We start from the raw sequence: 72,089 nt of genomic DNA, 5'->3' as shown, positions 1-72,089 counted from the left end.
CATACAAATTTCTTGTCCTTCTTGAGCAACTGTGTTATTGGTTTTGCCACAGTGGAGAATCCTTCAATAAATCTTCTGTAATATCCGGCCATTCCCAGGAAACTCCGCACATCTATAACGTTGGCCGGTGGCTTCCAGTCAAGTATGGTTTTGACTTTTTCTGGGTCTACGGCCACGCCTTCTTGGTTCAATATGTGGCCTAGGAAACCAACTTGCCTTAGCCAAAATTCGCACTTGCTAAATTTGGCGTACAACTGGTGTTTTCATAATTCTCCCAAAACAATTCTGAGGTGCTCAGCATGCTCTTCTGGTGTCCTTGAGTAAACCAGAATATCGTCAATGAATACCACAACAAATTTGTCCATGAACTTCATAAACCCTTTGTTCATGAGGTGGACGAAATATGCGGGGGCGTTCGTTAGTCCAAAAGGCATCACTCTAAACTCGTATAACCCATATCTGGAAGTGAATGCTGTCTTGGGGATATCTTCTGTCTGTACTTTCAATTGGTGATATCCCGATCTCAAATCAATTTTTGAGAATACCTTGGCTTGTGCGAGTTGGTCAAAAAAATCATTTATCCGTGGCATCGAATATTTTTTTTGATGGTGACCATATTGAGGGCTCGATAGTCTATACATAGTCTCAGTGTCCCATCCTTTTTCTTGGCGAACAACACCGGCGAACCCCAAGGTGAGGAGCTGGCTCGAATAAATCCTTTGTCCAATAATTCCTTTATCTGTTTCTTCAACTCCACCAATTCTGAGGGTGCCATTCTATAAGGCTTCTTATAGATGGGAGCGGTGCTAGTTCGATGCTGAATTCTATCTCTCGGTCTGGTGGCATGCCTGGTAGTTCTTCAGGGAACACATCAGGAAACTCGCATACCACTGGAACTTTTCTCAGTTATGCAATGTCCATTTTGTTCAGTTTTGGTTGCTGTGATCGTGGCCTTTCTTGAGCGGAAACCGTTATTGTCTTGCCGTGATGGTGAGTGAGAATCACTGTCCGATTGAAACAGTCGATGAATCCTTTGTTGGTGGTCAACCAGTCCATCCCTTAAATGACATCCAGTCCTTTACTCTCCAACACGATGATATTTGCTTGGAATTGTAGTCCTTCGAACTCAATGACTACTCCTTGGCAGTAACCCTGAGCGATTTGCTTATTTCCGGGGGACTTGATGATCATAGATTTTTCCAAGGGAAGTATCGGAAAACCATGTTGAAAAACAAAACTCTTCGAAACGAACGAATGGGAAGCTCCAGAATCAAACAAAACCGTGGCAGGTACTGTGTTGACAGGGAACGTACCGAGCACGATGTTTGGGGCATTCTGCGCTTCTTCCCTGGTCACATGGTTCAGGTGACCCTTCTTGTGGTTGTTGTTGGGATTGAAATTGTTGCGCTTGGGGGCTGGATTGTTTCCACCATTGTTTGGCTTGGGGGCCGAGTTCCTTGGTTTTGGGCACTGTTTAGCATAGTGCCCTTCTTCACCACAAGCATAGCAGGTGACCCCTGGATGGTACGTGTACTCCTTGTCTCTGGCATGAAACTGTCTGACGGGCCTTGGATCAGCAGTCGTGGATCTCCTTGCTTCTGTCCTTGGAACCCTAGTCTTGCTTCGGTTGTTGCGAGCAAGAGTCGTCTTGTCCCTCTTCCGCTTACGGAGATCTTCCAGACTACGGCGCTCATTCTCCAAGGTAATGGCCTTGTCAACCAGAGTTTTAAAATCCGGGAAAGTGTGTACAACCAGTTGGCATTTTAGTGCTGGTGCCAGGCCGTCCAGGAATTTTTCCATCTTCTTGTTTTCTGTCATATGCTCGTCGTAGGCATAACGGGATAGCTGGGTAAACTGACCATTGTATTCTGTCACTGACATGCCTCTCTGCTTCAGGTCATCAAACTCTCTCTTCTTAATTTTTATGATGCTCCTCGGGATGTGTGCCCCACGGAAGCCTTCCTTGAACTCTTCCCAGGTGATGTTGTGTTCACTGGGATGCATGTGTAGGAAGTTTTCCCACCATGCTGCAGCAGCTCCAGTAAGGTAGTGTGGTGCATAAAGCACCTTCTCATGATCTGAACACTGAGCAATAATCAGTTTCCTTTCAATGTCACGAAGCCAATCATCGGCTTCCAGCGGCCTATTGGTGTGAGCAAAAGTTGAGGGGCGAGTCTTCTGTAACTCAGATAACTTGGAATGTGGTTGATAGGGCTCACGGTGGTTTCCCATATTGATGACATGATTCATCATCTCTTGGCGCTGTTGCTGGCTTTGCTCGAAGAGACGGCATACTTGAGACAGGGCTGCTTCGCTGTCCTGTTGAGTGGACTGACCCTGAGTGAAATTGTTGCTAGTCTGTGTCCCATAAACCTCTTCTGGCTGATTGGGCATGGAGCGAGTACACGGACGAGACATTTTTCCAGTCTGGGGTATTATTTTGCAAAACCCATGAGAAAAACTGTGTGGCACAAGGGAAATCTTGCAAAGGCAACAATTCAAAAGACCTCAAGGTTTTCAAAGAAACATAAGCGATTTTGCACGGAGAAGAAGTGCTTAGCATATATCTTACACGCGAAAAGCAAACACACGATACAGCACTCAGGATGCGCGTACACATTCCTGACATGTTATTTAGACTAGCGTACTCCTCCGGAAGGCAGCAAACACACCAATACAAACTAGCGTACAGAGGAAACACATCATACAAGCAGACATAACGCGCGGCTACTCGGTGCCCTCAGTCGGAGATGGTGAAGATTTCCTTCCCCTTGCCGATGGCAAGACTCAGCGGTCCAGGAGAATCAACCTCCACCTCCTCTCTAGCTGGCTCCTGGCGCGTAACGCTGCGCAGCGGTGACGGCGCGGGAGCGACAGGTGGTAGAGCGGGTGCGGCAGGCGGTGCAGCTCTGACTGGAGTAGGAGCGATGACTCGGTCGAACTCCTCAGTGGTAGGCAAACGGCGAGCAGTGGCTAAAACAGCCGGTGCATAAGAGGCTGAAGACGAGACGAATGTCAGAGGCGGTGCCGTGTGGAGAAGCTCCTTCCTGCTGGCAGGACCGCCCCGGACTAAGTCCATGTGGGCAGCCACAAGATCGTCTACGAGGTTGTCGAAAGACTCCTCCAGAGCCTTGAGGTACTCCACAACCATCTCGATGGCTTCATCTCGCTCTCCCCGATGGCAGGGAATGCATAGTGACTGGTGTATGGCACATGGCATGGGAGGTAGCGGTAGCGACGAGTCTTCATCGTAGGAAGGATGTCCTGAAGACGAGCTATCGCCTCACGGGCAGCCATCTGCATGGCATGCCTCTCCGTAGGCATGGCCCTTCCCACAAAACGGAAGTAGCGAGCTGCAGAACGTCCTCCCTTGAATTGCACCACAGCTTGGTGCATAGACACGTCATCGCTGAGCTTGTGCTGATAGAGCGTGAACTCCGGGCGAGCCGCTGGCCCGATCGTGAGCTTGGTGATGGAGACGAGGAGCTTGACAAACCCCTCGGGCACGTTCGTGAACACTCGATTCTCACAGCTGCTGCCAGCCATCTACAAAAGTAGACAAAAATTCTGAGTAGTCATGTCATAAATTTATGATGACCAACAGAAAATAGCTACAATTGCAAAATGCTGAAAAAGCACAAAAGACGCTAATAACCGATTAGCGTTCGCACCTAGTGGCTTCCTACAGTCAGCCTGGCTCTGATACCAAGCTTGTCACGACCGGTTCTTCAATAAAATAATTATTGAGAGACCAATCCCTTTTACGGACCAGTAAGGAAGAATTCCTTCTCACTGGTAGACAATATCTTGGTCACAGAAGAAAAAAAATACCAGGAGTACTGAATATAATACAAGGTTGAGCGGAGACTGCCCAACAATTTATTACATGCACGCCGATAAAACAAGACGGCGGATAGGGTGGCATAACTACTAACTCACGATAATAACGGTGGTGAAAATATCACCGTGAAGCGAGGGATATGACTCCTAAAGACTACAGATCTTCGAGCGTCGAAGTGAGGCTCGAGGAGACTTATTGCGAGTGGCGGAAGCGTATATAATACAAGTGACCAATATCCGGGATCGCGCAGGACTGACTGGGACTCCTCTAGGCGTCGGACGCGCTATCAAACTCTTCATCCAAGAGATCGCCTTCGTCAACATCTGGCCAAATCAACAAGCCAGGTGAGTACTATGAAAGTACTCGCAAGACAGTTCGGACATAAGATATAACAAATGTAAACATGAAGCATATGAACAAGTTAACCAGTGCGTTCAGACATAGAGATAATAGATACTGGGTGCCAAGCGAGGGTCTGAATGACTCCTCGAGAGGAAACTGCAAGAATAGTATTACTGGTGCCAAACGAGGGTCTGAATGACTCCTCGAGAGGAAACTGCAAGAATAATAATGCCGCAGTCGGGCGTCGGGGCGACACCACATAAAGGGCTTATAACAGAAAATAAAGGCAGTGCATGCCACAATCGGACATCTGAGCGACATCACATAAAGGGCTTATATTGCAAGTAATATACAAAACATGCCACAATCGGACGTCTGAGCGACATCACATAAAGGGCTTATATTGTAGCTTAATAATACAGTAGCTGGAGAACATAAATTATCACCAATATGAAACAAAAATAAGGTTAGTCCATCCGCAGGAATAACAATTAAATTGGGTTTACCACTTAAGCTTGATCGCCGGGAATATATTTCCACGAGGATAGATATAGATGTATCGATTACTCTACTTGATCATGGATACGATGACTTGGAAGGATTTGGCTCTGCAGAGTTTGTACTTAACCACAACCAACGGATTTCAGTAGTCACAGGGACTAGTTCCGTTTACGGTGTTTTGGAAGAAACGCGTCTAACCAGTACACACCCTTTCAATCATCCGAAGCCAGGGATCACCCTCGGCAACGTTCAAGAAAAACCTTGAGACGGGGAGGCTACAACCTCGCGTAGCATGGGATCAAATATCTATACGCGCGCTCTAAGGGGGTGCCCCCCCTCTCGGTCCCAACCGGAAACACCCATGCCCCCTGACCGAATGACTGGCTTTAATCCTGGGCCAAGGAACCATCATCCCGGTCCCTCTGTTTGGTGTGTACACGGAAAGAGGTTACCAACTTACTAAACCGCATCTTGGCAAAGAAACATGTGGTAGCACGGAAGGGAAAAGAACGATAACGTGACTCCGTCCACGTTCACGTCGGAGATTGTCGGATGACGCAAGGCTGGTATGCTACAACAGTACCACCTTGCTGCCCTTCATGTCACCACATGATTAGGCCATCTCTCATCAGAGAACAGCGCAACTTTGGAACATGCGGGTAGTTGCCTCACAAACAACGAGGTACTCACCGACACTCATATGTCACGCACAAACTTTCACGCAAACATGTAAAACACCTATCATATCAAAGGTTCAAACATGCTTGCCTGGTTCGGAGAAGTCGGAGTCTAGCTCGGCGAAGTTCGCGGCTCCGTCACCTCTTCCGGAACCTACGGCATAACGAAAACGGGTACTAACGTGAAAACCAACGCGTGCACAGAAACTTCTCCAAAAAATTTGCCAATAAATCCCATAAAAAACTAGGCAAAATTTTAAGACTGTCAGACAAAGAATCACTCAAAACTCCCTTTTTATTAAAAAGTTATAAAGGTTTCTGTCCAGGGACTCATCTATAATGAAACAGAAAAGTTCCAGGGTTTAAACTGAGAAAACAGAAAACGCTTCGGGCAGAATGCGCCAGTTCAAAAGGGAAAACGTATTTCGCCCGAAGGCGCCAACAGAAAACGGTTCGAGGGAGAATAGAACAGAGGCTGACATGGGGGGTCCACATGTCAGGTTTGAAAAGCTCGCCGGCGCCCGACGACTGCGGTGGACGCCGGCGTCGAACCACGGCGAGTCAGGAGGATCGGAGGGTACCAAGAGCTTCAGCGTGTCCTTCCGCGTCGGTGGGTGGTGGACTCGACCGTCGGAGAGCACCACGTCGACGGCGACACTTTCTTCGGCGGACGGCGGCTCGGGTGATGGTGGGGAACTCCGGTGGAGAGCTGCAAACTTCGAATTGAAGCGCGGGTCAGAAGAGTGCATGTATAGGGAAGCTACGGGCAAGAGATGGGAGGCAGAGGTGCACGCACGGGAGCGAATCGAGCTGGATCCCGTGGCGGGTCGCGGCGGCCGGAGTTGAGGAAGGAGACCTCCTCGGGGCTCTTCCAGTGGCTAGGCGTGCTCTAGGTGGAGTGCAGGGATGGTGTGGGTTCGAGTTGAAGCTCGGGGCCTCTATTTATAGGCGGATCGAGGGGGTGGCCGTGAACGGAGAATCTCCGGCGAGCAATTACGGCGATGTCGTGGATGAGCAGGTGGTTTAGGTGGCCAGGCAGCATCAGTGAGGTGCACTGGTGCCGTTCCCCCGCAAATCTCGGTTGGTCTTGGCGTAATGGCGCCGGTCCACGGTGGGGTGGCCGCACGGGCACGACGGCGGCAGAGAGCGCGCTCCGCGCCCTGCGGTTCACGACGAGAGTGGCAACGTGTTCTGGGGAGTGGAAGGCCACGCGGCGAGCTCCGGTGGCTTGGGCGGCGCTGGGTGGCGCCGTCTGCGCCACGCCTCCCTCTGGCGGCCGCAAAGCCGCCGCTGGCGTCGGTCAAGGGGCGGCGAGCCTCTTCCTGCTCGTCGCCGACGTCCGCAAGGCTCCAGGCGCTCGTGCGGTGCAGGGACAAGGGGGAGGGGACGGGGGGCAAGGCGACATCGGGGCACTGTCGAGATCGACAACAAGTTCTGAAGAAAATGACAGTAGCACTGAAATGTTCCCTGAACTTTTCTGAACCTGATTTTGACAATGCACCGCAGGTGTTCGACAGAATGATTTGGCAATGAGAAAAAATTTCCTGGGGCTGGGACTTGGTGAGGTGACCACTCAATGCACCCAGAGGCTGCCTGATTTTACTTGGAATTTTTGGAGAAGGATTTGAATGAATTTCACCAAATTTGACAAATCTGGTCCAAACTTGCAGCAAGTATAGTTTGAAAAATTTGAACTGAAGACCAGTGGATCCTCCTGGATCTTGGTTGAGGGTTCAAAGGACTAGGAAGGGGAATTGGTTTGGGGGCAAAAATCAAAGCAGAGATGGTAGCTCCTTTGTAAATCTCCAAGGGCTAGAATAGAAGGCAGAAATTTATTTGATAAGTTTTAAATGGAAAAATAATCATAGGGGGAGGTTCAACTTGCTGGATTTGATGCAAAACATGATCCAAAGATGAGGGAAGGTTTAGGAGAGTGGATTTGCACTAAGGCCATGGCAAGAGGGAATTGTTGAAAGTGGTAAAGGATTATTCCAAAAGCCATAGTGCATTTTCAAAGAGATTTACAAAAGTCACTTTCCCCAAATGAAAAGCATTTTGTCTTGAGTCCAAATAAAAAAAAAGAACCTTCAAGACCAAAAACAAGTCTTGGGTGAATCCAAATAAAATTCTTGCCATAAAAAGATATTTTGAAAGGGAGAGTTCTTTTGAAGAAAAATTTAAATTACCTCCCTCAAGTCCAATAAGATTTTTTTTTTAAAATCCGAATCAAATTTTGGGTGTCACAGAACATGGATATGTTGGGATATCACAATATCTCTTATTATATTAATGCATCTATATATTTGGTAAAGGGTGGAAGGCTCGCCCTTATGCCTGGTGTTTTGTTCCACTCTTGCCGCCCTAGTTTCTGTCATACCGGTATTATGTTCCTTGAGTTTGCGTTCCTTACGCGGTCGGGTGATTTATGGGACCCCCTTGACAGTTCGCCTTGAATAAAACTCCTCCAGCAAGGCCCAACCTTGGTTTTACCATTTGCGACCTAAGCCTTTTTCCCCTGGGTTTTCTAGAGCCGGAGGGTCATCTTTATTTTAAACCCCCGGGCCAGTGTTCCTCTGAGTGCTGGTCCAAACTAGAGCCCTTTGCAGCGCCACCTTGGGGAAACTCGAGGATTGGTTTTAGTTGTACGGACTGCTTATCCGGTGTGCCCTGAGAACGAGATATGTGCAGCTCCTATCGGGATTTGTCGGCACATTCGGGCGGCTTTGCTGGTCTTGTTTTACCATTGTTGAAATGTCTTGTAAACCGGGATTCCGAGACTGATCGGGTCTTTTCGGGAGAAGGTTTATCCTTCGTTGACCGTGAGAGCGTATGACGGGCTAAGTTGGGACACCCCTGGTGGGTATTATCTTTCGAAAGCCGTGCCCACGGTTATGAGGCAGATGGGAATTGTTAATGTCCGGTTGTAGAGAACTTGTCACTTGACCCAGTTAAAACACATCAACTGTGTGTGTAGCCATGATGGTCTCTTCTCGGCGGAGTCCGGGAAGTGAACACGGTTTGAGTTATGAATGACGTAAGTAGGAGTTCAGGATCACTTCTTGGTCATTACTAGATGACGACCGTTCCGTTGCTTCTCTTCTCGCTCTCAGTTGCGTATGTTAGCCACCATATATGCTTATTGCCTGCTGCAGCTCCACCTCATTACACCATCTTTTCCTATAAGCTTAAATAGTCTTGATCTCGCGGGTGCGAGATTGCTGAGTCCTCGTGACTCACAGTTTCTACCAAAACAGTTGCAGGTGCCGACGATGCCAGTGCAATTGATGGGGTCGATCTCAAGTGGGAGTTCGATGAGGAACATGGTCGTTACTATGTGTCTTTTCCTGATGATCAGTAGTGGAGCCCAGTTGGGACGATCGGGGATCTAGCATTTGGGGTTATCTTATTTTCATTTGGATCTTGACCGTAGTCGGTCTATGTGTGTATTTTGGATGATGTATGAATTATATTTATGTATTGTGTGAAGTGGCGATTGTAAGCCAACTCTTTATCCCATTCTTGTTCATTACATGGGATTGTGTAAAGATGACCCTTCTTGCGACAAAACCACAATGCGGTTATGCCTTTAAGTCGTGCCTCGACACGTGGGAGATATAGCCGCATCGTGGGCGTTACAAGTTGGTAATCAGAGCCATCCCCGACTTAGGAGCCCCCTGCTTGATCGAATCGCTGGCGTTGTTTAGTCTAGAACAAAAATGTTTTGAGTCTTAGGAATATATATTTCGGAGAGTAGGATTCTTTTTACTCCTTAGTCCCTTCGTCGCTCTGGTGAGGTCTCCTGACGTAGAAGTTTTGACTATTCTCTCCTCAAATTTCACAAAGAAAAAATTTAGGATCACGCGGGTATCTTGGAATCGTTCCGATGGTTTTGTGACGAGAACATTGTTCTTGGTGCCTCCTGACATTTAGGGCTTGTGGTAGTGTCCCGGGGAGTTGAGCTCCGAGGTGTTGTCGTCACAATTTTATCGTTGCAGTTCTGGAATACCTGAGTTTCGCCGACATCGAAATCTCTTTTATGCAGTTGTTGGTGAGATCACCTCGACGCCACCCAGTACTGGGGCGGGAGTTCGGGAGTATTGCCATAACTCGTATAACGGATGTTTTTCGAAGGTTGAGGTAAACGATTTTCGAAGGTTTCTTGGTTATGTGTTGACGGATGGATACAGCTGGATCTAGGGATTGCTAGTTTGGGTGATATATTTTGTGTCCCGTGTATCCCCAACACCAGATTGCATAACCAGAAAGTTTCGGGAGTTTATAAGTGGGAATTCAAGTAGCTCTTAGGATATCTTTCCGACAGACGCATGATATGAGATTGGGGTTCGACGTCTAGTGGTCCGCCTGTACACGGTTGGTTTTACAGTGGTCTCGTAGTGTCTTAAAGAGTCCTTGGCTATGCCGACTCGGGGACGCTTCGTATGTCATGTGCACAGCCTTGTACATGATGGTGCTGTACGATTGAGCCCGTGTGGGCCCCAGCACGAAAACTTCGGACGAAATCTCTATCATATGTTTGTTCCGGCTTATTCTGCAAGCCAATACTTTGTTTTGTTTTCATTTGTGGTATTCGAGTTGCTTCGAAGTCAGATGTTGATTCCATACCTTTTTCTAAGTGGATTCTCAACTTATGGAAGTGTGATGATTTACTATGGAATTCATTCGTTCATCTTCGTTTGAATGTTTATTGTGAAGACTATATGTTGCAAATTTCTATCCGTTGATTCTACTTCTCAATTTGTCTATCAAGATGCTAACGGATGTCACCCTCTTCAGGATGGCTGTGCCAACGCGTCAGAATCCGGATCGCAATGAAGGGAGTCAAGCGAACCCTCCGCCACCACCTCCGCCTCCGGAGGCATGGCAAGCTATCATGGCAGCCACCAACGCCAATGCTCAGATGATTCTGCAACTCTTGCAAGAACGCACCCAAGGGCAAGGCAACCAAGGCAATCAAGGTCAAGGCAACAATCAGCCTCACTTCGCTACACTCAACCAGTTTCTCGCAAATCAGCCCAAGTCTTTCAGCTACTATGCCGAGGCCACGGATGCCGATGATTGGCTCGTGGACATCAACAAGCATTTTGAATGTAGCAATGTCAGGCCTGAGGACTATGTCAAGTTCGCTTCTTTTCAGCTCAAGGACCAAGCTGCTGATTGGTTTCAGCAATACAAAGATTCCAGAGGAGGTCGTGTGATCACTTGGACTGACTTCTGTCGGGACTTCAAAGCGCACCACATTCCACAAAGTGTTGTTGAGAGCAAGCGTGAGGAGTTCCGCAATCTCAAGCAAGGCAACATGTCTGTGTATCAATACAACATCTAGTTTCAGAAACTTGCTCGCTTCGCTAAACAAGACGTTCCTGATGAAAAGAGCATGATCTATCACTTCAGAGGTGGCCTTAGAGAGGATCTGCAGTTAGCTCTCGTTCTTGTTGAGCCTACTCAGTTTGATCAATTCTACAATATGGCACTGAAGCAAGAGGCTGCTCAGCTCAAGTGTGAGGCTTCTAAGAAGAGAGTCAGGGACGCAGTTCAGTCTTCTTCTTCCTCACTTGTGGCAGCTAAGCAATAGAAGTTCTGGTTGCCTCCTCCTCCTCCGTTTCGTCAGCCTTACCAGCAGAAGAACAAAGGTGGCCATGGTTCCTCCAACTCTTCCAATTCTAGCTATCAGAACAAGTCTCAGAATCAAGCTCCAAAGTCCAATGCTCCTTATCACCGTCAACTCTCAGAGTGACTTGCAACAAGTGTCAGCAGAAAGGTCACTATGCTAACAAATGCTTCAACCAAAGGCGCCTTCCGCCTCCTCCTCCTATCAGATCTTCCAACAATGCAGTGGTCAAGCATAATCCAAAGTCTGCAAAGGTGAACATGATGAATGCAGCTCAAGCGTAGGAACCTACTGATGTGATAATGGGTAATCTTCCTGTTAATGATATTCCTGCAAAAGTTCTTTTTGATACTGGTGCATCGCATTCTTTCATTTCTAGACCTTTTGTGGCTATGCATGATCTGGTTACTGAAGTATTGCCGAGTCCTCTATCTATTGTTTCTCCGGCTCGACAACTGACTTCTCGAGCATTCGTTCGGGATTCCGTAATCAAGATGGGCGACTATAAATTTCTGTCTTTTCCAGTTGTTCTTGGTGACTCGGATATTGATCTAATTCTCGGGATGGACTGGCTTTCTAAGCACAAGGCTCAACTTGATTGTGCTGCCAGGGAAATTCAATTGACACACTCGTCTGAGGATGTTATCGTTTATGCCGCTCGTGATGAAACCATTCGGTTGTTTTCTCTCAATGAGAAGGGCGAATTGAATGCCATCTCTCAAATTCCAGTCGTTTGTGAGTACCAAGATGTCTTTCCAGAAGAGCTTCCGGGTATGCCCCCTCACCGGCCAGTTGAGTTCGTTATCGATCTTGAGCCAGGAACTGAACCCGTTTGCAAGCGTCCATACAAGCTTGGACCCAACGAGCTGAAGGAATTTAAGAAACAGCTCGATGAACAAGAGCGTCTGGGTTTGATCAGACCGAGTTCATCTCCATGGGGGTGTGGTGTTCTTTTTGTCAAGAAGAAGGATGGCACAGGCCGACTTTGTGTCGACTACCGTCTATTGTACAAGAAGACAATCAAGAACAAGTATCCACTTCCCAACATCAATGAGCTATTCGAGCAACTCAAAGGTGCTAAAGTATTCTCCAAGCTTGACCTTCGTATGGGTTATCATCAGATTCGCATTCGTGAAGAAGATATTCCCAAGACAGCATTCAGAACAAGCTTTGGTTCTTATGAATATACTGTCGTGTCTTTCGGCCTTGTCAATGCTCCTCCAGTATTCTCTCGGATGATGAATTTCATCTTCAACCCCTATACCAATGAATTCGTTCTGGTGTATCTCGATGATATCTTGGTCTTCTCCAAGAATAAGAAGGATCATGCCAAACATTTGTGATTGGTGCTCGACAAGCTCAGAGAGTATCAATTCTATGCGAAGTTCTCAAAATGTGAGTTTTGGCTTGATGAAGTTCTTTTCCTTGGTCACATCAGCTCTGCCAAGGGCATCGCTGTTAATCCCGAGAAGGTGTCCGCAATTGTGAATTGGGAACCTCCTCAGAATGTCAAGCAGCTCCGCAGTTTTCTTGGTCTTGCAAGCTATTGCCGAAGATTCATTGAGAATTTCTCTAAGATTGCAAAGCCTCTTTCCAACCTCCTCCAGAAGCATGTGAAGTATGTCTGGTCTCCTGAGTGTGACGTTGCTTTCAACACTCTCAAAGAGAAACTAGTCACAGCTCCTGTCTTAACTCCTCCTGATGAATCCAAGCCATTTGAAGTTTTCCGTGATGCTTCTCTCCAAGGTCTCGGTGTTGTGTTAATGCAAGAGAAGGAAGTTGTGGCCTATACCTCTCGTCAGTTGAAGCCAAATGAGAAGAACTACCCCACTCACGATCTTGAGTTGGCGGCAGTTGTCCATGCATTAATAACGTGGAGACATCTCTTGTTGGGAAGACAAGTGGACATTTTCACCGATCACAAGAGTCTCAAGTACATCTTCACTCAGCCCAACCTCAACCTTAGGCAGACTCGATGGGTCGAAATGATTCAAGAGTACAATCCGAGTATCGAATATACTCCAGGCAAGGCAAATGTCATTGCAGATGCTTTAAGCAGGAAGGCTTATTGCAACAGCCTAATTCTCAAGCCATTCCAACCGGATCTTTGTGAAGCTTTCCGCAAGCTCAATCTTCAAGTTGTTCCTCAAGGCTTTCTTGCCAACCTCATAGTCTCTCCTACTTTGGAAGATCAGATTCGTGAGGCACAACTTCTTGATGCCATGGTGAAGAAGGTGAAACGTGGTATCGACAAGGGTCTTTGCAAATACAAGTGCTATCGCATTGATGACAGAGACACTTTATTCTTCGAGGACCGGATTGTGGTTCCTAAAGGTGATCTAAGGAAAGTCATTATGAACGAGGCGCGCAATTCTCTTCTTTCCATTCATCCTGGAAGTACGAAGATGTATCATGACCTCAAGCAGTCGTATTGGTGGACTCGAATGAAGCGAGAAATTGCTCAATTCGTGAATGAATGTGATGTCTGTCGAAGAGTGAAAGCAGAACACCAACGACCAGCTGGTCTCCTCCAACCTCTTGCTATCCCAGAATGGAAGTTTGATCATATCGAAATGGACTTCATGACTGGTTTTCCAAAGTCCAAGCGCGGAAATGATGCTATCTTCGTTGTCATCGACAAGCTTTCTAAAGTGGCTCATTTCCTTCCAATCAAAGAATCCATCACAACAGCTCAGTTGGCAGAGCTATACACCTCCAGAATTGTCTCCTTGCACGGCATTCCACAATTGATTTCTTCTAATCGTGGAAGCATTTTCACCTCTAAGTTCTAGGACTCCTTCCAGAAGGCCATGGGCACAAACATTCGCTTCATCACAGCTTTCCATCCTCAAACTAGTGGACAAGTCGAGCGAGTCAATCAAATTCTTGAAGATATGCTCAGGGCTTCTGTCATTTCCTTTGGCATGAAATGGGAAGATTGTCTTCCATATGCTGAATTCTCCTACAACAACAGCTTCCAAGCAAGTTTGGGCAAGGCCCCATTCAAGATTCTCTATGGCAGAAAGTGCCGTACTCCTCTCAATTGGTCAAAGACTGGTGAACGCCAACTTCTTGGCAATGACTTAATCACTGAAGCTGAAGAAATGTGTAAAGTCATCCGTGATAATCTCAAAGCCGCGCAATCGCACCAGAAGAGTTACTATGATAGTAAGCACCGTGATGTGGCTTTCGAGATCAGAGACCATGTCTACCTCCGCGTCTCTCCAATGAAAGGAACTCGTCGCTTCGGTATCAAAGGGAAGCTTGCCCCTAGATACGTGGGTCCTTTCAAGATCATTGGCAAAAGAGGCGACCTCGCCTATCAACTTGAGCTTCCTTCCAACTTCGCGAACGTGCACGATGTGTTCCATGTGTCACAGCTCCGCAAGTGCTTCAAGACGCCTGAGCGCACTATCAACTTCGAAGAGATTGACCTCCAAGAAGATTTGTCTTATCATGAGCACCCCGTTGCTATTCTTGAAGAAACTGAGCGCAAGACTCACAACAGGTCAATCAAATTCCTGAAAGTGAAGTGGTCGCACCATTCCGACCGGGAAGCCACCTGGGAACGCGAGGACCATCTCCGTTCCGAATATCCGGAGTTCTTTCAGTCCTAGATCTCGGGACGAGATCCTCTCGTAGTGGTGGAGTGTTGTAACACCCCGGATGTAACTTGCCATATTTGTAACTCCAACTCTTGCCATTTTCGGCTATGTGTTATGATATTCCCTCCGTGGTCGGGTTTTGTCTTTCGTTTTGCATTTTTTCCATGTCATGCATTTCATATCATGTCATCATGTGCATTGAATTTGCATACGTGTTCTGTTGAGGATATAAACCTTGGAGTCACCCGCCCGGCGGGGCCGGGTTACACATAAGGATCATCACCTGAAGCCCGGCGCCAAGCTTGAAGACGGTGGGCCAAAGATGGGCTTAAGACCCAGAGATGGCTTAAGGCCCGTAGTTACAACCGTCATTAAGGTAGAACTTGTAGTATAAGGCAAGAATAGTTGAGAGTCCGAGCCGGACACTCTTATGAGCCGACCGGGACTCTCAGAAGCTGCGAGGCGTCAACCTCTCTATATAAAGGGACGACTCGGCAGTGGTTGAGGAGAGAGAAAGATCTCGTCGAGAGCCAGGCATAGCAGTTAAGCTCCCTGGTCATCGAAACCCTAATCAATACCACCTCTACTGGACGTAGGCTTTTACCTTCACCGTAAGGGGCCGAACCAGTATAAACCCTCGTGTTCCTTGTCCCGTTTAACCCCTTCAAGCTTCCTAGCGGCGATGGCTCCACGACTAAGTCCTAGCTTGAGGACATCTGCCGTGACAATTCCACGACAGTTGGTGCCCACCGTGGGGCCAGCGCACGGTGGATTTGAGTTCTTGAAGGGCAGCCTCGAAGGGCTCAAGGGATACGCTGTGGGCCGGATGACCAAGAGCCCTCGCGGCAAGCTCTACATCGACGATGCAAACTGGGGCCCCGACGCCGGCTCAATTGAGTACGGATACCGGGTCCCCTTCGGCGGAATTCATGTTTTCATTGGCAAGATTGGTGAGCTGGGCCCTGAGCCGGATCTCTGCACCGATCTCATCGAGATGGCTCAGCGCGCATGACCCGCCCGGGCCTTGCCTGCCTTGAAGCATGTTCTTGTGGGATGTATCCATGGAGGGCTCTCTAATGGATCTGGATCTGGGGATGAGACGGCCGCCGGCTCTGATGGTGAGTCGTCCACAGATGAGTCAAACTCGTTGTACCAACTTCAAGATGGCAGGCTCATGGGTTGTTCCGATGGTGACAGTATTCTGGACCTGTTTGAGCCGCCGAGCCGGGTTGGAATCTTCATGGCCGGTGCATAGCCTGTTCAGAACCCTGCTGCTGGGGCGGGAAACCCGGTGCCCTCGTCGGCTCAGGTGCTGATGGATCTCACGGACAAGATGACGGCCCTGTTGACTGCCGCGGTTGACCCGACGGATCAAGCTCAGCATCACGCGGAGGTGGCGCAGTTAAAGTTAGATCTCGTGAAAGCCAAAGAGGATCTGGCAGCGGAAGGGATCAGGATGGCTGCGGAGAGGGCGGCTCTCGACGCCCAAACTCAGTTGATTCAGGCGCAGTCCTTCCGGCTCACGATGGATCAGAACGCGTCCAATGAGGTCATGAGAAGGAGGCATCAAAAGGCCCAATCTCGACTCCCTCCGGTTTACGATCCTCGAAACCTCTTCAACACGCCAGGTGCTGGGCCTAGTAACCCGCCAGGGATCATCGTGCCCGGGTCTGGGACCCCTGTTCAGCCACAAGTGATGGGGCCTCCCCAGGTGAACCCTGCCCCGCCTCAGTATGTGCCAATACCACCGGGGCATTATGCTAACCCGCTTGAGAACATGGTCGCTGCAGCAGCACGGCTGGCGGCCCTCCCAATTGACGGCAACTCTCCGACGGCTATTGAAACCCGCCGGGTCAGGGAACTCCTTCAGACAGCGCTGGCACAGCAAGAGGCGTACTCTTACTGGTAGGACAGGATCCACTCGACCCCTCGTCCAGGCCGGAGCCCGAGTTACAGCAGACACATGGCTTCAGCAACCGGCTCAAGTAATGTCCGACGCCATGACCTGTCCCCTAGCCATGGCCCAGCTCATAACGGAGCCTTTCACGCAGCGGACCAAGACAGAGCGCGGCAAGAGGCGGAGCAGGTGCCTCAGTTGACGGCTTACCAGACTCCCCCGGCTTATCCGACGACTTCCGTCGACGTGGGCATCCCTACCAGGACTGGAGGTGTCCCTTGTTTAGTGCCAGCTCTCCGCAATGAGCGTCTACCCAAGGACTTCAAAGGCCCTAGGAAGGTGCCTAATTACACGGCTGACTTACAACCCGCAGCTTGGATCAAAAGTTACGAGATGGCCATGGAACTGCTGGAGGTCAGTGAAGCGGCGATGGCCAAGTACTTCACCATGATGCTAGATGGGACTGCCCGCACTTGGTTGAAAGGGCTACCGCCGAATTCCATCGGATCTTGGGCTGAGCTGAAGGCCCGGTTCATACAAAACTTCAAAGACACCTATAGGCAGTCTATGTCAATAGTGGATTTGACTAACTGTAAACAGCAGGAGGGTGAGTCTACGACACATTGGGTTCGCCGGGTCAAAGAGATCATACATTCATCGGATAAGATGGATGCCGGCTCTGCCGTCTTAATGTTGGAGCAAAATTGTCGTTTTCTGCCCCTGAAGATGAAACTCGGGCGGCTTAAGCGCGACTGCAATGATATGGGTACGCTGATGGCGGCTCTCGTCAAGTACGCCGATTCTGATAGTACCAAGGACCCCGCTTCAGATGATGAAAGGACAGGGAAGGGAAAGAAGAACGGCAATGGCAAGGGTCCTCAGCATAACCCGGGGAACCAAGGAGGTGGCAAGCGTAAGGCCGACGGCAGCCTAGAGTTCGTGGCCAACGCCAGCTCACAGGGTAATAGCCAGAGACGCAAGGGGAGGCCCCCTCCCAGAGCCGGCGAGTCAGGCCCGACGCTGGAGCAGCTGTTGAATGAGCCCTGTCCAAGGCATGGCTCTAGAGAGAAGCCAGCTACTCATCTATGGAAGGATTGTGCAATCATGAAGGCCTTTAAGAATTCCAACGCCTTTAACGGCAACAATGGCCTGGGCGGTAGCTCACGCGCCGGCGGCTTTCATGGCCCGAGCGGCGGCTCAAATTCTAATCCTAAGAACGGTCAAGGGGGCTTTAATCAGCAGTCTGGCCAGGGTCATCAACAGCAGCAGGGGGGTTATCAGACCAAGCCAAAGCAGCTTAGCGGTGGACAGTATCATGTATTTACCACCAGTCTGTGCAAGCGAGATCAGAAGCTTCATAAGAGGGCTGTGAATGCTATTGAGCCGGCGGTTCCATGCTACTTAAGATGGTCTGAGCAGCCTATTGTGTGGAGTAGGGAGGATCACCCTCCCCGGGTGGATAATCCTGGTCACTTGGCCTTGGTGGTGGCTCCTCAGGTGGGAGGATATAAGTTCACTAAGGTGCTCATGGATGGAGGCAGCAGCATCAACATCCTCTACTATGAGACTTTCCGACGAATGGGGTTGATTGATAAGAACCTCAGCTTGTCAAACACTATATTCCATGGTGTGGTACCTGGTAAGTCGGCTTATCCAGTCGGCAAGATCGAGTTGGAAGTGGCCTTTGGAGACGAGCAAAACTACGGGGTGGAAAAATTGACCTTTGAGGTGGTCAAGATAAGAAGCCCGTATCACGCCATATTTGGGTGGCCGGCTTACGCCAAGTTCATGGCACGGCCGTGTTACGTGTATTTACAGCTCAAGATGCCGGGTCTCAATGGGACCATTACGGTTCATGGCAGCCGAAAGGTGCTCTTGGAGTGTGAGGAAGGCGATGCAGCTTATGCAGAATCTGTTTGTGCAACAGAGGAGTTAAATTTTACAAGGACAATGTTGACCCGACAGATATGACCTCTCTGAAAAAGCCGACTACGGAGCATGAGCCGGCAATGAAATTTAAGTCGGCTGATGAGACTAAACTTGTTGATTTCGTTCCAGGTGATTCATCTCAGCAGTTTAGCATCAGTGCCAATCTAGATCCAAAATAGGAAAGCACGCTCATCGAGTTCATCCGTGAGAATAGGGACATTTTTGCATGGAAACCTTCTGACATACCAGGTGTACCTAGAGAACTCGCTGAGCACACTCTCAATGTTGATCCGAAATTTAAGCCAGTCAGGCAATTCCTTCGGCGGTTTAATGAAGAGAGGCGGAAAGCTATTGGTGAAGAGGTGGCCCGGCTCTTGGCGGCCGGGTTTATTGTTGAAGTCTTTCACCCAGAGTGGTTAGCTAACCCGGTGCTCGTACTCAAGAAGAACGGCACCTGGCGGATGTGTGTGGACTACACGGACTTAAACAAGGCGTGTCCGGCTGATCCTTTTGCCCTTCCCCGTATTTATCAAATCATTGATGCTACGGCGGGTTGTGAGCACTTAAGTTTCTTGGATGCTTATTCTGGATATCATCAGATTAAAATGGCAGTTAAGGACCAGGAGAAGACGGCGTTCATCACTCCCTTTGGAGCCTTCTGCTATGTATCTATGCCCTTTGGACTCAAGAGTGCACAGGCGACTTATCAGCGTTGCGTGCAGAACTGTCTTCATAACCAGATTGGGCGCAATGTTCATGCTTATGTGGATGATATTGTGGTTAAATCCAGAAAGGAGGAAACCTTGATAGATGATCTGAGGGAAACCTTTGATAATCTCCGGGTCTATAAGATGATGCTTAACCCGGCCAAGTGTGTTTTTGGTGTTCCTGCGGGCTAGCTCTTGGGTTTCTTGGTTTCTAACAGAGGCATTGAAGCTAACCCGGAGAAGATCAAGGCCATCACCTCCCTGGCTAAGCCGGCGTGTATAAACGACGTCCAGCGCTTGGCGGGTCGCATCGCTGCTTTAAGCCGGTTTATAAGCCGTTTGGGTGAGAAGGCCATGCCATTATATCAGTTGATGAAGAAAACTGATGACTTTGTCTGGAATGATGCGGCTAATACTGCTTTTGAGGATTTGAAGAGGCAGCTGGCAGAGCCCCCAGTCCTTGCTACTCCGGTTGACAAGGAGCCTTTATTGCTGTATGTGGCTGCTAACACACGAGCCGTCAGTGTGGCTGTGGTGGTGGAGCGCAAGGAAGAGGGTAAGGAGCATCCGGTTCAGCGGCCGGTTTATTATGTCAGCGAAGTGCTCATCGAGTCCAAACAGCGGTATCCACATTGGCAGAAGCTTGTTTATGCTGTGTTCATGGCAAGCCGGAAGCTTAAGCATTATTTCCAGGGTCACCCCATCACTGTGGTCAGTTCTGCCCCCCTTGGAGATTTCATTCAAAACAGAGAGGCCACAGGGAGAGTGGCTAAGTGGACTATAGAACTCGGACCTCACGGCCTGAAGTACGTACCACGCACTGCTGTTAAATCTCAAGCCTTGGTGGATTTCATCAACGATTGGACAGAGTTACAAGTGCCCGAGCAAAAGCCGGATAACACATATTGGACTATTCACTTCGATGGGTCCAGGCAATTGGAGGGCTCGGGGGCTGGAGTCGTGTTGGCTTGCCCTAAGGGTGACAAGTTCCATTATGTGCTACAGTTGATGTTTCCTTGCACTAACAACGCGGCTGAGTACGAGGCCTTGCTCCACGGTCTTCGGATGGCTAAGGAGATGAGCTTGAGCCGGGTAAGGTGTTTCGGCGACTCAGACTAGGTGGCTCAACAAGTATCAGGAAAGTGGGACTCCAAGTACCCTCTCATGGCGGCTTATCACCATGAAGTTGATGCCATTGCTGGGCACTTTCAGGGTTACCAAGTAGAGCACATCGATCGCAGGAAGAACGAGGCGGCTGATGCTCTAAGCCGGCTAGGCTCTCAGCGAAAACCTGTGCCGCCTAATATTTTCCTGGACGTCCTGCATAACCCTTCTGTTAAGTTGCCTACAGAGGAAGACTTGGCTGTCCCTGACCCGGAGGCACGACTGGTGGCGGCTCTCCACATCATCCCGGACTGGACATTGCCCTATCTGGCTTACATGACCCGGGGAGATTTGCCTGAGGATGAAACTTTGGCCAGACAAATAACCCGGCGGTCTAAGTCAATGGTTGTTATCAATGGTGAGTTACATCGCCGTAGTGTTACGGGAGCATTCCAGCGCCGTGTCTCCCCCGAGGAAGGTCAAGAGATCTTGCGTGAGATTCATGAAGGGGATTATGGCCATCATGCCGGCTCAAAGTCTCTTGTGGCCAAGGCTTTTCGTCATGGTTTTTATTGGCTGACGACTCATGCTGATGTGGAGGATTTGGTCAGTAAATGTGATGGTTGCCAAAGGTTCTCGCGACGGGCTCATGTGCCGGCTCAGGAGCTGAGGATGATCCAAATTACTTGGCCCTTTGCGGTCTGGGGGCTTGATATGGTTGGGCCTTTTAAAAGGTCCAAGGATAAAAAGACCCACCTCTTGGTGGCAGTTGACAAATTTACCAAGTGGGTTGAGGCGGAGCCAGTTAGCAAGTGTGATGCAGCCACGGCAGTTCAGTTTATGAAAAAGGTGATCTTTCGGTTTGGCTTTCCAGACAGCATTATCACTGACAATGGTACCAATCTATCCAAAGGCGCCATGGAGGAGTTTTGTCAACGAGAGCATATTCGACTTGATGTTTCATCAGTGGCTCACCCTCAATCCAATGGTCAAGCTGAGAGGGCTAATCAGGAGATTCTGAAAGGCATCAAACCCCGGCTTTTGGTCCCTTTAGAACGGACGCCGGGTTGTTGTGTGGAGGAGTTACTCTCCGTGTTGTGGAGCATCAACACTACTCCTAACAGGTCTACAGGTTTCACGCCTTTCTTCATGGTTTATGGAGCGGAAGCAGTCCTCCCAGTGGCATCCATCATGACTCGCCTCGAGTGGCGGCTTATGTTGAGGCGGATAATGAACAGGCGCGCCAAGATGCTATTGACTTGTTGGACGAACAGCGTGATGTGGCAGCAGCTCGCTCAGCGATTTACCAAAAAGACCTGCGCCGTTATCACAGTCACCGGGTTAAATCCAGGGTCTTCCAGGAAGGCGATCTGGTGCTCCGGCTCATCCAAGATCAAACAGATGCGCACAAGCTGTCCCCGCCTTGGGAAGGGCCCTTTGTGGTCAGCAAGAATTTGCACAACGGGTCATATTACCTCATTGACATTCGGGAGCACAAAGATTCACGTAAGTCGGAGGAAGAGACCCGTCGGCCGTGGAACATAGCTCAGCTTCGGCCTTATTACACTTGAGCCACCGGCTCTCATAATGTACATATTTCTCTAAGCCATGTATATATTATGACAAGCAATAAAGCAGGACCTCTGTCCTTTTTTCTCCTCCAAAGGTGAACGTGTTGTTTTCATTGCAAGATCACATGATAACTTGAAGGGGGATCCAGTTTATGATCGTATTCGAATCTAGCCATTCCTGTTCAAACATAGGTCGTATTCGAACCAAAGAGAACATAGTTGTCGATACCCATTTGATTGGCAAAGTGTCGAGCTCATTGGGGAGTTTTCTTTGATCATATTTGGATCATAGTTCAAACACCCCTTTGGGAACCGACGTGGATCGTATTCGAATCAGCGTCGTTAAACAACTCCTAAGGTCATTTGGGGGCTTCCTGTTCAAACATGGGTCGTATTCGAACCTAAGAGAACATAGCTGTCGGTACCCTCTTGATTGGCATCGCCACACCTCACTGGGGGCTATATGATCGCATTCGAATCTTAGCATCACCCCTTTGGGACGGGTCTCTGGTCGTATTCGAACCGGAAGCCCCTAAGATTTTCTGATTTGCAACGAATTCTTCTGATTGTTTCAAGTATGCACGACGGGTCTCACTTTGCCGGCTTAACTTTGATTCACAGTACTAGTCGAACACAATCGGCGTTATTAAGACTGGTAAACCGGAATTGAGGTACCAACCTTATTACCCGGGTTATATAAGCCGGAAGTGTGCTTGCAGGCCGGTAAGTGTGTTATTACGGTTATATCAAGGACATAACTGAGGACCAGTCTTTTGTGATTCATATTCCGGGTTATATGTATAAGACCATGATTCTCAGTGTGGTAAGCCGCCTAGAGACTTGTGAATTGTTTTTCTATGCAGGATAGTAAAAGGCAACTATTTGAGCTTAAGGAACATGAATGATCATTTATGACCCGGAGGAATATAAGGAAACAACTTTAGTGGAATTAAGCATTCAGCATGTGCACGATGGCACGACAAAGTTAAAATGGTCCTATTCTATTACAAGACTCATCGAGTCCAAAAGGGTGAAGCATTGTTTGAATAAACCGCCTACAGAGTTAAGATGCTTGCTGGGTTGAAGCTTCCGGCTCATCCCTCTCCGCTCCGCCGGCTGTTCCCAAGACCTGGAAAGTTGACGATTTCCAGTCAATGCCGCTCAGAGCTTCAAATTGAGCTTCCTCGTCAATTAACCCGGCCGGGTCAATTTCCGGGGCAAAGGTGTGCTTACGAGTCGGCGGGACTAAGCTGATGGCTTCATAACGCGGAGTGGGGATCCTCTGATTTTCTGCATCGTAACCCGGCTGGTACTTGGTCAGATCCGTGTCATTTCCAATTAGAGTGGCCACCGGGCGTACGACCTTCATGCAGGCTGCAAAGTCCCTTTGGTCGAAGGGGGTGCCGTCTTCCTTCAAGCTGGGGTAGCCAAGGGTGATGTCCACCGGGTCTAGTTCTGGAAGGAACGCTGTCGTGGAATTGTCACGGCAGATGTCCTCGAGCTAGGACTTAGTCGTGGAGCCATCGCAGCTAGGAAGCTTGAAGGGGTTATGCGGGACAAGGAACACGAGGGTTTATACTGGTTCGGCCCCTTACGGTGAAGGTAAAAGCCTACGTCCAGTTTGAGGTGGTATTGATTAGGGTTACGATCACCAGGGAGCTAAACAGCTATGCCCGGCTCTCGATGAGATTGTTGTCGCCCTTAAACCGCTGCCGGGTCGTCCCTTTATATAGGGAGGCTGACGCCCAGCAGCCCTTAGAGTCCCGGCCGGCTCATAAGAGTGTCCGGCTCGGACTTTCAACTATACTTGCCTTACACTACAAGTTCTACCATAATAATGATTGTAACTACGGACCTTAAGCCATATCCGGGTCTCAGCCCATCTCTGGCCCATCGTCTTCAAACTTGGCTCCGGGCTTCTGGCAATGATCACACGAGTAACCAGGCCCCTCCTGGCGGGTGACTCTAAGGTCTATATCCTCAACATTAGGCCCCAGATTGATTTGAGCCGGCTAATGTCAATCTTGAACTCTTCTGACAGAAAAAATCTCCGGCTTACCATTCATGTGAAGGCCATAACCCGGCATGACGTCATCCTCTGGACTCCGGATAATCCGCCGTGACATCATCCTCCATTAAGTCCGTTTTTTACTCCGCCAGATCCGCAACGGATCTTTCTCTTTACTGTCATCCCGAAAATCGAGGCATTTCGTGGGGAGATATCCACGTCGTGGTCTCCTTGAATCTCGCACCCACTTATGACCTTGCCTTATAAATAGGCCGGCCCGACGGGCTCTTCTCACGCTCCCTTCTCTGTCATCTTCCTCCTCTCACTGTCCCGTGCTGCTCGAGCTCCGCCGCCGTCGCCACCGCGGGTCTCCTCGTCGTCACCAGCTCAGGCCGCTGCATCACCCTGAACAGACCAGAGAAACGTGACAACTTCCGCGGCTCTCCAGCTCCGGTAAGTCTTGGTTGCCCTGTAAGATAGATCTACCGTAGGGTTTGTCCGTGTTCTTCGTGTTCATCGCCATTGCCACAAGCTTCGGTAGTTCTCCTAGTCACTGCCCTTGTTTGATCTTTAGTCTTGTATAGAACCAGTGCGGCAGTTGTTTAGGACTCATTTCAAATGCCCGTAGATCTCCTTCTACTGCATAAATGCTTCATTCGAGCTCAAGAACATCCGCTCGTCTGTTTCTAGGTCTAGAAAATTTTCATTTCACCCGACCATTTTGATCCAAAAAAGTTACTGCAATACGTGAAACCTATTTTACCACACTTAGTAAAAACTGTAACCATTGAAACTTGGCGGCTTACAATTCCGGTTTAAAGAAACCACGCGCCGTAGAATCCTCCGGCTTAAAGAAAACCATGCTTTGTAGAATCCTCCGGCTTAACTGTGATAAGGTCGTAGATAATCAACTTATTCTGAACGCCCCTGCGGCTTAAATAACCCACCGTACTTGAGTATATACCATTAGTCCCCTTCATAAGCCGCCACCTTAGTTTTGAACTGTAGATCACCTCCGGCTTATAATTAACCTGGACATATTTTTCTCCTTGTTATAGACTGCCAACTTTCACCATGCCTCCCAAGGCTCCCATCACTTGCAACTGGATGAGGTCCAACGTCACCAACGAGACCCTAGCCAATTTTGTTAAGTCCGGATATTTGCCTAAGAAGGAAATCATGTCCTACCGTGCCCCTGACCCGTCAGAAGAGAGACCACAGCCAAACGACGGGGAGGTAGTGATTTTCGCAGATCATATGAGCCGGGGCTTCGCACCGCCCGGCTCAAAGTTTTTCAGGGACGTGCTCAACTTCTTCGACTTGCGGCCTCAAGATATAGGACCCAACTCTATATCAAACATCTGCAATTTTCAAGTCTTCTGCGAGGTTTACCTAGGAGAAGAACCTAGTCTGCTGCTCTTCAGAGAGCTTTTTTACTTAAACCGCCAGAATGAGTGCGCCAACAGGCCAAGTCTGGTGCTAGGTGGCATTTCCATCCAGCGGCGTAGGGACTGTCTTTTTCCTTACGCAGAGCCGCCGAGCCACCCCAAGGACTGGAATATGACTTGGTTCTACTGCCAAGATACGTCCCCGGCTGATGAAAGCCCGCTGCCCGGCTTTCGCCCAACACGTCTAGAGCCGACTCACCCGCTGTCGGACAAGCTGACTCCAGCGGAGCGCCAGCCTCTACTTCCTACTATCAACAAAATCAAGGCCCTCCTGGGCAACGGTCTGAAAGGAATCGACCTGGTCCGGGCCTGGATCTCATGGCGGGTGATCCCATTGAGCCGCCGCCCCGGCTTAATGTGTGAGTACACAGGGCGAAAGGATGACCCGCAGAGGCACAGCCGCAATGATCTTCCAGAAGACGTTGCAGAGGAAGAGACCAAGGCTCTTTTAAACGAGAGCCTGGCAGACTACGGAAGGACCGGGTTAGCCCCCTTCTGTAAGACCAACCCAGCCCCAGCGGTAAGCCGCTGACTTTAACTTATTATCCTTTTCTCCATATAACCTTCATCTGAACCATTGTAAGAATTCACCATTGTATCTTTCAGGCTGATGATAAGTTCTAGCGGGTCAAATATGACCATGAGGCGGCCAAGAAGGCCAGGAAGGCGAAGAAAGCCGCCCCTCGCAAAAAAGGAAGCAGGCCTACTGCTTCGGAGCTGATGCAATTAAGCGACAGCTCCGAGTCAGAGGTAACCCCTAAGCCTTTAAATTCTTGCTGTATTTGTTATTTGTTGCTGTTTGCCTTATCAACACTTGCTCATTGACAGGATGACACCGGCGCCAGTAACCCGGTGGTTGAAGAGGTAACGTCACTTTCCTCCGACTCGGAGCCCTTGCCCCAGCTGAAAGTCCGAAGGGTAACCCGGAAAGTAAGCTTTTCACATCCTTTAGCTTATCAAGACCCTCAATTTATTTTGAAGCAACAGGTTCATGAAAGCCGGCGTCACAGCCGGACCAACAAGGACACCGACCTCTCCGCCGGGTTACCCGACGCAACAAGGAAGTGCCGAACGGAGGTTTTTTCCCACTTGTACCCTTTTCATCCGTTGGCGGGTGTTATCCGTCAGCCACTCAATTCCTCTGACTCCAATTATCAGGAGACCTCCCCTTCTCCGGGCGACTCTATGCAGTCGAGCCTTCCGACTTTCAAGACCGCGCCCGGGTAATGACAACCATCTCATATTATATTTGTCTGTACTTACTTTCTTTGTGCTGAATGTTTCTGTCCTTTCAGCGCCCAGGCAAAACTCACCAAAAGAGCGAAGAAGACTAGATCAGTCGGAGTGCCGGATTTGCCTGAACCGGCGGTGATGGCTCAAGAACCGCCAGCTGCCTCCGCCCTCGAAGCCACCACTCCAATGGACACGGCACCTGAGGCCACTGCCCCAACTACCAAGGCAACGATTGAAGCTTCGGTTAACCCGGAGGCCTCCGGCTTAGCTCCTCCAGCAGACGACCCGGACGTGGTAATCACCCGGACGGAGTTTGTTGAGCCGGGGAGACCGACCGTGCTGGCCAAGTGCTCCGCTAAGGGGGAGTTGCTGCAGCCCCACCGGGTGAACCTGGACCTCTCCGACTACACCAACTTGAGCATTGGAGAGCTCGTCTCTGGCTACATCAACCAGGTGCACAAGAGCCGGGACGCGGAAGCCGCCATGGTAAACCAGATCGAACAAAAATCTGAGGTATCCTTCTGCTGTCTTCTTACTTACTGCATAGTTACCTTTGCCATGCTAGCCCCCAAGTCGACGACTTATGATTGAATATGTTGTAGACTTAGGTTCCGGCTTACTCCAGTGAGCCGGCAGTATGTAGATAGATACGTTCAATATGCATTAGCCCCCAAGTGCCAAGTGTCTTTGCTTGGAAAGCGCTTGGGACTTATATAATAACTGCTCATGTCCTAACCCGGAAATTTATACAGGCTGTTGGTAAGAAGCTTGAGGCGGACCTTGCGGATCTCAAGAGCCGGCTGAAGACGGAGGAGATGGAGACCCGGAAGGCAAACGCCAAGTTTGTATCCAGCATCGCCGCTCAAGAGAAGCTGAAGACAGAATTTGAGGCTGAGCGGAAAGCCTGGGCCGAAGAGAAGGCTGCACTGGTGACCCGGGCGGAACAGGCGGAGAAGGCTCTCTCTAAGAAGACCGCCGAGCTCTCCGGCCTAAAGCGCCAGGTTTCCCAAATGGTGGCCGCCATCTTCGGTAAGTCGCCTCACCGGCTTTTATCAAGTTTGTATATGTCATGATTCATCCTTGTCACCGGTTTATCTGATTCTGTTAAACAGGTCCCAGGAGTGCCAACCTCAACCAGAGTGTGGTCACCAAGCTAAAGGCCGTGTATACCCTGGTGGAACATCTCTACACCGGGTCACAGCGTGCCTTAGCTGTGGTGGCCCTATCCAACGAGGTGCCGACTCACCTGGCCGAAGTCCTGCGCCGGCTCGCCGTTCTGCCTCAGCGGATCCAAGAGCTGCGACGGGCCTCTGCGAGAGCCGGAGCGATCGCCGCGCTGAGCCGGGCCAAGGCATTCCTGCCGGAGCTAGACCCGGCAGACATCGCCCTGGGTTACCCAAGCCTAAAGGAAGACGGCTCAGCTTTCGATCAGAAGGACTTTGCAGCGTGCGTGAAGGCTGTACGCCCGGTGGCCACCCTCATCGGGAACGACACAGATCTGACCAAGTACCAGCCGGGTTACGATGCGGAGAATCAGAGGATTCCAACCCCTCGCTATGAAGCCCTCAACCTGATCCCGTCGGCTCGTCAGCACACCTTCGCCCCGGAGATTGACCCGGCCGGGTTAATTGATGAGGAAGCCCAATTCGAAGCTCTCAGCGGCATCGACTGGAAGTCATCAACCTTCGAAGTCTTGGGATCAGCCGGAGGAGAGGATAGGAACGAGCCGGAGACTTCAGCTCAGCGGGCGTCGTAACTCGGCTGGCGGTTTACCAAACAATGCTCCACCGTTGTTAGACTTGATGAATTTTGTAATAGAGTAGGTGCAACAATTTATCTTTGCTGTGCCATCGTGCACGCATTGAATGCCAAGGGTTTTTGAAGTTGTCTCTTTGATGTTTCTCTGGGTCATAATCATCCCTTTGTTTTTCTCGACCTCAAAGAGGTGCCTTTAAATATCCTGCATAGAAAGGCAAATCACAAGTCTCGAGGCGGCTTACCGCCCTGAGAATCAGGTGTTTGAGATAGATAACCCAAAATATGAATCAAAAAAGACTGGTCCTTAATTATACCCTTAACATAGCCGTAATAACACACTTAACGGCCTGTAAGCATACTTCCGGTTTAGATAACCCGGGTAGCACGGTTGGTACCTTAACTCCGATTTACTTGCCTTGATGACACCCATGATGTTCAACAGTGTAAACCAAAGTTCAGCCGACAAAGTGAGACCCGGCCGTGCACACCTTGTCATAATCAGAGTAAACTTGTGATAAAGCAGAAGAACTTAGGGGCTTCCGGTTTGAATACGACCAGAGACCCGGCCCAAAGGGGTTAAGCCAAGATTCGGATACGATCATATAGCCCCCAGTGGGTGTGGCGATGCCAATCAAGAGGAAACCGACAGCTATGTTCTCTTTGGTTCGAATATGACCCATGTTTGAATAGGAAGCCCCCAAGTGATTTTTAAAATTGTTTAACGATGCTGGCCTACTCATGCATGTGGCCAAGTACTCGACCAATCCTCGGAGCGAAGGGATGAACGAAGATCCACGTCGGTTCTCAGAGGGGTTAAACTATGATTCAAATATGACCAAAGGTAACCTCCCAATGAGCTCGGCACTTTGCCAATCAAATGGGTATCGACAGCTATGTTCTCTTTGGTTCGAATACGACCCATGTTTGAATAGGAAGCCCCCATGTGACTTTACTGCTTACGGCTAGATTCGAATACGATCATAAGCCGGATCCTCCTTTAAGTCATCATGTAATCTTGTAATAAAAACAACACGTGCATATTTGGAGGAGAAAAAAGGACAGAGGTCCTGCTTTATTGCTTATCATAATATATACATGGCTGAGAGAAATATGTACACCACGAGAGCCGGTGGCTCAAGTGTAATAAGGCCGAAGCGGAGCTATGTTCCACGGCCGACAGGTCTCTTCCTCGGACTTACATGAATCTTTGTGCTCCCGAATGTCAATGAGGTAATATGACCCGTTGTGCAAGTTCTTGCTGACCACAAAGGGCCCTTCCCAAGGTGGGGATAACTTGTGTGCATCTGTTTGATCCTGGATGAGCCGGAGCACAAGGTCGCCTTCCTGGAAGACCCGGGATTTGACCCGGCGGCTATGATAACGACACAGGTCTTGTTGGTAAATCGCTGACCGGGCTGCTGCCACATCACGCTGTTCATCCAACAACTCAAGAGCATCTTGGCGCGCCTGTTCATTATCCGTCTCAACATAAGCCGCCACGCGAGGTGAGTCGTGACGGATGTCGCTGGGGAGGACTGCTTCTGCTCCATAAACCATGAAGAAAGGCGTGAAGCCTGTAGATCTGTTAGGAGTAGTATTGATGCTCCATAAGACGGAGGGAAACTCCTCCACCCAACAACCCGGCGTCCGTTGCAAAGGGACCAAAAGCCGGGGCTTGATGCCCTTCAGAATCTCCTGATTAGCTCTCTCAGCTTGACCATTGGATTGATGATGAGCCACTGAAGAAACATCAAGTCGGATATGCTCTCGTTGACAAAACTCTTCCATGGCGCCTTTGGAAAGATTGGTGCCATTGTCAGTTATAATGCTGTGCGGAAAGCGAAAGCGGAAAATCACCTTTTTCATAAATTGAACCGCCGTGGCTGCATCGCACTTGCTAACTGGCTCAGCTTCCACCCACTTTGTGTATTTGTCAACTGCCACCAAGAGGTGGGTCTTCTTATCCTTGGACCGTTTAAAAGGCTCAACCATATCAAGCCCCCAGACCGCAAAGGGCCAAGTGATTGGGATCATCCACAACTCCTGAGCCGGCATGTGAGCCCGTCGTGAGAACCTTTGGCAACCATCACATTTACTGACCAAGTCCTCTGCATCAGCATGAGCCGTCAACCAATAAAAACCATGACGGAAAGCCTTGGCCACAAGGGATTTTGAGCCGGCATGATGGCCACAATCCCCTTCATGGATCTCACGCAAGATCTCTTGACCTTCCTCAGGGGAGACACAACGCTGAAATGCCCCTGTAACACTGCGATGATGCAACTCGCCATCGATAACGATCATTGACTTAGCCCGCCGGGTTATTTGCCTGGCCAAAGTTTCATCCTCAAGCAACTCTCCCCGGGTTATATAAGCCAGATATGGCATTGTCCAGTCTGGTATGACATGAAGAGCCGCCACCAGTTGTGCCTCCGGGTCAGGGATAGCCAAGTCTTCCTCTGTAGGCAACTTAACCGAAGGGTTATACAGGACGTCCAGGAAAGTGTTAGGCGGCACCGGCTTTCGCTGAGAGCCCAGCCGGCTTAGAGCATCAGCCGCCTCGTTCTTCCTGCGATCAATGTGCTCCACTTGGTAGCCCTGAAAGTGCCCAGCAATGGCATCAACCTCGCGGCGATAAGCCGCCATGAGAGGATCCTTAGAATCCCACTTGCCTGATACTTGTTGAGCCACCAAGTCTGAGTCACCAAAGCACCTTACCCGGCTTAAGCTGATCTCCTTAGCCATCCGAAGACCTTGGAGCAAGGCCTCATACTCAGCCGCATTGTTAGTGCAAGGAAACATTAACTGTAGCACATAATGGAACTTGTCACCCTTAGGGGAAGCCAATACAACGCCAGCCCCCGAGCCCTCCAACTGCCTGGACCCATCAAAGTGAATAGTCCAATAAGTGTTATCCGGCTTTTGCTCGGGCACTTGTGACTCTGTCCAATCATTGATGAAATCCACCAAGGCCTGGGATTTAACAGTAGTGCGTGGCACATATCTGAGACCATGAGGTCCAAGTTCTATAGCCCACTTAGCAATTCTCCCTGTGGCTTCTCTGTTTTGAATGATATCGCCAAGGGGAGCAGAGCTGACCACAATGATGGGATGACCCTGAAAATAATGCTTAAGTTTCCGGCTTGCCATGAACACACCATATACCAGCTTCTGCCAATGCGGGTACCGCTGCTTGGACTCAATGAGCACTTCGCTGACATAATAAACCGGCCGCTGAACCGGATGCTCCTTACCCTCCTCCTTGCGCTCCACCACAATAGCCACGCTGACGGCTCGTGCGTTTGCCGCCATATACAGTAGTAAGGGCTCCTTATCAACCAGAGCAGCAAGGACTGGGGGCTCTGCTAGCTGCTTCTTCAAATCCTCAAAGGCGGTATTAGATGCATCATTCCAGACAAAGTTATCAGTTTTCTTCATCAACTGATATAAGGGCATGGCCTTCCCACCCAAACGGCTTATAAACCGGCTTAACGCAACGATGCGACCCGCCAAGCGCTGAACGTCATTTATACACGCCGGCTTAGCCAGGGAGGTGATGGCCTTGATCTTCTCCGGGTTAGCCTCAATGCCTCTGTCAGAAACCAAGAAGCCCAAGAGTTTGCCTGCAGGAACAACAAAGACACACTTGGCCGGGTTAAGCATCATCTTATAGACCCAGAGATTATCAAAGGTTTCCCTTAAATCATCTATCAGGGTTTCCTCTTTGATGGATTTAACCACAATATCGTCCACGTAAGCGTGAACATTGCGCCCGATCTGTTTATGAAGACAGTTCTGTACACAACGCTGGTAAGTCGCCTGTGCACACTTGAGTCCAAAGGGCATAGACACATAGCAGAAGGCTCCAAAGGGAGTGATGAACGCCGTCTTCTCCTGGTCCTTAACTGTCATCTTAATCTGATGATAACCGGAATAAGCATCCAAGAAACTTAAATGTGCACAACCTGCCGTAGCATCAATGATTTGATCAATACGGGGGAGGGCCAAAGGATCAGCCGGACACGCTTTGTACAAGTTCGTGTAGTCCACACACATCTGCCAGGTGCCGTTCTTCTTGAGTGCGAGCACCGGGTTAGCCAACCACTCTGGGTGAAAAACTTCAACGATAAACCCGGCCGCCAAGAGCCGGGCTACTTCTTCGCCAATAGCTTTCTGCCTTTCCTCATTAAACCACTGAAGGAACTGTCTGACCGGCTTAAATTTCGGATCAACATTGAGAGTATGCTCAGCGAGTTCTCTAGGTACACCTGGCATGTCAGAAGGTTTCCACGCGAAGATGTCCCTATTCTCACGGATGAACTCGATGAGCGCGCTTTCCTATTTTGGATCCAGATTTGCACTGATGCTAAACTGCTGAGATGAGTCACCTGGAACAAAATCAACAAGTTTAGTCTCGTCAGCTGATTTAAATTTCATTGCCGGCTCTTGTTCTGTGGTTGGCTTTTTCAGAGAGGTCATATCTGTTGGGTCAACATTGTCTTTGTAAAACTTCAACTCTTCAGTAGCACACACAGATTCTGCATAAGCCGCATCACCTTCCTCACACTCCAGAGCCACTTTTCGGCTGCCGTGAACCGTAATAGTCCCATTGTGACCCGGCATCTTGAGCTGTAAGTACACATAACACGGTCGTGCCATGAACTTGGCGTAAGCCGGCCGCCCAAATATAGCATGATATGGACTTCTTATCTTGACCACCTCAAAGGTTAATTTCTCCACCCTGTAGTTGTTCTCATCCCCGAAAGCCACTTCCAATTCGATCTTGCCGACTGGATAAGCCGACTTACAAGGTACCACACCATGGAAGATAGTGTTTGACTGGCTGAGGTTCTTATCAACCAACCCCATACGGCGAAAAGTCTCATAATAGAGGATGTTGATGCTGCTGCCTCCATCCATGAGCACCTTTGTGAACTTATATCCTCCCACCTGAGGAGCCACCACTAAGGCCAAGTGGCCCGGGTTATCCACCCGGGGAGGGTGATCCTCCCTACTCCACACTATAGGCTGCTCAGACCACCGCAAGTAGCGTGGGACCGCCGGCTCAACAGCATTCACAGCCCTCTTGTGAAGCTTCTGATCTCGCTTGCACAGACTAGTGGTAAACACATGATACTGTCCACCGCTAAGCTGCTTTGGATTGGTCTGATAACCCCCCTGCTGCTGTTGATGACCCTGGCCAGACTGTTGATTAAAGCCCCCTTGACCGTTCTGAGGACCGGAATTTGAGCCGCCGCCCGGGCCATGAAAGCCGCCAGCGCCTGAACCGCCGCCCGGGCCATTGTAATTCTTAAAGGCCTTCATGATCGCGCAATCCTTCCACAGATGAGTCGCTAGCTTCTCTCTAGAGCCATGCCTTGGACAAGGTTCATTCAACAGCTGCTCCAGCGTTGGACCTGACCCGCCGCCTCGGGGAGGGGGCCTCCCCTTGCGTCGCTGGTTATTACCTTGGGAGTTGGCGTTGGCTACAAACTCTAGGCTGCCATCGGCCTTGCGCTTGCCTCCTCCTTGGTTCCCCGGGTTAAACTGAGGACCCTTGCTATTGTCGTTCTTCTTTCCCTTCCCTGTCCTTTCATCATCTGAAGGGGGATCCTTGGTACCATCGGAATCAGCGTACTTGACAAGAGCCGCCATTAGTGTACCCATATCCGTGCAGCCGTGCTTAAGCCGCCCGAGTTTCATCTTTAGGGGCACAAAGCGACAGTTCTGTTCCAACATTAAGACTGCAAAGCCGGCATCCATCTTATCTGATGAATGTATGATCTCCTTAACCCGGCGAACCCAATGGGTCATGGATTCACCCTCCTTCTGCTTACAGTTAGTCAAATCCACAATTGACATAGACTGCCTATAGGTATCTTTGAAGTTTTGGATGAACCGGGCTTTCAGCTCAGCCCAAGACCTAATGGAATTCGGTGGTAGCCCTTTCAACCACGTGCGGGCAGTTCCATCTAACATCATGGTGAAATACTTGGCCATGGCCGCCTCACTGACCTCCAGCAATTCCATAGCCATCTCATAACTCTCAATCCAGGCTGCAGGATGTAAGTCAGCTGTGTAGTTAGGCACCTTCCTAGGGCCTTTGAAGTCCTTAGGTAGACGTTCATTACGGATAGCTGGCACCAAACAAGGGACACCCCCGGTCCTGGTAGGGATACCCACATCAACGGAAGTCGTCGGATAAGCCGGGGGTGTCTGGTAAGCTGTCAATTGAGGCACTTGCTCTGCCTCTTGGCGCGCTTTGTCCTGGTCTGCTGCGTAAAAGGCTCCATTATGAGCCGGGCCATGGCCAGGGGGCGGGTCATGGCGTCGGACATTGCTTGAGCCGGTTACTGAGACCATGTGCCGGCTGTAACTCGGGCTCTGACCCGGACGAGGGGTCGAGTGGATCCTATCCTGGCTGTAGGAGTACGCCTCTTGCTGTGCCAGTGCCGTCTGCAGGAGTTCCCTGACCCGGCGGGTTTCGATGGCCATCGGAGAGTCGCCGTCAACGGGGAGAGCCGCCAGCCGTGCTGCCGCAGCGACCATGTTCTCCAGCGGGTTATTATAATGACCCGGGGGTATTGGCACATACTGAGGCGGGGCAGGGGGCACCTGGGGAGGCCCCATCACTCGTGGCTGAATAAGGGGTCCAGACCCGGGCGCTATGACCCCTGGCGGGTTACTAGACCCTGCTCCTGGCGTGTTGAAGAGGTTGCGTGGATCGTAAACCGGTGGGAGTTGAGACTGGGCCTTTTGATGCCTCCTTCTCATGACCTCATTGGCCACGTTCTGATCCATCGTGAGTTGGAAGGACTGCGCCTGAATCAGCTGCGTCTGGGCATCGAGAGCCGCCCGCTCCGCAGCCAGCCTGGTCCCTTCCGCTGCAAGATCCTCTTTAGCTTTTATCAGATCCAATTTTAACTGTGCCACCTCCGCATCATGCTGAGCTTGATCCGCCGGGTCAACCGTGGCGGTTAACAGGGTCGTCATCTTGTCCGTGAGATCCATTAGCACCTGAGCCGGAGAAGGCACCGGGTTTCCCGCTCCAGCAGCAGGGTTCTGAACAGGCTGCGCACCATCCATAAAAACTCCAACCTGACTTGGCGGCTCAGAAAGGTCCGGAATACTATCACCATCGGAACAACCCATGAGCCTGCCATCTTGAAGTTGGTACAACGAGTTTGACTCATCGGTGGCCGACTCGCCGTCAGAGCCGGCGGCCGTCCCACCACCAGATCTAGATTGATCGGAGAGTCCTCCATGGATACACCCCACAAAAGCATGCCTTAAGGCAGGCCGGGCCTGGGCGGGTCGTGCAAGCTGAGCCGTCTCGATGAGATCAGCGCAGAGACCCGGCTCAGGGCCCGGCTCACCAATCTTGCCAATGAAAACGTGAATTCCGCCGAAGGGGACCCGGTACCCGTACTCAATTGAGCCGGCGTCGGGGCCCCAGTTTGCATCGTCGATGTAGAGCTTGCCGCGACGACTCTTGGTCATCCGGCCCACAGCGTATCCCTTGAGCCCTTCGAAGCTGCCCTTCAAGAACTCAAATCCACCGTGCGCTGGCCCCACGGTGGGCGCCAACTGTCGTGGAATTGTCACGGCAGATGTCCTCGAGCTAGGACTTAGTCATGGAGCCATCGCAGCTAGGAAGCTTGAAGGGGTTATGCGGGACAAGGAACACGATGGTTTATACTGGTTCGGCCCCTTACGGTGAAGGTAAAAGCCTACATCCAGTATATAGGGAGGCTGACAGGGAGCTAAACAGCTATGCCCGGCTCTCGATGAGATTGTTGTCGCCCTTAAACCACTGCCGGGTCGTCCCTTTAGATAGGGAGGCTGACGCCCAGCAGCCCTTAGAGTCCCGGCCGGCTCATCAGAGTGTCCGGCTCGGACTTTCAACTATACTTGCCTTACACTACAAGTTCTACGTACCATAATAATGATTGTAACTACGGGCCTTAAGCCATATCCGGGTCTCAGCCCATCTCTGGCCCATCGTCTTCAAACTTGGCTCCGGGCTTCTGGCAATGACCACACGAGTAACCCGGCCCCTCCTGGCGGGTGACTCTAAGGTCTATATCCTCAACAAACGCTTTGGCCCGACTCAGAGCAGCTATGGCGCCGGCTCTTGCAGAGGCCCGTCACAGCTCTTGCACACGCTGAGGAAGAACGGCAAGCCGGCGAAGAACTTCCGCCAGGTGAGTCGGCACCTCATTGGATAAGGCCACCACGGCCAAGGCGCGCTGTGACCCGGTGTAGAGTTGCTCCACCAGGGTGTACACGGCCTTTAACTTGGTCACCACTCTTTGGTTGAGGTTGGCGCTTCTGGGACCTGTTTAACAGAGTAAGGTAAGCCGCTGTCAATGATGGGTTATGAGACATAAACATTATAAACTGGACGAGAGCCGGTGGAATGACTTACCGAAGATTGCGGCAACCATCTGGGACATGTGGCGCTTTAAGCCGGAGAGTTCGGCGGTTGTCTCTGTCAGAGCCTTCTCCGCCTATTCGGCCCGGCTCACCAGAGTAGCCTTCTCTTCGGCCCAAGCTTTCCGTTCAGCTTCAAAATCCTTTTTCAGCTTCTCTTGAGCAGCAATACTGGACACAAATTTGGCGTTGGTCTTCCGGGTCTCAGTTTCTTGCGTCCTCAGGCGGGTCTTCAGATCGGAGATGTTAGCTTCAAACTTCTTGCAAGCAGCCTGCATAATTTCCGGGTTATAGGATGAACAGTTATTATGCAATTTTAAAGTCCCAAGCACTTTCCAAGCAAAGACACTTGGCACTTGGGGGCTAATGCATATCGAACGTTTCTATTCACAGATTACCGGTTCATGCGAGTAAGCCGGAAGATAAGTCTACAACATATTCTATCATAAGTAGTAGACTTGGGGGCTAGAGTATGGTAAAGATAACAAGATAACTATGCAGTAAGCAAGAAGAGTGGTACCTCAGACTTCTGCTGAATCTGATTCACCATGTCGATCTCTAAATCCCGGCTCTTGTGCACCTGACTGACATAGCCGGAGACGATCTCTCCGATGCTCAGATTGGCATAGTCGGTGAGGTCCAGATTGGCCCGGCGGCGCTCTAGCAACTCTTCCTTGGCGGAGCACTTGGCCAGCGCAGTGGGTCTCCCCGGCTCAACAAACTCCGTCCGGGTGATTACCACGTCCGGGTCATTGGCCGGTTGAGCCAGGCTGGAGGTCTCCGGGTTAGCATAAGTTTCTGTGATTGGCTTGTCGGTTGGAGCGGCGGCTGGAGGAGCAGAGGCAACTGGCGGTTCTTGAGCCGCAACCTCCGGTTCAGGCAAGTCCGGCTCTTCGACCGGCTTGTTCTTTTTTGCCCTCTTGCTGAGCTTTGCCTGGGCACTGAAAGGACAAAAAGGTTAGTACAAAAGTATGAGTGAAGATAAGCACAACAAGAGATGATCATCATTACCCGGGTACGGTCTTGAAGGCCGGCAGGTTTGATTGCATCGAGTCACCAGAGGAGGGTGAGGTTTCCTGATAGTTTGAATCAGAAAAATTGAGCGGTTGACGTATAACACCCGCCAAAGGATGAAAAGGGTACAAGTGGGAGATATCCTCGGTCCGGCGTTTCCTCGACGCGTCAGGTAAACCGGAGGAGAGGTCAGCGTCCTTGTTGGTCCGGGTGTGCCGCCGGCTCTCACGAATCTGTCGCTTCAAAAGAAATTGAGGATCTTGATAAGCTAAAGGATGTGAAAATCTTACTTTCCGGGTTACCCTTCGGACTTTCAGCCTTGGCAAGGGCTCCGAGTCGGAGGAAAGTGACATTACCTCTTCAACCACCGAGTTACTTGCTCCGGTGTCATCCTGTTGATGAACAGTATTGATAAGGTGGACAGAAATAAACAACAAATACAACAAGAGCTTACAGGTTCAGGGGTTACCTCTGACTCGGAGCTGTCGCTTAGTTGCAGCAGCTCTAAAGCAGTAGGCCTACTTCCCTTCTTGCGGGGAGCGGCTCTCTTGGCGGCTTTTTTAGCCTTTCTGGCCTTCCTGGTAGCCTCATGGTTATATTTGACCTTCCAGAATTTGTCATCAGCCTGAAAAATACAATGACGGTTTCTTAAGGTTTAGATGAAAGCTATCTACAGAAGAAAATAAGATGTTCAGATCAGCGGCTTACCGCTGGGGCCGGGTTGGTCTTGCAGAAGGGGCTTAAGCCGGTCCTCCCGCAGTCTGCTAGGCTCTCGTTCAAGAGAGCCTTGGTCATGTTCTCAGCAACGTCTTCAGGAAGATCGTTGGGGCTGTGTCTCAGGGGGTCATCTTTCCGGCCCGTGTACTCACACATTAAGCCGGGGCGGCGGCTTAAGGGGATCACCGCCACGAGATCCAGACTCGGACCAGATCAATGCCATTAAGGCCATTTCCCAGGAGAGCCTTGATTTTGTTGATGGTGGGGATCAGAGGTTGGCGCTCCGCCTGAGTTAACTTGTCTAACAAAGGGTGAGTTGGTTCCAGACGTGAAGGGCGAAAGCCGGGCAGCGGGCTCTTGTCAGCCGGCGACGTGTCTTGGCAGTAGAACCACATCTGGTTCCAGTCCTTTGGGTGGCTTGGCGGCTCGGCGTAAGGAAAAAGGCAGTCTCTCCGTCGCTGAATGGAGATTCCACCAAGTTCTAAGCTTGGCCCGTTGGCGCACTCGTTCTGGCAGTTCAAATAGAACAGCTCTCTAAAGAGCAGAAGGCTGGGCTCCTCTCCAAGATAGACCTCGCAGAACACTTGGAAGTTGCATATGTTCGACACCGAATTGGGTCCTATATCTTGTGCCCGCAGGTCAAAGAAATTCAGTACATCTCTGAAGAACTTTGAGCCGGGCGGTGCGAAGCCCTGGCTCATGTGATCCGCAAATATTACCACCTCCCCGTCCTTTGGCTGTGGTCTCTCCTCTGACGGGTCAGGGGCGCGGTAAGACATGACGTCCTTCTTGGGCAGGTAACCCGATTTCATGAAATCTGCTAAGGTTCGTCGGTGACGTTGGACCTCATCCAATTGCAAGTGATGGGTGCTTTGGGAGCTTTGGGAGGCATGGTGCAAGTCGGAAGCCTATGATAAAAGGAAATGTCTGGTTTAATTATAAGCCGGAGGGAATTTACCGTTCAATGTTTAAAGTGGCGGCTTATGAAGGGGCCTAATGACATATGGCTAAATGCATCGGGTTATCTAAGCCGCTGAAGGAAGCGAGAGTAATTCAAATGGTCTACAGCGTTATCATAAATGAGCCGGCAAAATTTCACGGCGCGTGGCTTCTTTGAGCCGGAAATGTAAGCCGCCATAGCTCAGCAGATGCAGTTTTTTACTAAGTGTGGTGAAAACAAGTTTCACTGATCGTGGTGAAAATTTTGGATCAAAATGGTTGAATAAAAGGAAAGATTTCTAGACCTAAAACAGACGCCAAGGAAGTTCATAAGCCTGAACAGAGCCTGTACACAGTAAGAAGGGATCTATGAACATCGGAATGGGCGTAAAACAACTACCGCAGCAGTCCTATGCAGTTGGAGATCAAGAAAGGCGGTAAAAATAAAAACTACCGGGACTTGCGAGGAACGGCGAAGAACACGGGAAGAACAGTAGGAGCCTAGTGTGGATCTACTCTACGGAGTGGCGGGGAACTTACAGAGGCAGATGTGCTGTGAGGGTTCGCCGCGGTTCTCTGGACGGTTCAGGGTGATGCAGCGGCCAAGGTCAACGAGGACGCGGAGCTCTGTTGCGGCGGCGGCGGAGCTCGAGCAGCGCAAGAGTAGCGAGAGGAAGAGGACGACAGAAGGGGGAGAATGGAAAAGACCCGAGGGTCGGGCTATTTATAAGGCCAGACTCATAAGTGGGCGCGAGAAACGAGGAGGTCACGGCATGATTATCTCGCCCGAGAGGCGCCTCGATTTTCGGGATGGCAGTAAAGATAAGATCCGTTGCAGATACGGCGGAGTAAAAAATGGACTTAATGGAAGATGACGTCACGGCGGATTACCCGGAATCCAGAGGATGACGTCACACCGGGTTATGGCCTTCACACAATTGTAAGCCGGAGTTTTTTGTGTCGAAAGAGTTGAAGATTGACATGAGCCGGCTCAAATCAATCTGGGGCCTAATGTTGAGGATATAAACCTTGGAGTCACCCGCCCGGCGGGGCCGGGTTACACATAAGGATCATCACCTGAAGCCCGGCGCCAAGCTTGAAGACGGTGGGCCAAAGATGGGCTTAAGACCCGGAGATGGCCTAAGGCCCGTAGTTACAACCGTCATTAAGGTAGAACTTGTAGTATAAGGCAAGAATAGTTGAGAGTCCGAACCAGACACTCTTATGAGCCGGCCGGGACTCTGAGAGCTGCTGGGCGTCAGCCTCTCTATATAAAGGGACGACCTGGCGGCGGTTGAGGAGAGAGAAAGATCTCGTCGAGAGCCAGGCATAGCAGTTAAGCTCCCTGGTCATCGAAACCCTCAACTGGACGTAGGCTTTTACCTTCACTGTTGAGGATATAGACCTTAGAGTCACCCGCCAGGAGGAGCCGGGTTACTCATAATGGTCATTGCCAGAAGCCCGGTGCCAAGCTTGAAGACGGTGGGCTAAAGATGGGCTTAAGACCCGGGTATGGCTTAAGGCCCGTAGCTACAATCATTGTTATGGTAGAACTTGTAGTGTAAGGCAAGAATAGTTGAGAGTCCGAGCCGGACACTCTTGTGAGCCGGCCGGGACTCCGAGAGCTGCTGGGCGTCAGCCTCCCTATACAAAGGGACGACCCGGCAGCGGTTTAGGGACAAGAAAGATCTGATCGAGAGCCAGGCATAGCAGTTAAGCTCCCTGGTCATCGAAACCCTAATCAATACCACCTCAACTGGACGTAGGCTTTTACCTTCACCGTAAGGGGCCGAACCAGTATAAACCCTCGTGTTCCTTGTCCCGTTAACCCCTTCAAGCTTCCTAGCGGTGATGGCTCCACGACTAAGTCCTAGCTTAAGGACATCTGCCGTGACAATTCCACGACAGTTGGCGCCCACCGTGGGGCCAGCGCATGGTGGATTTGAGTTCTTGAAGGGCAGCTTCAAAGGGCTCAAGGGATACGTTGTGGGCCGGATGACCAAGAGTCGTCGCGGCAAGCTCTACATCGACGATGCAAACTGGGGCCCCGACGCCGGCTCAATTGAGTACGGGTACCGGGTCCCCTTCGGCGGAATTCATGTTTTCATTGGGAAGATTGGTGAGCCGGGCCCTGAGCCAGATCTCTGCGCCGATCTCATCGAGACGGCTCAGCGCGTGCGACCCGCCCGGGCCCAGCCTGCTTTGAGGCATGCCTTCGTGGGATGTGTCCATGGAGGGCACTCTGATAGATCTGGATCCGGTGATGAGACGGCCGCCGGCTCTGACGGCGAGTCGTCCACCGATGAGTCAAATTCGTTGTATCAACTTCAAGATGGCAGGCTCATGGGTTGTTCCGATGGTGACAGTATTCCGGACCGTTCGAGCCGCCAAGCCGGGTTGGAATCTTCATGGCCGGTGCGCAGCCTGTTCAGAACCCTACTGCTGGAGCGGGAAACCCGGTGCCCTCGCCGGCTCAGGTGCTGATGGATCTCACGGACAAGATGACGGCCCTGTTAACTGCCGCGGTTGACCCGGCGGATCAAGCTCAGCATGATGCGGAGGTGGCACAATTAAAGTTAGATCTAGTGAAAGCTAAGGAGGATCTGGCAGCAGAAGGGATCAGCATGACTGCGGAGAGGGCAGCTCTCGACGCCCAAACTCAGTTGATCCAGGCGCAGTCCTTCCGGCTCACGATGGATCAGAATGCGTCCAATGAGGTCATGAGAAGGAGGCATCAAAAGTCCCAATCTCGGCTCCCGCCGGTTTACGATCCATGAAACCTCTTCAACACGCCAGGTGCAGGGTCTAGTAACCCGCCAGGGGTCATAGTGCCCGGGTCTGGGACCCCTATTCAGCCAAAAGTGATGGGGCCTCCCCAGGTGCCCCCTGCCCCGCCTTAGTACGTACCAATACCACCGGGTCATTATGCTAACCCGCTGGAGAACATGGTCGCCGCGGCAGCACGGCTGGCGACTCTCCCAATTGACGGCGACTCTCCGACGGCTATTGAAACCCGCCGGGTCAGGGAACTCCTTCAGACAGCACTGGCGCAACAAGAGGCGTACTCCTACAGCCGGGACAGGATCCACTCGACCCCTCGTCCTGGCCGGAGTCCGAGTTACAGCAGACACATGGTCTCAGCGACCGGCTCAAGTAACGTCCGACGCCATGACCCGCCCCCTGGCCATGGGCCAGCTCATAACGGAGCCTTTCACGCAGCAGACCAAGACAGAGTGCGGCAAGAGGCGGAGCAGGTGCCTCAGTTGACGGCTTACCAGACTCCCCCGGCTTATCCGACGACTTCTGTCGACGTGGGTATCCCTACCAGGACTGGGGGTGTCCCTTGTTTAGTACGAGTTATCCGCAATGAACGTCTACCCAAGGACTTCAAAGGCCCTAGGAAGGTGCCTAATTACACAGCTGACTTACAACCCGCAGCCTGGATCGAGAGTTACGAGATGGCCATGGAACTGCTGGAGGTCAGTGAAGCGGCAATGGCCAAATACTTCACCATGATGTTGGATGGGACTGCCCGCACTTGGTTGAAAGGGCTACCACCGAATTCCATTGGGTCTTGGGCTGAGCTGAAGGCCCGGTTCATCCAAAACTTCAAGGATACCTGTAGGCAGTCTATGTCAATTGTGGATTTGACTAACTGCAAGCAGCAGGAGGGTGAGTCTACGACACATTGGGTTCGCCGGGTTAAGGAGATAATACATTCCTCTGATAAGATGGATGCCGGCTCTGCAGTCTTAATGTTGGAACAGAATTGTCGTTTTGTGCCCCTGAATATGAAACTCGGGTGGCTTAAGCGCGACTGCAATGATATGGGTACACTGATGGCGGCTCTTGTCAAGTACGCCGATTCTAATGGTACCAAGGACCCCGCTTCAGACGATGAAAGGACAGGGAAGGGAAAGAAGAACGGCAACGGCAAGGGTCTTCAGCATAACCCGGGGAACCAAGGAGGTGGCAAACGCAAAGCCGATGGCAGCCTAGAGTTCGTAGCCAACGCCAGTTCACAGGGTAATAACCAGCGACGCAAGGGGAGGCCCCCTCCCCGAGCTGGCGGGTCAGGCCCGACGCTGGAGCACCTGTTGAATGAGCCTTGTCCAAGGCATGGCTCTAGAGAGAAGCCTGCTACCCATCTATGGAAGGATTGTGCAATCATGAAGGCCTTTAAGAATTACAATGGCCCGGGCGGCGGCTCAGGCGCCGGTGGTTCTCATGGCCCGGGCAGCGGCTCAAATTCCAATCCTCAGAACGGTCAAGGGGGCTTTAATCAGCAGTCTGGCCAGGGTCATCAACAGCAGCAGGGGGGTTATCAGACCAATCCAAAGCAGCTTAGCAGTGGACAGTATCATGTGTTTACCACCAGTCTGTGTAAGCGAGATCAGAAGCTTCATAAGAGGGTTGTGAATGCTGTTGAGCCGACGGTTCCACGCTACTTGCGGTGGTCTGAGCAGCCTATAGTGTGGACTAGGGAGGATCACCCTCCCCGGGTGGATAATCCGGGTCACTTGGCTTTGGTGGTGGCTCCTCAGGTGGGAGGATATAAGTTCACTCAGGTGCTCATGGATGGAGGCAGCAGCATCAACATCCTCTATTATGAGACGTTCCGTCGTATGGGGTTGATTGATAAGAACCTCAGCCAGTAAAACACTATTTTCCACGGTGTGGTACCTGGTAAGTCGGCAAGATCGAGTTGGAAGTGGCCTTTGGAGATGAACACAACTACAGGGTGGAAAAATTGACGTTTGAGGTGGTCAAGATAAGAAGTCCGTACCATGCCATATTTGGGCAGCCGGCTTATGCCAAGTTCATGGCACGACCATGTTACGTGTATTTATAGCTCAAGATGCCGGGTCATAATGGGACCATTACGGTTCACGGCAGCCGGAAGGTGGCCCTGGAGTGTGAGGAAGGTGATGCAGCTTATGCAGAATCTGTTTGTGCAACGGAGGAGTTGAAGTTTTACAAAGACAATGTTGACCCGACAGATATGACCTCTTTGAAAAAGCCGACTACGGAGCATGAGCCGGCAATGAAATTTAAGTCGGCTGATGAGACTAAACTTGTTGATTTCGTTCCAGGTGACTCATCTCAGTAGTTTAGCATCAGTGCCAATCTGGATCCAAAATAGGAAAGCGCGCTCATCGAGTTCATCCGTGAGAATAGGGACATCTTCGCATGGAAACCTTCTCACATGCCAGGTGTACCTAGAGAACTCGCTGAGCACACTCTCAACGTTGATCCGAAATTTAAGCCGGTCAGGCAGTTCCTTCGGCGGTTTAATGAGGAGAGGCAGAAAGCTATTGGTGAAGAGGTGGCCCGGCTCTTGGCGGCCGGGTTTATTGTTGAAGTCTTTCACCCAGAGTGGTTAGCTAACCCGGTCCTCGTACTCAAGAAGAATGGCACCTGGCGGATGTGTGTGGACTACACGGACTTAAACAAGGCGTGTCCGGCTGATCCTTTTGCCCTTCCCCGTATTGATCAAATTATTGATGCTACGGCAGGTTGTGCGCGCTTAAGTTTTTTGGATGCTTATTCCGGATATCATCAGATTAAAATGGCAGTTAAGGACTAGGAGAAGACGGCGTTCATCACTCCCTTTGGAGCCTTCTGCTATGTGTCCATACCCTTTGGACTCAAGTGTGCACAGGCGACTTATCAGCGTTGCGTGTAGAACTGTCTTCATAACCAGATTGGGCGCAATGTTCATGCTTATGTGGATGATATTGTGGTTAAATCCATGAAGGAGGAAACCCTGATAGATAATCTGAGGGAAAGCTTTGATAATCTCCGGGTCTACAAGATGATGCTTAACCCGGCCAAGTGTGTTTTTGGTGTTCCTGCAGGCAAACTCTTTGGTTTTTTGGTTTCTGACAGAGGCATTGAAGCTAACCCGGAGAAGATCAAGGGCATCACCACCCTGGCTAAGCCGGCGTGTATAAATGACGTTCAGCGCTTGGCGGGTCGCATCGCTGCTTTAAGCCCGTTTATAAGCCGTTTGGGTGAGAAGGCCATGCCATTATATCAGTTGATGAAGAAAACTGATAACATTGTCTGGAATGATGCAGCTGATACTGCTTTTGAGGATTTGAACAAGCAGCTGGCAGAGCCCCCAGTCCTTGCTGCTCCGGTTGATAAGGAGCCCTTATTACTGTATGTGGCGGCGAACACACGAGCCGTCAGTGTGGCTGTGGTGGTGGAGCGGCCGGTTTATTATGTCAGCGAAGTGCTCATCGAGTCCAAACAGCGGTATCCGCATTGGCAGAAGCTTGTTTATGGTGTGTTCATGGCGAGCCGGAAGCTTAAGCATTATTTCCAGGGTCATCCCATCACTGTGGTCAGTTCTGCCCCTCTTGGTGATATCATTCAAAACAGAGCGGCCACAGGAAGAGTGGCTAAGTGGGCCATAGAGCTCGGACTCTCAACTATTCTTGCCTTACACTACAAGTTCTACCATAACAATGATTGTTGCTACGGGCCTTAAGCCATATCCGGGTCTTAAGCCCATCTTTGGCCCACCGTCTTCAAGCTTGGCACCGGGCTTCTGGCAATGACCATTATGAGTAACCCGGCCCCTCCTGGCGGGTGACTCTAAGGTCTATATCCTCAACATTAGGCCCCAGATTGATTTGAGCCGGCTCATGTCAATCTTCAATCCTTGCTCCACGGTCTTCGGATGGCTAAGGAGATGAGCCTGAGCCGGGTAAGGTGTTTCGGTGACTCAGACTTGGTGGCTCAACAAGTATCAGGCAAGCGGGACTCTAAGGACCCTCTCATGGCGGCTTATCACCGCGAAGTTGATGCCATTGCTGGGCACTTTCAGGGTTACCAAGTAGAGCACATTGATCGCAGGAAGAACGAGGCGGCTGATGCTTTAAGCCGGCTGGGCTCTCAGCGAAAGCCGGTGCCGCCTAATACTTTCCTGGATGTCTTGTATAACCCTTCTGTTAAGTTGCCTACAGAGGAAGACTTGGCTGTCCCTGACCCGTAGGCATGACTGGTGGCGGCTCTCCACATTATACCAGACTGGACAATGCCGTATCTTGCTTACATGACCCGGGGAGACTTGCCTGAGGATGAAACTTTGGCCAGGCAAATAACCCGGCGGTCTAAGTCAATATCGTTATCAATGGTGAGTTGCATCGCCGCAGTGTTACGGGAGCGTTCCAGCGTTGTGTCTCCCCTGAGGAAGGTCAAGAGATCTTGCGTGAGATTCATGAAGGGGATTGTGGCCATCACGCTGGCTCAAAATCTCTTGTGGCCAAGGCTTTTCGTCATGGTTTTTATTGGCTGACGGCTCATGCTGATGCGGAGGACTTGGTCAGTAAATGTGATGGTTGCCAAAGGTTCTCGCGACGGGCTCATGTGCTGGCTCAGGAGCTGAGGATGATCCCAATTACTTGGCCCTTTGCGGTCTGGGGGTGTGATATGGTTGGGCATTTTAAAAGGTCCAAGGATAAGAAGACCCACCTCTTGGTGGCAGTTGACAAATTTACCAAGTGGGTTGAAGCAGAGCCAGTTAGCAAGTGTGATGCAGCCACGGCGGTTCAATTTATGAAAAAGGTGATCTTTCGCTTTGGCTTTCCGCACAGCATTATAACTGACAATGGCACCAATCTATCCAAAGGCGCCATGGAAGAGTTTTGTCAACGAGAGCATATTCGACTTGATGTTTCCTCAGTAGCTCATCCTCAATCCAATGGCCAAGCTGAGAGAGCTAATCAGGAGATTCTGAAGGGCATCAAGCCCCGGCTTTTGGTCCCTTTGCAACTGACGCTGGGTTGTTGGGTGGAGGAGTTGCCCTCCGTGTTATGGAGCATCAACACTACTCCTAACAGGTCTACAAGTTTCACGCCTTTCTTCATGGTTTATGGGGCAGAAGCAGTCCTCCCCAGTGACATCCGTCATGACTCGCCTCGAGTGGCGGCTTATGTTGAGGCGGATAATGAACAGGCGCCCCAAGATGCTCTTGACTTGTTGGACGAACAACGTGATGTGGCAGCAGCTCGCTCAGCGATTTACCAACAAGACCTGCGCCGTTATCATAGTCGCCGGGTTAAATCCCGGGTCTTCCAGGAAGGCGCTCTTGTGCTCCGGCTCATCCAAGATCAAACCGATGCGCACAAGTTATCTCCACCTTGGGAAGGACCCTTTGTGGTCAGCAAGAACTTGCACAACGGGTCATATTATCTCATTGACATTCGGGAGCACAAAGATTCACGTAAGTCGGAGGAAGAGACCCGTCGGCCGTGGAACATAGCTTAGCTTCGGCCTTACTACACTTGAGCCACCGGCTCTCATAATGTACATATCTCTCTAAGCCATGTATATATTATGATAAGCAATAAAGCAGGACCTCTGTCCTTTTTTCTCCTCCAAATATGCACGTGTTGTTTTCATTGCAAGATTACATGATAACTTGAAGGAGGATCCGGCTTATGACCGTATTCGAATCTAGCCGTAGGCAATAAGGTCACTTGGGGGCTTCCTGTTCAAACATAGGTCGTATTCGAACCAAAGAGAACATAGCTGTCGATACCCATTTGATTGGCAAAGTGCCGAGCTTATTGGGGAGTTTTCTTTGATCATATTTGAATCTTAGTTTGCCCCTTTGGGAACCGACGTGGATCATATTCGAATCAGCGTCGTTAAACAATTCTTAAAATCACTTGGGGGCTTCCTGTTCAAACATGGGTCGTATTCGAACCAAAGAGAACATAGCTGTCGATACCCTCTTGATTGGCATCGCCACACCCACTGGGGGCTATATGGTCATATTCAAATCTTAGCATAACCCCTTTTGGACGGGTCTCTGGTCGTATTCGAACTGGACGCCCCTAAGTTCTTCTGATTTATAGCAAGTTTCTTCTGAGTATTTCAAGTATGCACGGCCGGGTCTCACTTGCCGGCTTAACTTTGATTTAGAGTGCTAGTTGAATACCACCGGTGTCATTAAGACTGGTAAACCGGAATTGAGGTGCCAACCTTATAACCCGGGTGATATAAGCCAGAAGTGTGCTTGCAGGCTGGTAAGTGTGTTGTTACGGTTATATCAAGGACATAACTGAGGACCAGTCTTTTTTGATTCATATTCCGGGTTATATGTTTAAAACTATGCTTCTCAGTGCGGTAAGCCGCCTCGAGACTTGTGATTTGTCCTTTTATGCAGGATAGTTAAGGGCAATTATTTTGAGCTTAAGGAAAATGAGTGATCAACTGTAACCAGGAGACATATAAGGAAGCAACTTTCATAAGGATTCAGCATTCAACACGTGCACGATGGCACGGCACAGTTAAAATGTTGACCCTATTCTATTACAAGACTCGTTGAGTCCAAAAGGGTGAAGCATTGTTTCACATAAACCGTCTACAGAGTTACGACGCTTGCAGGGTTGAAGTCTCCGGCTCATCCCTCTCTTCTCCTCCGGCTGTTCCCAAGGCCTGGAAAGTCGACGACTTCCAGTCGATGCCGCTCAGAGCTTCAAATTGAGCCTCCTCGTCAATTAACCCCGCCGGGTCAATCTCCGGGGCGAAGGTGTGCTTGCGAGTCGGTGGGATTAAGCTGAGGGCTTCATAGCACGGAGTGGGGATCCTCTGATTCTCTGCATCGTATCCCGGCTGATACTTAGTCAGATCTGTATCATTGCCAATCAGAGTGGCCACCGGGTGTACGATCTTCACGCAAGCTGCGAAGTCCTTCTGGTCGAAGGCGGTGCCATCTTCCTTCAAACTGGGGTAGCCCAGAGCAATGTCCGCCGGGTCTAGCTCTAGAAGGAACGCCTTAGCTCGGCTTAGAGCCGCTATGGCTCCGGCTCTTGCCGAGGCCCGTCGCAGCTCTTGGATGCGTTGAGGAAGAACGGCGAGCCGGCGAAGAACTTCCGCCAGGTGAGTCGGCACCTCGTTGGATAGGGCCACCACAGACAGAGCATGCTGTGACCCAGTGTAGAGTTGCTCCACCAGGGTGTACACGGCCTTCAGCTTGATTACCACACTTTGGTTGAGGTTGGCGCTTCTGGGACCTGTTTAACAGAATAAGATAAGCCGCCGAGAAGGATGAGTTATGAGATATACAGATTCTAAACTTGATGAAAGCCGGTGAGATGACTTACCGAAGATTGCGGCAACCATCTGGGACACTTGGCGCTTTAAGCCGGAGAGTTCGGCGGCCTTCTCTGAGAGAGCCTTCTCCGCCTGTTCGGCCCGGTTCACCAGAGTGGCCTTCTCTTCGGCCCAGGCTCTCCATTCAGCATCAAAGTCTGTCTTCAGCTTTTCTTGCGCAGCAATACTGGACACAAATTTAGCGTTTGCTTTCCGGGTCTCAGTTTCTTGCGTCTTCAGCCGGGTCTTGAGATCGGAGATGTCAGCTTCAAACTTCTTGCCAGGAGCCTGCGTAATTTCCGGGTTATAGCATGAACAGTTACTATGCAAATTTAAAGTCCCAAGCGTTTTCCAAGCAAAGACACTTGGCACTTGGGGGCTAATGCATATCGAACGTTCCTATCTACAAATTACCGGTTCATGGAAGTAAGCCGGAACTTAAGTCTACAACATATTCAATCATAAGTCGTCGACTTGGGGGCTAGCATGGTAAAGGTAACTATGCAGTAAGTAAGAAGATAGAAGAGTGATACCTCAGACTTCTGCTGAATCTGGTTCACCATGGCAATCTCTAAGTCCCGCCTCTTGTGCACTTGGTTGATATAGCCGGAGATGACCTCTCCGATGCTCAGATTGGCATAGTTGGTGAGGTCCAGATTGGCCCGGTGGCGCCCTAACAACTCCTTCTTAGCGGAGCACTTGGCCAGCGCAGTAGGTCTCCCCGACTCAACATATTCCGTCCGGGTGATTACCACATCCGGGTCATCTGTTGGTTGAGCCGAGCTGGAGGCCTCCGGGTTAGCAGAAGCTTCTGCTATGGGCTTGTTGGTTGGAGCAGCGGCCTCAGGAGCAGAGGCAGCTGGCGGTTCTTGAGTTGTTACCTCCGGCTCAGGCAAGTCCGGCTCATCGGCCGGCTTGTTCTTCTTCGCCCTTTTGCTGAGTTTTGCTTGGTCACTGAAAAGACAGAAAGGTTAAGCACAATAAGTGTAAGTAAAGACAAAGTACAACATGAGATGATCATCATTACCCGGGCACGGTCTTGAAAGCCGGCAGATTCGACTGCATAGAGTCGCCAGAGGAGGGGGAAGTTTCCTGATAATTTGAGTCAGAAGAATTGAGCGGTTGACGTATAACACCCGCCAAAGGATGAAAAGGGTACAACTTTGAGATCACCTCGGTCCGGCGTTTCCTCGATGCGTCAGGTAACCCAGAGGAGAGGTCAGTGTCTTTGTTGGTCTGGGTGTGCCGCCGGCTTTCATGAACCTGTCGCTTCAAAATAAATTGAGGATCTTCATAAGCTAAAGGATGTGAAAAGCTTACTTTCCGGGGTTACCCTTCGGAGTTTCAGCCTTGGCAAGGGCTCCGAGTCGGAGGAAAGTGACATTACCTCTTCAACCACCGGGTTACTTGCGCCGGTGTCATCTTGTTGATGAATAAGTATTGATAAGGTGGACAGAAATAAATAACAGATATAACAAGAGTTTACAGGTTCAGGGGTTACCTCTGACTCGGAGCTGTCGCTTAGTTGCATCAGCTCTGAAGCAGAAGGCCTACTTCCCTTCTTGCGGGGAGCGGCTCTCTTGGCGGCTTTCTTCGCCTTCCTGGCCTTCTTGGCCGCCTCATGGTCATATTTGACCTTCCAGAATTTGTCATCAGCCTGAAAAATACAATGATGATTTCTTAAAGATTCAGATGAAGGTTATCTGCAGACGAAGATAAAATGTTCAAATCAGCGGCTTACCGCTGGGGCCGGGTTGGTCTTGCAGAAGGGGCTTAAGCCGGTCCTCCCGCAGTCTGCCAGGCCCTCGCTCAAGAGAGCCTTGGTCATGTCCTCAGCAACTTTTTCAGGAAGATCGTTGCGGCTGTGTCTCAGGGGGTCATCTTTCCGGCCCGTGTACTCACACATTAAGCCGGGGCGGCGGCTTAAGGGGATCACCCGCCACGAGATCCAGACTCGGACCAGATCAATGCCATTAAGGCCATTTCCCAGGAGAGCCTTGATTTTGTTGATGGTGGGGAGCAGAGGTTGGCGCTCCGCCTGAGTCAACTTGTCAGACAGAGGGTGAGTTGGTTCCAGACGTGAAGGGCGAAAGCCGGGCAGCGGGCTCTCGTCAGCCGGCGACGTATCTTGGCAATAGAACCACGTCTGGTTCCAGTCTTTTGGGTGACTCGGCGGCTCGGTGTAAGGGAAGAGGCAGTCCCTCCGTCGCTGAATGGAGATTCCGCCGAGTTCCAAACTTGGCCCGTTGGCGCACTCGTTCTGGCGGTTCAGGTAGAAGGGCTGTCTGAAGAGCAGCAGGCTGGGCTCTTCTCCAAGATAAACCTCGCAGAACACTTGGAAATTGCATATGTTGGACACCGAGTTGGGTCCTATATCTTGTGGCCGCAGGTCAATGAAGTTCAGCACATCTCTAAAAAACTTTGAGCCGGGCGGTGCGAAGCCCCGGCTCATGTGATCCGCAAAAATGACCACCTCCCCGTCCCTTGGCTGTGGTCTCTCCTCTGATGGGTCGGGGGCCCGGTAGGACATGATGTCCTTCTTAGGCAGGTAACCTGACTTGACAAAATCCGCTAAAGTCTCGTTGGTGACGTTGGACCTCATCCAATTGCAAGTGATGGAGGCTTTAGGAGCTTTGGGAGGCATGGTGAAAGTCGGCAGCCTATGATAAAAGGAAACGTCCGGTTTAATTATAAGCCGGAAGAAATTTACAGCTCAATGTTAAAGTGGCGGCTTATGAAGGGGACTAATGACATATATCTAAGTACACCCGGTTATTTAAGCCGCCCGAGGTATTGAGAGTAATTCGATTGTCTATGGCCTTATCACAGATGAGCCGGAAAATTCTATGGCGCATGGTCTCCTTTGAGTCGGAAGATTCTACGGCACGTGGTTTCTATAAACCGGAAATGTAAACCGCCATGACTCAATGAGTGCAGTTTTTTACTAAGTGTGGTGAAAACAGGTTTCACACATTGCAGTAAATAATTTGGATCAAAATGGTCGGTCAAAAGGAAAGTTTCTAGACCTAAAAACAGACGCAGGGGAGTTCTTGAGCTCGAACGAGGCCTTTATGCAGTAAAAAGAGGTCTACTTGCATTTGAAATGAGTACTAAACAGCCGCCGCACTGGTTCTATACTATCCTAAGATCAAAAAGAGGCAGTAAAAAGGAAAACTACCAAGAACTTACGGGCGGCGGCGAAGAACACGGAAGAACAGGACGAACCTACTGCAGATCTGTTCTATAGGGCAGTCAAAACTTACAGGTGCTGGTGAGTCGCGGAGGTCGCCGCCATTTTCTCTGGACACAACAGGTTGATGCAGCGGCCGGAGTTGGTTTGGAGGAGGAGACTCGCGGCGGCGGCGGCAACAGAGCTTGAGCGGAAGAACAGTGGCGCGAGGAGGAAGAACGGGTGGCTGAAGGACCGACGGACCGGGCTATTTATAAGGGCGAGCTCATAAGTGGGCGCGAGAAACGAGGAGACCACGGCGTGGTTATCTCCCCATGAAACGGCTCAATTTTCGGGATGGCAGTAAAGATAAGATCCGTTGCGGATCTGGTGGAGTAAAAAACGGACTTAATGGAAGATGACGTCACGGCGGATTACCCGGAGTCCAGAGGATGACGTCACGCCGGGTTATGGCCTTCACACAATTATAAGCCGGAGATTTTTCTGTCGAAAGGATTGAAGATTGACATGAGCCGGCTCAAATCAATCTGGGGCCTAATGTTGAGGATATAGACCTTAGAGTCACCCGCCAGGAGGGGCCGGGTTACTCATAATGGTCATTGCCAGAAGCCCGGTGCCAAGCTTGAAGACGGTGGGCCAAAGATGGGCTTAAGACCCGGATATGGCTTAAGGCCCGTAGCTACAATCATTGTTATGGTAGAACTTGTAGTGTAAGGCAAGAATAGTTGAGAGTCCGAGCCGGACGCTCTTATGAGCCGGCCGGGACTCTGAGAGCTGCTGGGCGTCAGCCTCCCTATATAAAGGGACGACCCGGCAGCGGTTTAGGGACAAGAAAGATCTGATCGAGAGCCAGGCATAGAAGTTAAGCTCCCTGGTCATCGAAACCCTAATCAATACCACCTCAACTGGACGTAGGCTTTTACCTTCACCGTAAGGGGCCGAACCAGTATAAACCCTCATGTTCCTTGTCCCGTTAACCCCTTCAAGCTTCCTAGCGGCGATGGCTCCACGACTAAGTCCTAGCTTAAGGACATCTGCCGTGACAATTCCACGACATTCAGTATGGCAAACAGATATCTTGGAACATCTCTGAGCTCCATACAGTCCTAGCTGAGACATCTACCGTGACAATCCACAATGGAGCAGCATTTTCTGTCCGTTTTGCAATCCGCCTCCATTCTTCGGCGTCTGTTTTCTTCCATGAGCGGGTGTCAAACGTTCTCGGAATGGACCGAGGCTTGTCAATTGGCCTTGGTATACCACTGGTAGACCACCGATCAAGTTTCGTTCCATTTGGAGGTCGTTTGGTACTCCAACGGTTAACCGGGCAACCGCAAAGTCCATTTGTGTGTTGCAGCAAAACCCCCTCAAAACCAACCCAAAACCCACCAAACTCTCTTCCATGCTGTAGGTCGTTCGATCACGATCGTGTGGGCGAAAACCGCACCTCATTTGGACTCTCCTAGCTCCCTCTAGCTATATATTTGCATCCATCCCGAGATACAATCGCAGTTGAAACATAAAGATTCGTCCTCTCTACGGCCGGACGCGTCCGCTGCCGCCGGACGGATCCGCCGCGCCCAGCCAGTCTGCCGCGCCACGTGGCGCTCCCCGCCGCCAGCCGCCGCCGCCCGCCCGAGCCCGCGGGAGGCCCTCCCGGGCGAGCGCCCGCGCCTCTCCTCGCCCCGCGCCGCCGCTCGCCCTCGCCCTGCGCCGCCACTCCCCCTCCGCCGCGGTCGCCGCCGCCGACCACCCCTCGCCGCCCGCACCACGCCGGTGAGCAGGAGCCCGCGCCCTTCTCCTCCTTCCTCTCCTCTCCCTCTTGCCTCTCTCTCTCAGATCTCTCTCTCTCTCTGAAGTGCGCTGCGCCCTTCTCCTTCCCTTCGCCGGCAAGCAACTCCGGCGTCCCCGAGCTCGGGCAACCACCGGCCGATCCGATCTGAGAGAGCTGCGTTGACTTTCCCGAACTCCGAAAATATTCCAAGTCATTTATTTTTACAGCATATGCCCCTGTTCATAGCATCGTAACTCTCTGCATATAGCTCCGTTTCACGCGTGTGATATATAGAATTGTTCGCCTCGTGATGCTCTACATTTTGTTCAATTGCACCATATTCATTAGAGGCCATCTTGATGCCCAAATCTCTGTTGCAAGAGTGCTATTTGCTGTTATCTACTGGTTCTTAGCAGAATTCGGAGATTTGTTATTTTTGTATCATTTAATCTGTGCATGTATGGGCATGAGCGCTACATGTGTTTGTCTTATGCCAGTGCCATCTTTCCAGGTGTATGAACATGTATTTTTGTGTTTCTCTTGTGGCTAGCACAAGCATGCAAACTAAGGCTCCGTTTAATGTTTTTTGATTTCAGGACTGGTAATTTCTGTCGTTGTCTGCTGTTATTTTGTTGACCTGTAACTTGATGAACAGAGAGGACGATGGCCTATTTTGGAGATGTCAGTGAGGATGTTTTGAAGATATGTTGTGATTGACCCCATTCCTGCCCTTGTTTGTGAAATTATGGAGTGCGCATAGCATGACTTCAATCTTGCTCTACGTTTGCTATAAAATTTCTGGCAGATTCTTAACATGATATGCAATTTTGCCAAAGGCTGTGTTGTAGTTTGATCAATACTGTATTATTTGTTCTTTCATGGATAGGTTCATTAAACATTGCCATCTCTGCTATGAGTATGCTTGTTTTGTCATGCATTGCTTTGTGGTGAGTGAATCAAGCTCACCAAGATGACTTCATATTATTGTTTCTGCCATGCTCTGTTTTCTGCTGTCTGAAACCTGATAACGGAACTTGCTATGTTTACAAGGTTGCCATCATATCTTCTGGTCCTTTTTCGCTTATGGTCAGTAAGGGACTTTTGTCATATGCATTTAGTAGAATACTGGCATGCCTTGTTTTGCCATGTTAAGTTCCTGTAGCATGTTGGTTTCGTGCTCTGAACATTGCTACCTGATACTGTTTTCTGCCATGTCCAGTAATTTCACCAAGTCTGTGAACCTGTTATCTTTTGCACTTTTGCCATGCTTGTTGAGCTTGTTATGTTGTGAACTAGCCGTATCTCAGTGTTCATCTTTTGTCAAGCATCTCCTGTAGATTACTGCCATATGCTTTGTTGCTATGTTGGAGTGATGTAGCATTGTTACTTGTTGCATTTTAAGTGCTATCATGTTGTTAATCGCAGATTCGTGTCATTCTTGTTTTGCTTGCCATTTGCAAACCGTGCATCCGTTTCCGGTGATCTTTATATCGACTTTGACCGAAATCATCTCATCTTTCCAGTGGCATGCTTGGTTTGCCAAGTTACTGCCTTGTTCATCATTTTTCTTCCAGAGCACGCATATGCATCGCATATCATATCTTGCATATCATACATGTCTTGCATCATGTTGCTTGTGCATTTCTCGTGATTGATTGTGGTTCCGTTGCTTGTGTTCTTGTGTTGGGTAGAGCCCGGAGACGAGTTCGTGAACGAGGAACCTGTTGACTACGCTTACGCGGATCAAACTTTCGACAACTCTGAGAACCTTGCAGGCAAGATGACCACCCCTCGAAATCACTTCTATCTTTGCTTTGCCAGTTGTTCGTTCTATTGCCATGTTGCGCTACCTACCACTTGCGATATCATGCCTCCCATATTGCCATGTCAGCCTCTAACCATCCTTTCCTAGCAAACCGTTGTTTGGCTAAGTTACCGCTTTTGCTCAGCCCTTCTTATAGCGTTGCTAGTTGCAGGTGAAGTTGAAGTTTGTTCCATGTCGGAACATGGATATGTTGGGATATCACAATATCTCTTATTATATTAATGCATCTATATATTTGGTAAAGGGTGGAAGGCTCGGCCTTATGCCTGGTGTTTTGTTCCACTCTTGCCGCCCTAGTTTCTATCATACCGGTATTATGTTCCTTGAGTTTGCCTTCCTTACGTGGTCGGGTGATTTATGGAACCCCCTTGACAGTTCGCCTTGAATAAAACTCCTCCAGCAAGGCCCAACCTTGGTTTTACCATTTGTGACCTAAGCCTTTTTCCCCCGGGTTTTCTAGAGCCCGAGGGTCATCTTTATTTTAAACCCCCGGGCCAGTGTTCCTCTGAGTGCTGGTCCAAACTAGAGCCCTTTGCAGCGCCACCTTGGGGAAACTCGAGGATTGGTTTTAGTTGTACGGACTGCTCATCCGGTGTGCCCTGAGAACGAGATATGTGCAGCTCCTATCGGGATTTGTCAGCACATTCGGGCAGCTTTGCTGGTCTTGTTTTACCATTGTCGAAATGTCTTGTAAACCGGGATTCCGAGACTGATCGGGTCTTTCCGGGAGAAGGTTTATCCTTTGTTGACCATGAGAGCTTATGATGGGCTAAGTTGGGACACCCCTGCAGGGTATTATCTTTCAAAAGCCGTGCCCGCGGTTATGAGGCAGATGGGAATTGTTAATGTCCGGTTGTAGAGAACTTGTCACTTGACCCAGTTAAAATACATCAACTGTGTGTGTAGCCGTGATGGTCTCTTCTCGGCAGAGTCCGGGAAGTGAACACGGTTTGAGTTATGAATGACGTAAGTACGAGTTCAGGATCACTTCTTGGTCATTACTAGATGACGACCGTTTCGTTGCTTCTCTTCTCGCCCTCAGTTGCGTATGTTAGCCACCATATATGCTTATTGCCTGCTGCAGCTCCACCTCATTACACCATCTTTTCCTATAAGCTTAAATAGTCTTGATCTCGCGGGTGTGAGATTGCTGAGTCCTCGTGACTCACAGTTTCTACCAAAACAGTTGCAGGTGCCGATGATGCCAGTGCAGTTGATGGGGTCGATCTCAAGTGGGAGTTCGATGAGGAACGTGGTTGTTACTATATGTCTTTCCCTGATGATCAGTAGTGGAGCCCAGTTGGGACGATCGGGGATCTAGCATTTGGGGTTATCTTTTTTTCATTTGGATCTTGACCGTAGTCGGTCTATGTGTGTATTTTGGATGATGTATGAATTATATTTATGTATTGTGTGAAGTGGCGATTGTAAGCCAACTCTTTATCCCATTCTTGTTCATTACATGGGATTGTGTAAAGATGACCCTTCTTGCGACAAAACCACAATGCGGTTATGCCTCTAAGTCGTGCCTCGACACGTGGGAGATATAGCCGCATTGTGGGCGTTTCAACTGTGGTGCCCAACTTTTCCTTGGGAGCTTCGCAATTTGGGTACAACAATTTCTTGGGATCCTCTAACATGTGTTGCAACTTCAGCCTCTCCTTATCACTTGTGCAGTTTCTCTTTGCATCGGCAATGGCCCGACCAAGATCATTAGCGGGCTCATCTGATGCCTCTTCTTCAGCTTCTTCTCGCATTGCTGGCTTAGCTTCTTCCCCCATTGTTGTACCATCGTATTCAAGGAACCCATGGCAAGGATAGCTGTCGTCATCCTCTTCTTCTTCATTGTCTTCCATCATAATCCCTCTTTCTCCGTGCTTGGTCCAAACATTATAGTGGGCATGAAACTGGACTCAAACAGGTGGGCGTGAATGATTTTTGAGTTAGAGTAATTCTGATCATTCTTATAGACAGGACATGGGAAACACATAAAACCATCCACCCGCTTGTTTGTCCCAGCCGCAATCAGAAAAGTATGCACGCCTTTAACAAACTGGGGAGAGCATCGGTCATCGTACATCCATTGCCAGCTCATCTTCATTACACAACACCGAAAAGATCAAATTAATACAAGTTCATACATAAAGTTCGTACACGCTTATTCTCATAAAAAAACATAAAAACTCTCTATCTAGCTAAAGCATTTAAATGCAACAACAAATGCGATCAAGATCACAACTAAGGTAACAACTGATCCAACAGCATAATGATACCACGCCTCACTATTAATGGCATATTTTCTAATCTTTCTAATCTTCGAGCACATTTTCTCCATCTTGATCTTGTGATCATCGACGACATCGGCAACATACAACTCCAGTTTCATCTTATCTTCTTCAATTCTTTTCAATTTTTCTTTCAAATACTTGTTTTCTTTTTCAACTAAATTTAACCTCTCGACAAGAGGGTCGGCTGGAATTTCCGGTTCATATACCTCCTAGATAAAAATATCTATGTCGACTTGATACGTCTCCAACGTATCTATAATTTATGAAGTATTCATGCTGTTTTATTATCATTCTTGGATGTTTTACAATCATTTTATAGCAACTTTATATCATTTTTGGGGACTAAACTATTGACCCAGTTCCCAGTGCCAGTTGCTATTTTGTGCTTGTTTTTACATCGCAGGAAATCAATATCAAATGGAGTTCAAACACCGCAAAACTTTTTATGGATTTTTTATGGACTAGAAGACCACCAATGTGCCAGAGCAGCACCTGGGGGGTTCCCCAAGGGGGGAACAACCCACCAGGGCGCACCTGGGGGCCCAGGCGCGCCCAGGCGGGTTGTGCCCACCTCGGTGGCCTCCCACACCCCCTCTTTACCCTTTAAATTCATAAATATTCCAAAAACCCTTAGGGTTAATCTAGATTAGAAGTTCCGCCGCCGCAAGGCTCTGTAGCAACCGAAAACAAATCTAGATCCCGTTCTGGCATTCTGCCGGAGGGGGAAATCATCACCAGCGGCCATCTTCATCATCCTGGCGGCCACCACGATGAGGATGGAGTAGTCTACTGATGTCTACTACGCAACCTTCTTCTTGTAGACGTTGTTGGGCCTCCAAGTGCAGAGGTTTGTAGGACAGTAGCAAATTTCCCTCAAGTGGATGACCTAAGGTTTATCAATCCGTGGGAGGCGTAGGTTGAAGATGGTCTCTCTCAAACAACCCTGCAACCAAATAGCAAAGAGTCTCTTCTTCCCCCAACACACCCAATACAATGGTAAATTGTATAGGTGCACTAGTTCGGCAAAGAGATGGTGATGCAAGTGCAATATGGATGATATATATGAGTATTTGTAATCTGAAAATATAAAAACAGCAAGGTAGCAAGCGATAAAAGTGAGCGTAAGCGGTATTGCAATGCTAGGAAACAAGGCCTAGGGTTCATACTTTCACTAGTGCAAGTTCTCTCAACAATAATAACGTAATTGGATCATATAACTATCCCTCAACATGCAACAAAGAGTGTCTCCAAAGTCACTAATAGCGGAGCACAAACGAAGAGATTATTGTAGGGTACGAAACCACCTCAAAGTTATCCTTTCTGATCGATCTGTTCAAGAGCCCGTAGTAAAATAACACGAAGCTATTCTTTCCGTTCGATCTATCATAGAGTTCGTACTAGAATAACACCTCAAGACACAAATCAACCAAAACCCTAATGTCACCTAGATACTCCAATGTCTCCTCAAGTATCCTTGGGTACGATCATACGATATGCTTCACACAATCTCAGATTCATCTATTCAACCAACACAAAGAACTTCAAAGAGTGCCCCAAAGTTTCTACCGGAGAGTCTAGACGAAAACTTGTGCCAACCCCTATTCATAAGTTCACAAACGGAACCCGCAAGTTGATCACCAAAATATACATCAAGTGGATCACGTGAATATCCCATTGTCACCACAGATAAGCACATGCAAGGCATACATTAAGTGTTCTCAAATCCTTAAAGACCCAATCAAATAAGAGAACTTCAAAGGGAAAACTCAATCCATTACAAGAGAGTAGAGGGGTGAGAAACATCATAAGATCCAACTATAATAGCAAAGCTCGTTGCCGTGGAATTGTCACGGCAGATGTCCTCGAGATAGGACTTAGTCGTGGAGCCATCGCAACTAGGAAGCTTGAAGGGGTTATGTGGGACAAGGAACACGAGGGTTTATACTGGTTCGGCCCCTTACGGTGAAGGTAAAAGCCTACGTCCAGTTTGAGGTGTTATTGATTAGGGTTACAATCGCCAGGGAGCTAAACAGCTATGCCCGGCTCTCGATGAGATTGTTGTCGCCCTTAAACCGCTGCCGGGTCCTCCCTTTATATAGGGAGGCTGACCCCCAGCGGCCCTTAGAGTCCCGGCCGGCTCATAAGAGCGTCCGGCTCGGACTCTAAACAATACTTGCCTTACACTACAAGTTTACTATAACAATGATTGTAACTACAGGCTTTAAGCCATATCCGGGTCTCAGCCCATCTCTGGCCCATCATCTTGAAACTTGGCCCCGGGCTTCTGGCAATGATCATCCGAAGAGTAACCCGGCCCCTCCTGGCGGGTGACTCTAAGGTCTATATCCTCAACATTAGGCCCCAGATTGACTTTAGCCGGCTCATGTCAATCTTCAACTCTGCCGACAGAGAAAATCTCCGGCTCACCATTCATGTGGAGGCCATAACCCGGAGTGACGTCATCCTCTGGACTCCGGATAATCCGCCGTGACGTCATCCTCCATTAAGTCCGTTTTTTACTCCGCCAGATCCGCAACGGATCTTCGCTTTTACTGTCTTTCCGAAAATCGAGGCGTCGTGAGGGGGAGATAACCACGCCGTGGTCTCCTTGAATCTCGCGCCCACTTATGACTCTGCCTTATAAATAGGCCGGCCCAACACTTCTCTTCTCACGCTCTCCTTCTTCCTCCTCGCGCCATCGCTCCTCTGCCCGAGCTCCGCCACTGCCGCCGCCGTCGCGCCCCTGGTCTTCATCAACCCGGCCGCTGCATCACCCTGATTCGGACCAGATTCACGGCAGCGATCTCTGCTCCTTCCAACTCCGGTGAGTCTCCTTGACCCTGTCAGATAGATCTACGGTAGGGTTCATCTTGTGTTCTTCGCGTTCATCACCATTGCCGCAAACCTCAGTAGCTCTTGTAGTCACCACACTCGGTTGATCTTTTACCTTGCATAAAGTCAGTGCGGTAGATGTTTGGGATCCATTTTCACCTGCAAAAACCCTCTTTTTACTGCATAAGAACCATGTTCAATCCTCAAGAACTTCTCCTGTCTCTGTTTTTTAGGTCTAGAAATTTTTCATTTCACCCGACCATTTTGATCCAGAAAAGTTACTGCAATATGTGAAATCTGTTTTACCATACTTAGTAAAAACTGCAGCGCTTGAATCTTGACGGCTTATATTTCCGACTTAAAGAAAACACGCGCCGTAGAACTTTCCGGTTTAAAGAGAACCATGCTCCGTAGAATCCTCCGGCTTAACTGCGGTAAGCCGTAGATGACCAACTTATTCTGAATGTTCCTCCGGCTTAGATAACTCACCGTATCTGAATATATATCATTAGTCCCCTTTTTGAGCCGCCACCTTAGTTTGAACAATAGCTCTCCGGCTTATAATTAACCCGGATACCTTTCTCTTTATCATAGACCACCAACCGTCACCATGCCTCCCAAGGCTCCCATCACTTGCAACTGGATGAGATCCAACGTCACTGATGAGACCCTGGCTAACTTTGTTAAGTCCGGATATCTGCCCAAGAAGGAAGTGATGTCCTACCGTGCCCCTGATCCGTCAGAAGAAAGACCACTGCCGAGGGACGGGGAGGTAGTAATCTTTGCGGACCATATGAGCCGGGGCTTCGCACCGCCCGGCTCAAAATTCTTTAGGGACGTGCTCAACTTATTTGACTTACGGCCCCAGGATATAGGACCCAACTCCGTATCCAACATCTGCAACTTCCAAGTCTTTTGCGAAGTGTATCTTGGAGAAGAGCCGAGTCTGCTGCTCTTCAGAGAGCTGTTTTATTTGAACCGCCAAAATGAGTGTGCCAACGGGCCAAGTCTAGAGTTAGGCGGCATCTCCATCCAGCGACGTAGGGACTGCCTGTTCCCATACGCAGAGCCGCCGAGCCACCCTAAGGACTGGAATATGACTTGGTTCTACTACCAAGACACGTCCCCGGCTGACGAGAATCCACTGCCCGGCTTTCGCCCAACACGCCTGGAACCGACTCACCCGTTATCCGACAAACTTACTGCCGCGGAACGCCAGCCTCTGCTTCCAACAATCAACAAGATCAAGGCCCTGCTAGGCAACAGTCTGAACGGAATTGATCTAGTCCGGGTCTGGATCTCATGGCGGGTGATCCCATTGAGCCGCCGCCCCGGCTTAATGTGTGAATACACCGGGCGAAAGGATGACCCGCAGAGGCACAGTCGCAACGATCTTCCGGAAGACGTTGCTGAAGAAGAGACCAAGGCTCTGTTAAACGAGAGCCTGGCAGACTGTGGAAGAACCGAGCTAGCCCCGTTCTGCAAGACCAATCCAGCCCCAGCGGTAAGCCGCTGACTTTAATCTTTCAACTTCTTTTGCATGTCACCTTGATCTGGACCGTTTTAAGAATTCATTACTGTACTTCTCAGGCCGATGACAAATTCTGGCGGGTCAAATATGACCATGAGGCGGCCAAGAAGGCCAGGAAGGCGAAGAAAGCCGCCAAGAAAGCTGCCCCTCGCAAAAAGGGAAGCAGACCCACCGCTTCGGAGCTGCTGCAATTAAGCGACAGCTCCGAGTCAGAGGTAACCCTTAAACCTTTAAACTCTTGCCATATTTTTTGTTTGCTGCTGTCCGCCTTATCAACATTTTGCTTATTGACAGGATGACACCGGCGCCAGTAACCCGGTGATTGAAGAGGTAACATCACTTTCCTCCGACTCGGAGCCTTTGCCACAGCTGAAAGTCCGAAGAGTATCCCGGAAAGTAAGCTTTTCTCATCCGTTAGCTCATCAAGACCCTCAATTTCTTTTGAAGCAGCAGGTTCACGAAAGCCAGCGTCACACCCGGGCCCGCAAGGACACTGACCTCTCCGCCGGGTTACCCGACGCAACAAGGAAGCGTCGTACTGAGGTTTTTTCTCACCTATACCCTTTTCATCCGTTGGCGGGTGTCATCCGTCAGCCACTCAACTCTTCTGACTCTAATTACCAGGAAACCTCCCCCTCTTCGGGTGACTCCATGCAGTCAAGTCTGCCGGCCTTTAAAACTGCACCCGGGTAAATAACAATCTCCTTACATTATCCGTCTGTACTTACTCTTTGTACGCCTCACACTTCTGTCTTTTCAGTGCCCAGGCAAAGCTCACCAAAAGAGCAAAGAAGACCAGGTCAGCCGGAGTGCCAGACTTGCCTGAGCCGGAGACGACGGCTCAAGAGCCGCCAGCTGCCGCCGCCCCCGAAGCCACCATTCCTATGGACACGGCACCTGAAGCCCCTGCCCCAACTACCAAGACAACAACCGAAGCGTCGGTTAACCCGGAGGCCTCCGGCTCCGCCCCATCAACTGACGACCCGGACGTGGTAATTACCCGGACGGAGTATGTTGAGCCGGGGAGACCGACCGTGCTGGCCAAATGCTCCGCGAAGGGGGAGTTGCTGCAGCCCCACCGGGTGAATCTGGACCTCTCCAACTACACCGACTTGAGCATTGGAGAGCTCGTCTCTGGCTACATCAGCCAAGTTCACAAGAGCCGGGACGCCGAAATTGCCATGGTCAACCAGATCCAACAAAAATCTGAGGTAACCTTCTGCTGTCTTCTTATTTTCTGCATAGTGACCCTTGTCATGCTAGCCCCCAAGTCTATAACTTATACTTGAATATGTTGTAGACTTAGATTCCGGCTTACATAACTGAACCGGCAGTACGTAGATAGATACGTTCAATATGCATTAGCCCCCAAGTGCCAATTGTCTTTGCTTGGAAAGTGCTTGGGACTTATATAATGACTGTTAACCACCCGGAAATATATGCAGGCTGTTGGCAAAAAATTAGAGTCGGACCTTGCGGATCTCAAGAGCCGGCTAAAGACACAAGAGATGGAGACCCGGAAGGCAAACGCCAAGTTTGTCTCCAGCATCGCCGCTCAAGAGAAGCTGAAGACTGAATTCGATGCTGAGCGGAAGGCCTGGGCTGAGGAGAAAACCGCACTGGTGACCCGGGCCGAACAGGCGGAGAAGGCTCTCACCGAGAAGACCGCTGAGCTCTCTGGCCTAAAGCGCCAGGTTTCCCAAATGGTGGCTGCTATCTTCGGTAAGTCGCCTCGCTGGTTTCATCAAGTCTGTATATGTTATGATTCATTCTTGTCACCGGCTTATCTGATCTTTATTAAACAGGCTCTAGAAGCGCCAACCTGAACCAGAGCGTGGTCACCAAGCTAAAGGCCGTGTACACCCTGGTGGAGCAGCTCTATACCGGGTCACAGCGGGCCTTAGCTGTGGTGGCCCTGTCGAATGAGGTGCCAACACACCTGGCCGAAGTCCTGCGCCGGCTCGCAGTTCTGCCACAGCGGATCCAGGAGCTACGACGAGCATCCGCGAGAGCCGGAGCAATCGCCGCGCTGAGCCGGGCTAAAGCATTCTTGCCAGAGCTAGACCCAGCAGACATCGCCCTGGGTTACCCCAGCCTGAAAGAAGACGGCTCAGCCTTCGACCAAAAGGACTTCGCGGCATGTGTGAAGGTTGTACGCCCGGTGGCTACCCTCATCGGGAACGACACCGACTTGACCAAGTACCAGCCGGGTTTTGACGCGGAGAATCGGAGGATTCCAACCCCACGCTATGAAGCCCTCAACCTGATCCCTCCGGCTCGTCAGCACACCTTCGCCCCGGAGATTGACCCGGCCGGGTTAATCGACGAAGAAGCCCAGTTCGAAGCTCTCAGCGGCATCGACTGGAAGTCGTCAACCTTCGAGGTCTTGGGATCAGCCGGAGCAGAAGACGAGCCGGGGACTTCGACTTAGCAGGCGTCATAAAGCAGCCGGCGGTTCACCGAGCAACGCTCCACCCTTGAGACTTTGAAGGATATTTGTAGTAGAATAAGTGCAACAATTTATCTCTGCCGTGCCATCGGGCACGTAATGAATGCTGAAACCCCTTGAAGTTATTCGTTTGGTGTTCCTCCGGGTCATAATTATCCCTTTGTCCTTCTCAACCTTAAAAAGTACCTTCAAGTATCTGCATAGAAAGGCAAATCACAAGTCTCAAGGCGGCTTACCGCCCTGAGAATCAGGTGTTTAAAATGGATAACCCGGAATACGAACCAAAAAAGACTGGTCGTTAACTATACTCTGAACATAGCCGTGATAACACACTTAACAGCCTGTAGCATACTTCCGGTTTAAATAACCCGGGTAGCTTGGTTGGTACCTTAACTCGAATTTACCTGTCTTGATGACATCCCTAATGCTCAACTAACAAGATAAACCAAAATTAAGTCGGCAAGTGAGACCCGGCAGTACATACTTTGACATGATCAGAGTAGACTTATGATAAAATATAAAAACTTAGGGGCTTCCGGTTCGAATACGACTAGAAACCCGGTCCAAAGGGGTTAAGCTAAGATTCGGATGCGATCATATAGCCCCTAGTGGGTGTGGCGATGCCAATCAAGAGGGTATCGACAGCTATGTTCTCTTTGGTTCGAATACGACCCATGTTTGAACAGGAAGCCCCCAAGTGATTCTGAAAATTGTTTAACGACGCTGATTCGAATACGATCCACGTCGGTTCTCAGAGGGGTTGCACTACGGTTCAAATATGACCAAAGGCAACCTCCCAATGAGCTCGGCACTTTGCCAATCAAATGGGTATCGACAGCTATGTTCTCTTTGGTTCGAATACGACCCATGTTTGAACAGGAAGCCCCCAAGTGACCTCACTGCTTACGGCTAGATTCGAATACGATCATAAGCCAGATCCTCCTTTCAAATTAGTATGTAAAAAATGACACACACATAATTGGAGGAGAAAAAGGACAGAGGTCCTGCTTTATTTCTTATCATAATATATACATGGCTGAGATAAGTATGTACACCACGAGAGCCGGTAGCTCAAGTGTAGTAAGGCCGAAGCTGAGCTATGTTCCACGGCCGACGGGTCTCTTCCTCAGACTTACGTGAATCTTTATGCTCCCGAATGTCAATGAGGTAATATGATCCGTTGTACAAGTTCTTACTGACCACAAAGGGCCCTTCCCAAGGTGGGGATAACTTGTGTGCATCTGTTTGATCCTGGATGATCCGGAGCACAAGGTCGCCTTCCTGGAAGACCCGGGACTTGACCCGACGGCTATGATAACGGCGCAGGTCCTGTTGGTAAATCGCTGAACGGGCTGCTGCCACATCACGCTGTTCGTCCAACAAGTCCAGAGCATCTTGGCGCGCCTGTTCATTATCCGTCTCAACATAAGCCGCCACACGAGGTGAATCGTGACGGATGTCGCTGGGGAGGACTGCTTCTGCTCCATAAGCCATGAAGAAAGGCGTGAAGCCTGTAGACCTGTTAGGAGTAGTGTTGATGCTCCATAAGACGGAGGGCAACTCCTCCACCCAACAACCCGGCGTCCGTTGTAAAGGGACCAAAAGCCGGGGTTTGATGCCCTTCAGAATCTCCTGATTAGCTCTCTCAGCTTGACCATTGGATTGGGATGAGCCACTGAGGAAACATCAAGTCGGATATGCTCTCGTTGAAAAAACTCTTCCATAGCGCCCTTGGATAGATTGGTGCCATTGTCAGTTATGATGCTATGCGGAAAGCCGAAGCGGAAAATCACCTTTTTCATAAATCGAGCTGCCGTGGCTGCATCGCACTTGCTAACTGGCTTAGCCTCCACCCACTTCGTGAATTTATCAACTGCCACCAAGAGGTGGGTCTTCTTATCCTTGGACCGTTTAAAAGGCCCAACCATATCAAGCCCCCAGACCGCAAAGGGCCAAGTGATTGGGATCATCCTCAACTCCTGAGCCGGCACATGAGCCCGTCGTGAGAACCTTTGGCAGCCATCACATTTACTGACCAAGTCCTCTGCATCAGAGTGAGCCGTCAGCCAATAAAAACCATGACGGAAAGCCTTGGCCACAAGAGATTTTGAACCAGCATGATGGCCACAATCCCCTTCATGGATCTCGCGCAAGATCTCTTGACCTTCCTCAGGGGAGATACAACGCTGAAACGCCCCTGAAACACTGTGATGATGCAACTCGCCGTTGATAACAATCATTGACTTGGCCCGCCGGGTTATTTGCCTGGCCAAAATTTCATCCTCAGGCAACTCTCCCCGGGTTATATAAGCCAGATATGGCATTGTCCAGTCTGGTATGACATGAAGAGCCGCCACTAGTCGTGCCTCCGGGTCAGGGATAGCCAAGTCCTCCTCTGTAGGCAACTTAACCCAAGGGTTATACAGAACATCCAGGAAAGTGTTAGGCGGCACCGGCTTTCGCTGAGAGCCTAACCGGCCTAAAGCATCAGCCGCCTCGTTCTTCCTGCGATCAATGTGCTCCACTTGATATCCCTGAAAGTGCCCAGCAATGGCATCAACCTCGCGGCGATAAGCCGCCATGAGAGGATCCTTAGAATCCTAGGTGCCTGATACTTGTTGAGCCACCAAATCTGAGTCCCCGAAGCACCTTACCCGGCTTAAGCTCATCTCCTTAGCCACCCGAAGACCGTGGAGTAAAGCCTCGTATTCAGCCGCATTGTTAGTGCAAGGAAACATCAATTGTGGCACATACTGGAACTTGTCACCCCTAGGGGAAGCCAATACAACGCCAGCCCCCGAGCCCTCCAACTGCCTGGACCCGTCAAAGTGAATAGTCCAATACGTATTATCCGGCTTCTGCTCGGGCACTTGTGACTCTGTCCAATCGTTGATGAAGTCCACCAAAGCCCGAGATTTAATAGCAGTGCGTGGCACATATTTGAGGCCATGAGGTCCAAGTTCTAGAGCCCACTTAGCAATTCTCCATGTAGCCTCTCTGTTCTGGATAATATCCCCAAGAGGGGCAGAACTGACCACAGTGATGGGATGACCCTGAAAATAATGTTTGAGTTTCCGGCTCGCCATGAACACACCATATACGAGCTTCTGCCAATGCGGGTACCGCTGCTTGGACTCAATAAGCACCTCACTGACATAATAAACCAGCCGCTGAACCGGATGCTCCTTACCCGTCTCCTTACGCTCCACCACAATAGCCACACTGACGGCTCGTGTGTTTGCCGCCACATACAGTAGCAAGGGCTCCTTATCAACCGGAGCAGCAAGGACGGGGGGCTCTGCCAGTTGCTTTTTCAAATCCTCCAAGGCGGTATTAGCTGCATCATTCCAGACAAAGTTATCAGTCTTCTTCATCAACTGATATAAGGGCATAGCCTTCTCACCCAAGCGGCTTATGAACCGGCTTAAAGCAGCGATGCGACCCGCCAAGCGCTGAACGTCATTTATACACGCCGGCTTAGCCAGGGAGGTGATGCCCTTGATCTTCTCCGGGTTAGCCTCAATGCCTCTGTCAGAAACCAAGAAACCCAAGAGCTTGCCTGCAGGAACACCAAAGACACACTTGGCCGGGTTAAGCATCATCTTATAGACCCGGAGATTATCAAAGGTTTCTCTTAAATCATCTATCAGGGTTTCCTCTTTGATGGATTTAACCACAATATCATCCACATAAGCATGAACATTGCGCCCGATCTGTTTATGGAGACAATTCTGCACACAACGCTGGTAAGTCGCCTGCGCACACTTGAGTCCAAAGGGCATAGACACATAGCAGAAGGCTCCAAAGGGAGTGATGAACGCCGTCTTCTCCTGGTCCTTAACTGCCATCTTAATCTGATGATACCCGGAATAAGCATCCAAGAAACTTAAGCGTGCACAACCTGCCGTAGCATCAATGATTTGATCAATACGGGGGAGAGCAAAAGGATCAGCCGGACACGCCTTGTTCAAGTCCGTGTAGTCCACACACATCCGCCAGGTGCCGTTCTTCTTGAGTACGAGCACCGGGTTAGCCAACCACTCTGGGTGAAAAACCTCAACAATGAACCCGGCCGCCAAGAGCCGGGCCACTTCTTCACCAATAGCTTTCCGCCTCTCTTCGTTAAACCGTCGAAGGAACTGTCTGACCGGCTTAAATTTTGGATCAACATTGAGAGTGTGCTCAGCGAGTTCTCTAGGTACACCTGGCATGTCAGAAGGTTTCCACGCGAAGATGTCCCTATTCTCACGGATGAACTCGATGAGCGCGCTTTCCTATTTTGGATCCAGATTGGCACTGATGCTAAACTGCTGAGATGAATCTCCTGGAACAAAATCAACAAGCTTAGTTTCATCAGCCGACTTAAATTTCATTGCCGGCTCAGTCTCCGTAGTTGGCTTCTTCAGAGAGGTCATGTCTGTTGGGTCAACATTGTCTTTATAAAATTTAACTCCTCTGTAGCAGAAACAGACTCTGCATAAGCTGCATCACCTTCCTCACACTCCAGAGCCACCTTCCGGCTGCCGTGAACCGTAATGGTCCCATTGTGCCCGGCATCTTGAGCTGTAAGTACACATAACACGGCCGTGCCATGAACTTGGCGTAAGCCGGCCGTCCAAATATAGCGTGGTATGGACTTCTTATCTTGACCACCTCAAAGGTCAACTTCTCCACCCTGTAGTTGTTCTCATCACCAAAAGCCACTTCCAGTTCGATCTTGCCGACTGGATAAGCCGACTTACCGGGTACTACGCCATGGAAGATAGTGTTTGACTGGCTGAGGTTCTTATCGACTAGCCCCATACGACGGAAAGTCTCATAATAGAGGATATTGATGCTGCTGCCTCCATCCATGAGCACCTTTGTGAACTTATAGCCTCCCACCTGAGGAGCCACCACTAAGGCCAAGTGGCCCGGGTTATCCACCCGGAGAGGGTGATCCTCCCTACTCCACACTATAGGCTGCTCAGACCACCGCAAGTAGTGTGGAACCGCCGGCTCAACAGCATTAACAGCTCTCTTTTGAATCTTCTCGTCTCGTTTACACAAACTAGTGGTGAACACGTGATACTGTCCACCGCTAAGCTGCTTCGGGTTGGTCTGATAACCCCCCTGCTGCTGTTGATGACCCTGACCAGACTGTTGATTAAAGCCTCCTTGACCGTTCTGAGGACCGGAATTGGAGCCGCCGCTCGGGCCATGAAAGCCGCCGGCGCCTGAGCCGCCGGCACCTGAGCCGCCACCCGGACCATTGTAGTTTTTAAAGGCCTTCATGATGGCACAATCCTTCCACAGATGAGTTGCTGGCTTCTCTCTAGAACCGTGCCTCGGACAAGGTTCATTCAACAGCTGCTCCAGAGAAGGTCCTGACCCGCCGCCTCGGGGAGGGGGCCTCCCCTTGCGTCGCTGGTTATTACCTTGAGAGTTGGTGTTGGCTACAAACTCTAGGCTCCATCGGCCTTACGCTTGCCTCCTCCTTGGTTCCCCGGGTTAAACTGAGGACCCTTGCCGTTGCCATTCTTCTTTCCCTTCCCTGCCCTTTCATCGTCTGAAGGGGGATCCTTGGTACCATCGGAATCGGCGTACTTGACAAGAGCCGCCATTAGGGTACCCATATCGGTGCAGTCGCGCTTGAGCCGCCCAGGCTTCATCTTAAGGGGCACAAAGCGACAGTTCTGTTCCAACATTAAGACTGCAGAGCCGGCATCCATCTTATCTGATGAATGTATGATTTCCTTGACCCGGCGAACCCAATGGGTCATGGACTCACCCTCCTACTGCTTACAGTTAGTCAAATCCACAATTGACATAGACTGCCTGCAGGTATCCTTGAAATTTTGAATGAACCGGGCTTTCAGCTCTGCCCAAGACCCAATGGAGTTCAGCGGTAACCCTTTCAACCACGTGCGGGCAGTTCCATCTAACATCATGGTGAAATATTTGTCCATGGCCGCCTCACTGACCTCCAGCAATTCCATAGCCATCTCATAACTCTCAATCCAGGCTGCAGGCTGTAAGTCCGCTGTGTAGTTAGGCACCTTCCTAGGGCCCTTGAAGTCCTTAGGTAGACGTTCATTGCAGATGGCTGGTACCAAACAAGGGACTCCCCCGGTCCTGGTAGAAATTCCCACATCAACGGACGTCGTCGGATAAGCCGGGGGGGTCTGATAAGCCGTCAATTGAGGCGCCTGCTCCGCCTCTTGCCGCGCTTGGTCTGTTGCGTAGAAGGCTCCATTATGAGCCGGGCCATGGCCAGGGGGCGGGTCATGGCGTCGCACATTACTTGAACTGGTTGCTGAGACCATGTTCCGGCTGTAACTCGGGCTCTAGCCTGGACGAGGGGTCGAGTGGATCTTGTCACGGCTATAGGAGTACGCCTCTTGCTGTGCTAGTGCCGTCTGCAGGAGTTCCCTGACCCGGAGGGTTTCGATGGCCGCCGGAGAATCGCCGTCAACAGGGAGAGCCGCCAGCCGTGCTGCCGCAGCCACCATGTTCTCTAGCGGGTTATCATAATGACCCGGGGGTACTGGCACATACTGAGGCGGGGCAGGGGGCACCTGGGGAGGCCCCATCACTCGTGGCTGAATAAGGCGTCCAGACCCGGGCGCAATGACCCCTGGCGGGTTACTAGACCCTGCACCCGGCGTGTTGAAGAGATTGCGTGGATCGTAAACCGGCGGGAGTCGAGACTGGGCCTTCTGATGCCTCCTCCTCATGACCTCGTTGGCCGCGTTCTG

Source organism: Triticum aestivum, chromosome 7D (assembly GCF_018294505.1).
Source record: "Triticum aestivum cultivar Chinese Spring chromosome 7D, IWGSC CS RefSeq v2.1, whole genome shotgun sequence".
NCBI lineage: Eukaryota > Viridiplantae > Streptophyta > Magnoliopsida > Poales > Poaceae > Triticum > Triticum aestivum.
The sequence above is the reverse complement of the archived record's forward strand: the minus strand, read 5'-3'. Positions refer to the sequence as shown.